The sequence below is a fragment of the Adiantum capillus-veneris genome, chromosome 16 (genome assembly GCF_014529385.1).
Source record: "Adiantum capillus-veneris isolate H3 chromosome 16, ASM1452938v2, whole genome shotgun sequence".
Classification (NCBI taxonomy): Eukaryota; Viridiplantae; Streptophyta; class Polypodiopsida; order Polypodiales; family Pteridaceae; genus Adiantum; species Adiantum capillus-veneris.
The window spans coordinates 88595879-88665880 of NC_140946.1; the positions used below are offsets into that span (position 1 = coordinate 88595879).

Sequence of the window (70002 nt, forward strand, 5' to 3'; positions counted from 1 at the left end):
TGTTCAACACACACACACCTCAATACCCATAGTTCCATAGACAGAGACACAGACACAGCCTCTCTCTCTCTCTCTCTCTCTCTCTCTCTCTCTCTCTCTCTCTCTCTCTCTCTCTCTCTCTCTCTCTCTCTCTCTTTGCATTTGTCTATTGGACTAAAGGCGCGCGAAGAAGGAAAAGTGTCTGTTGCAACTCTCTCCGCGCGCCGTTAGTATTGTTATTGCTCTCTCAGTTGTACTTAAGGCGCGCGGAGAGGTTTGCAAAAGGCACTTTTCCTTCCTCGTGCGCCTTTAGTCAAATAGAAAAATACAAAGAGAGAGAGAGAGAGAGAGAGAGAGAGAGAGAGAGAGAGAGGCTGTGTGCATTTTTTAGTGTTCTTTGGAGAGAGAGAGAGAGAGAGAGAGAGAGAGAGAGAGAGAGAGAGAGGCTGTGTGTATTTTTTAGTGTTCTTTGGAGAGAGATAGAGAGAGAGAGAGACTAGGTGTGTTTCTGTTTGTGCTTTGGTGAGAGACAGATATATATATATTTATTTATTTATTTATTTATTTATTTATTTATTTATTTATTTATTTATTTATTTATTTATTTATATTTATATCTATCAGGAGAGAGAGAGAGAGAGATCATGATGGTTTGGTTTTGGCAGAGTTGTCATGTTTCCTCATGGTTTTGACTTGTTATGTTTCTTGATGAATAGGATTAAGGTCCAGTAGGCAGAAGAGGCTGAAACCAGATCCAGAGCTTGTGCCAGGATTTCAACCCTTGCAGGCTCAGTTGCTTAATGTATCTGCCAAAAGAACTGTTGACTTTTGTCAGGACATATCTGAGGAAAAGTCGATTGGTGAAGATCAATCAGAGAGGTCACCAGGGCAAGAGGATCCCTCACCCTACAAGGGTGTGGTGCCCTGTAAAGTACTTCTGAAGAAAAATACAAGAAAGAGAAATATAGACTTCTCAGATGATGCAGATGTGCTAGAAAGTACTAAATGTAAAGAAAAAGAGGATGTGTCTTCTTTGGAAGACCCAGCTGCAACTGATGAGAGGCTGTTTGATTTTGCAGCATCTTGTGGTGCTGGGGACAAGTATGATCTAGTTCATTCTATGTTTAATCCAAAGTTTGACATTGAAGACCTGTTAGCTCAGCACAGTAATTCTTGCAGTCCTACAGAGATAAGTTTGAAGTGATGGTGCAGGTAGGAAGGGTTGTTCTGCCTACTATGACTCTTGTGCATTTAAATGACTGTGGTGGAAAGGGACAGGGAGTGAAGAAGTATAGGGAATTACCACCCTCTTGCCGACATTCAGCCTGCCCTTTGCACCAAAAAGAATGCAAACTCATTCAGGAAGCCTTTGGCTTTATGATTTACCTCAACAGCCTGTTTGGATTCCTCATGTAGAATCCTGATGAGGTGTTAGAGGAGCAGGATGCAGCACCAGATGAGGAATGCGAGGAGACAACTCATATGCAAGAAGTCGAGGAGGTTGAAAACACAGTCGACCTTGAGGTTGAGGCAATTGAAGTACAAAGAAGTAAGATGCTCTCTGTGAAAACCACAGAAATCAAACTTCCATTGGATGTCAGTAACTTCACTGAGAAGCATGCTCAGATGATGTTGCCTGCTGTGCCTGACTTCAGGATTGGAGACAGGACCTATATCTTCTTACATGATGTGCAAAGTGTGTTTTATTTAAGGGAGGATTTCTCCCTAGCTATTATTTCCAGAGTCCAAGAGGAGAGGAGTGGATTTGTTTCAGAGGATAGTAGTGATGATGAGGCAATGGAAACATCCAGCAATCCAATGGAATGCCTTCGAAGATGCTTTGAGAAAGCTGAAAAATACAAGGAGACACTACCTGATGAAGCCACCTTCCAAGCAATAAGACAAAGCCTAAGACCATCGAAAAGTAACAAAGAAGTGGAGGATTGGTTTAATCATTCAGGTCAGGGGTCAACTACATCTGTAGACCTGTGGCAAGAAAACCTCTTTCTGCAGGATGAGAGCTTCATGGTAACTCTCTCTCTCTCTCTCTCTCTCTCTCTCTCTCTCTCTCTCTCTCTCTCTCTCTCTCTCTCTCTCTCTCTCTCTCTCTCTGTTTGTGTCATTTCTGACATTGTATGTGCAGTCTTGGATTGCTGACAAGGATGACTTCCTTCGGCGCCGGACAAGAGAGTATCGAGGAAGGGATGCGGCCCTAGCACAGTACCTTTCAAAGCTTTGCGAGTCGCCGATAGTAGTTTTTCACAATTCCATGTCACAAGAGGGTTCAATAGCAACTTACACATTCAAGACACTATCATGCTTCTTGGGTGGACCGGTGTTGCCCAAAAGTGCAGATAAAGTCATTCTTGTGGACAAAGTGTTTGCTAGAGATTGTTTTGGTTACTGCCCAGGCTATACAGGTGGTCGGGCAGCGTATTACTACACCTACACAGCAATGGCACTAGCTCTTGGTAGACAAAACCCAGATGAACTTTTAGAGTATGGCAAACATCTCATGATTCGTTACAAGGGTGACATGCCAAAAAACAAAATTGAACCTGCAAAATCTTGATACACTTCAAGTACCAATTGTATAAGATCATGTATTACATAAATTTTGTACAATGTCATCCACTCAGAGTATCTTTCTCCACTTGTGATTCACATACACCATTGTCTCTCTCCACCTTCGTTGACTTTCACGAGCTCCGGAGTTGTTGTATGCCATTGATCTTTTAGCTTTTTGTTGTTGTAAATGTCTGATGGCTTGTGCTGTTGCTGAATTTGCCAAGACTTCTTTTGCCTGCATTCGATGAATGATTCTACGATAGAACCATTCAAATAGTTCTCTCAAACTGTTAGCCTTGATTCGAGAGCCACCATGTCGTGTGTGCCTGAAATAAGCATTTCTCGCCATGTAATGAGACTTTTCCATCCCTTGGGTATTCCATATTGCCGGGTTCCCATACTTCTGTATAAAATATGGAAAATGATTGAAGATGATGTGCTGGATATGAAAACAGATTAGTTAGAATGTTTTACAGTCACATATTTGCACATAAGAGAGAAAGAATACATTATAATACCATGTAGTGAGTAATCTGGGTGTCTGTCCATGCTGTCTTGAATGATTTTTTCAGAAGGTTGAGATTTTCCTTGAACTTGTTCATATCACCTTGTGAACAGTCATCTTTGTCGCACATCAAAAATAGGATGTCTATTGATCGCCAAACCTCAGCCTTCGCGTTACGAGTAGTTGGTTCGTGGTCTTTGACTGCAATATGTAGCTTTTTCCAACTCTGATACTCTACCTTGCTAACATAAGATGTGTTATATATTTTTCCATGTTTTGTTAGCTTTGGATCTCTTGTACCTTGGGGCTTAGATAAAAACCTCCGTGCCTTCACCCCACCGATGGATGGTTTGCATGGGACATCCTTCTCAGCAGTTGATCTCTTTTCATCCCGCTGGATTTTCACATTGCCACCATGAAGCCCCATATCCGGCAGTACCATTTCTAAGCACTGCAGGGCTACTTGTCGTTCTGCGGAGTTCTTAATCTTCCAAGCAAACCCGATGTATAAGTAGACCAATTTCTCCACAATTCTACAAAGGGCATGCATTGTACAAATGTGGACATTCACAAGTGGTATTTTCAAAACTGGTCGAAAAGCAGGATCCTCAATGTGACGTGTTGGAGCTTTTCTCCACCACTTTGGGTCCATGACCTTTGCAGGCTCCATGCAGAACAAACACGGTGACTTTGCCATTGCACCCATTCCACAATTATACATGCACTTTAATGTTTTAAGGTCACCTGCAAGATGCCACTGAACTTGAAAGTCTCCCCTTCCATCTAGACGTAGTACCTCTCCCTGGTTAGTCTGTCTATCAATCAGCTCCGGAATATTAGTTCGATGGAACACCCAATATAGAATCTCATGATCTTCTTTCTTTACCTGCAACACAAAATAAATGAGACTTAAGTAGATCTGAACATTTGAGCTTACTTGAGAATATCGCTTACCTCAAACGCACCAAGCCACCATATGTTAGATTCTGATTGAACACTAAAATATAAAGGATCATCACTGGGACACTTTGAGAGGGCTCTATTCATTAAAGTAATAGTAACACGCTCTAGCTTTTTCTCTTTAACAAGCTCACACTCATCCAGTTTTAACACAAAATGTAATAGTCCACGTGACTCTTCAAATGTGATGTTGTAAAACTCCACCATTCTCTTCTGTAGTATCCGCAGGTCCATAAAAATATTGTTGAACTCATCATATGCCATGTTCGCTCCATGGCCACTGTAAGTTGCTTTAATATGAAAGGGCTGTCCAAGATAGTCTCCCTGTGCCTCGTTAAGCTGAAGCCTCTCTTTCCAAACACTTGAGGCTGATGGTAGAAGTTTGGATTTTATACCCTTCCTAACAAAGATGGATGAGACAGACTTTTGGATAGCCGAATATCCTCTTTTTCTTACACCAAGTGAATCAAGTGTGCCTTGTATCTCTTTTGCAGGCACTGAGTTCTCTGAAATAAAGCGGTCCACTACATTTCTTTGTAGAACCTTAAACTTCTTGTCATGTACTATATCTGCTGCCAGGCTTCTACTTATAAGTGGCTTCAATCTCTTTCCTATATTGGCTTTGGGGTCAATGTTTTCCTTGTCAGGATAGATTGAATCTCTACATGAAGACAATGCATAAGTAAATAACAGAAAATTTGCTTCACTAACACTATTTAGGCACATGAAAACAATGCATAACAAGAAAAAACAAAGAGATTACTTAACTAAGACAATGTAGCCAACCAAGAAGCATCACCTTAATGCTCGGATTCTTTTCTTGAGACCTCCTGATGCAACCTGCAATGTTTCAAGATTGCGCAATTTCTTCTTTCGGATACGACCACCCAAGATGGTGTCCTTCATTTGACAACTTCGCACCTTTCCTTTCAGTTCTTGTACCTCTGTTTTATGTTGCAAAATGGTAACCTGATCTGTAGAATGTAAATGTGAAAGGCGAACAATCTCACATTGTTGAGCTTGGAGAATGCTCTTGTAAGTTTCAGCTTCTCTTGTAAGTGATTTACAATAACCCAGAAGGCCGTTTTCTCCATCACCAGCAAAGGTCAATAAGCTTGTAGGATTGACAAACGGTGGAGACGCATTAGTTATTGGATTCTTAGGGTAGAGAGAGCCTCTCGTCCAGATATCTATGTGTTTAGCTCCTTGAGCTCTGAGCGTGTCTATGGAGGTGGGAGGTATATGTGTGTTTGTTTTACTGCGCTTAATCAATGGTTGGTACTCATTGTCCAAATCAATGTGAAGGTGATATTTGGCTCGTTTCTGGGTAACATTTGTGCCATTTGAGGAGTGCGCCATTAGCCAAATGTGCAGGTTTAATGGAAAGTGAATAGCGGCTGCGGATTCGTCCCTCCATGTTAGCCTCATTCCCTCCGTATTGACGTTGTTCATTCAATGCAACTGAAAAGAGGATTATCCCTCAATCACTACGAACGAATGTTCAGAGGAGTAAGGAATCTACTTAAAGTACACTTTTTGAAGTTTTACTATGAAAGACCCAGCTCTTTTATTTGCCATTTTTTCTAGAGAGAGAGTGCAAAAAATACATTTTCTTAGAAGGCCCTCCAAATGACCTCCAAAATTTCCTAATGTGGAGATCCCATCTTCCCCACGTCAAGGGACTCAAGGCCAAAAGGTGCCGTTAAACATTGCCAAATTGATGGATTTCATGTCTTCAGAAGTTAGAACCACCATCATGTCCAAACTATATAAAGACCCCGAGCTAGTCTTAGCCCTTCGAGCCTTCCTCAATGGAGAACTGAAGTTTGGGCTACCACAATTTGCACAGATGGATGGAGCTGGGGAGATGCCAATAGAGGAGGAACACTTAGATCCACAACCCAACCTAGATGAGAACCTTGTTATAGAAATACCTGTTAACAAGTTGGGACAATACTTTGAGGGTGATGAATCCAATGCGACCATACCAATCACTACTAAGGGATTAACTGTGAAGGGAATCCTTGATGGTGGCGCTGGGGTTAGCATTGTGACTAAAAATTGCTGGGAAACTATGGGAAGACCTCACCTTGCGACCACAACCATAGTAGTGAAGATGGCCAATGGGTCTATTGTAAAACCTATTGGGATGCTAGAAGATCTCAAGATCAAGGTCTTTGGACATAAAATAAGGATTACCTTTATTGTTATGGATTTCTCCAAACACATTATGGCATCGGAGATGATCTTAGGACGTCCTTTCATGAGGGAAGCAAAAATGGTGCATGATTGGTTTAAAAACTATGTCTACTTGCAGTTCCAAGATTCTGTCATTCGAGTGGATCTTGTGATGGGTCAAGCACATCCTCTAGGAAACAAGTTTATAATTGATCATAGATCTGACACCACAGTTCACTCGGCCCCATTGCAGTATTGTTACACGTGTAAAGCGGACACTGATGTTGGGGAAGATTCTCCTTATATGGATGTACTACCTGGGATGACTGAGTCGGACAATGTGGATTGGGTCCACCTAGCAACAACCATAGACACTTGGGGAAATAGGGGGACGACCTGGGTAACACCTGAGGGGGATGAAATACCACCACTTGTACCCTTAAACATGCTAGAAGCAATGCATATAGCTTCTGATGATCTACAAGATGAAAGTTTGACTAGCATTGAAACCAGTGGCGCCTCACAAGACTATAGCCCACACGATTTGGGGTCAGAATCATCAATTGAAATTGACTCTGAGGACGAAGAATCTAAGTTAAATCTTAGTGCAAATATGGGGACAAACCATTCAGGGCCCAGTGGTAACCTAGATAATAATCTATCCAAGGGAGCAGAAGACACAAGTAGTGTTTCATCTAGTGAGTCTTCACTAGAAATCAATCGTAATCGAGAATTAAACAAGAAGAGTAAGAGATATAAGAGGCAACGATATCGAGCAAATATGCGTGCTAGAATAAATGAAAAGAAATCTACCGCAGAATGGCTTAATTATATAGGGGCATGTGATGCTCATCGAAAGTTGGTAGATAACTGGGGTGAATACCTTCAAAGCGTTATGTGGTGTAATCCACAACCCATTGACATCGCACAACTAGAGACTACAAAGAAGCCAAAGTTGAGCCGTACCGTAAGGAGACGACAAAATCGAGAGTTAGCTCAACAACAAAAGGAATCAGAAGTTAAATCACAATCCACAGAACAACAGGACCCCACAGACTTACACCCTGCACCTGAACATTTCAAATCCTATACCACAGAGGAACGTAAGGTTGTGTATACAAAGGCTCAAAGAAAACCTATCGATGGGAGCAATGGAGTCTATGATGGTCCAACGATAGTTAAGGAAATAGAGTTAGCAGACCCAGGAGAAGAGTCTAAACCTGTTTTCATTGCCCAAGATCTGACCGAGACTGAGGAGTGTGTACTTAAAGAACTTCTCAAGGAATTCAGGGATATATTTGCCTGGACTTATCATGATATGAAAGGTGTTCCACCTTTCGTGGTGCAGCACACAATCCCCATGAATAGCATGGCTAAACCAGTTCAACAACGACCCTACCCAATGAATCCTAAATATGCAAAGATCGTTCAAGAAGAGATTAAAAAGCTTGTGGAATGCGGATTCATATACCCTATTGAGCACTCAGAATGGGTGTCTCCAATAGTGATTGTGCCAAAGAAGAATGGGAAACTCAGAGTGTGCGTGGATCTCAAGAAGGTCAATGCCGCCACTAGGAGGTACCATTACCCCTTGCCATATTCAGAACACGTGCTTGAAAGAGTTGCAGGTAAGGAAGCTTATAGCTTTTTAGATGGGTACTCTGGCTACAATCAAATCACAATTGCGTTGGAGGACCAAGATAAAACAACCTTTATAACCGAATTTGGAGTGTTCGCATTTCGTGTTATGGCTTTTGGTTTAACCAATGCCCCTGCTACCTTTCAAAGATTAATAAACACTGCTTTTAAAAAATACTTGAGGGAGTTTTGTGAAGCTTTCTTAGATGACCTTTGTGTTTATTCCTCTTGGAAAGAACATCTATCATGCTTACGAAAAGTGTTTGAGAAGTGTAGATTGTATCGCATCTCCTTAAACCCTTTCAAATGCCAATTTTGGGTTAAACGTGGAGTCATTTTAGGGCATATAGTGTCCAAAAATGGGATTTCCACAGATGAGAGCAAAATTAAAGCCATTGCTGAATTGCCACCACCTACAAATTATAAAGGAGTTCAAAGGTTCATGGGCCATGTTGGTTATTACCGAAGGTTTATTTTAAACTTTGCCGAGATAGCTCGTCCTTTGTACAAGCTTCTTATTAAGTTCCAATGGACTACGGAGTGTGACCATGCTTATGAGTCATTGAAAAAGACCTTGACTAGCGCTCCTATTCTACGAGTGCCCGATTGGAATGTAATTTTTCATGTGCATATTGATGCATTGAACTTTGCTATTGGGTGTGTTCTAGCTCAACCAGGAGAACATAAACTGGACTACCCCATTAGCTTTGCAAGTCGTCAGTTGAATGATGCCGAAAGAAACTACACCACTACAGAGCGAGAAGGTTTAGGTATGATATATGCAGTGAAGAAATTTCGCTACTACCTTCTGGCCAACAAGTTTGTGTTCTATGTTGATCATCAAGCCTTGTTGTATCTAGTAAATAAACCTTGTTCCACGAGAAGAATTACACGATGGTTGTTAATTCTCCTTGAGTTTGATTTTACCATTGTGGTGAGACCTGGTAAAAGACATGTCATGGCTCATCATTTGTCTCGCATACCCAATGGTGAAGCCCCTACTAGAGTCAATGATGAATTGCCTGATACTTCTCTATTCCTAGTTGAAACCATACCTGAATGGAGTGAGAAGATTGTGAACTTTCTAGTTAATGGTTTTCCACCCAAAGAGCTTCGTAAATACATAGCTCGAAAACTGTTAAAAGAATGTGAACCTTACTCTCTCATTGCGGGAACTCTCTACAGGCTAGGGAAGGATGATATTCTTAGACATTGGGCCCGTGAGGATGAGTATTTATACATACTGCAAGAAGCCCACATGGGTATAGTCGGAGGACATTTCTCAAAGGGAACTAACAGCTAGAAAGGTATTGCAATCAGGCTATTGGTGGCCAACCTTATTTAAGGATGCATCACTTTTTTCAAAAGGATGTGATGAATGCCAATGTTACAAGATCACACAACAAAAGGATAGGATGCCCTTACATCCTGTTAAAGTGACTCAACCATTTGAAAAATGGGGTTTGGACTTTGTAGGCCCAATTAGTTCAGTAGCTCGTAGCACACAATCTCGATATATTATCGTTGCCACTGACTATGTAACAAAGTGGGCAGAAGCCAGGGCCACACGAAAGGCTGATGCGAGGTCAACTGCCAAGTTTCTCTTTGAGAACATTATTACAAGATTTGGTTGTCCCTTTGAGATTGTGAGTGACAATGGTACTCATTTTATAAATGGAGTAATCAAAGAACTCACTACTAACTTCATGATAGCTCACCATAAGTCCACACCTTATTATCCACAAGCAAATGGCCAAGCTGAGAGCACCAATAAGACCTTAATTTCTATCTTAACCAAAACGGTGGAAGCTCATCGCACAGATTGGGATTTAAAGCTTACATCAGCTCTATGGGCTTATCGTACTGTGTATAAAGTTGCCATTAATTGCACACCATTCAAGATGGTGTATGGCCAAGAAGCGGTTATGCCATGGGAGTTTGTCGTTCCTAGTCTTCGAGTAGCTTCTCAAGAAGGTTGGGGTGGTAACCCCTTAGTTGAGCGATTATATATCCTTGAAAGGTTAGATGAAGAGAGGCAATTAGCTGTGCAAAATGCACTTGTGGAGAAAGATAGGAGGAAGAAATGGTTTGACCGTCATCTAAAGAACAAAGATATCAATGTTGGTGATAAAATCCTTATGTATGGAGTGCGTAACGAAAAGAAAAAGTTGAAATATGCGGGAAAAGGACCATATAGAGTATGTGAGATCACCCCACAAGGAACCATTCGTGTGGAGACTCTTGATGGAGTTGAAACCATTGGATTCCTCAATGGGAGAAAATTTAAAAGATAATATGATCCTTTAAGCCAAGAGGAGTTGCATGCCATCCATACAAAAAAGGCAGCCAAGGCACAAATAGAATTGAAGAAGATACAAGCTCAAGCTAAGGCTAAGGAGCGACAACAACGTATAAGACGAAAATGAGAGGCTAACCTTGGAGTCATACATGCATTCTACGTTGAAATCGACGAGGATTGGTTGGACTCTGACACACCTCTACGATACCCTATTGACTTAAATAGCACCTATGGAAAAGTGCTATATAACGCCTTATTGGATACGGGTGCTAAATATAATCTGCTATCATATGGGGTGTGATGTCAGTTAGGGAAGCCACCTCTATCTGAGAGTATTATCCAAGTCAAGGGTGTCAACAAGAAAAAAACTACGGTTTTTGGAATCTGGCGCACTTCTGTCAGTTATGACAATTGGGTTGTAGCTCAAGACTTTTTGGTCATGCCTACTGGAACTATGGAGGGTAATATAAACCTAGGACGCATGTGGATGATAGCCACCAAATGCACTATTGATTGGGGGACAGGGGGTGTCACAACACAAAAACCAACTCTTAGCCCTGCCACGCAAGCCATAGTCCCTGAGATATTTCCTCTTAAGGAAATAAAACCCAAAACATTGCATGTCCAAGAGGTTGAACCATATGTCCCCATAGCCCAACTCTCTAGAGCTTCAACTGATGTAGTTGAAAGAAAGCTTGAGACACACAAGAACCATCCTAATATAACAAAGAAAACATACAAGTGGGTCCCTAAAGCTTCTTTAGTAACCATGGCTAATGCTAAAAACCGAAAGCCTCGAAAGGAACGTCCCACCCACTCCAAGAAATGTAAAAAAACATTGCGTTGGATTCCTAAACGACTATTGGAAGCCCAAGGATACTATGAAGGAAATGATCAAATCTGGGTGCCCAAACGTAAATTGTACTCTTACCTGTTACCTGGCCCATGTAAACCCAATCCTGTGGCTCCAAAACAAATTGAAAATCATGGAAAGGAAAAAATCACGGAATGCGACACACCTGCTCCAGAGCTAGTTTGGGTACCAAAGAAAGAACGATTTGTTCCACCTAGCTCAGGAACAAGGAAAGCAAATGAAGCTTCTTGCTCTTCATGTAGTTCCTATACGGAAATAGAAGCTTCGACACAACCTCCACCTACCATTGTACATATCCATACAAGCAAGAAAGAGTTTGCACCTCCCGTTGTAGGTTCACCACCTACAACAATGTTGCAAATAAAATCATGGGAGAGTACCTTACCACCCTTGCAACTAGATAAAACACATAGGGCGATCGAAAACTATTGGTTAAAGCCTTCACCCATAACAACTTGGAACAATTGGTTTCAAAAGGTGACGACATCATTCCAAAAGGTATGATCTACCCAAGGAAGGGGGGAGTGTTTGCTGACATCCGTCATTCACTTGCTTCCCTCTCAACCTTCCTCCCTGACTTCTCAATCTCCAATCCTAGGGAATGTATATATAAAGCCTTATACTAGCAAACAAACAAAAAAAAGATTTTTTTTTTAAAAGTAAAAGAGCAAGAGCGTCTAGCAACGAGAGAGCACCCCTATCAGATCCTACACATAAGTCTAAATTCACCATGTCACATCAAGCAACACACAAAAACAACTCATGTTTTAAAGACCTAACCAAATCTATCTGTATTCTCAGAGATGGCTAGTTCACCAGAGGCATGCGCTTCTATTTTTTATGAAAGGTATCCTTTTTCTTTTTCTCAAGTGTTTAACATCTGCTACCCTGTACTTTCTTGCGAATGGGATTTGGTAGAGAGACTTGCGCGTGAGCGAAATTTTGAGGAGTTACAATGGCTGATACGTCATTAGCTTGTTATTGTGAAAAATTGCCTACGTTTAGCACCTTGGCTAAGTGGGGCATGCACTTCCTGATGTATCCAAGCTATGTGACTCACTATTGCATGGCAAAAACATCTACAAAGTGTTCAAAATGGCTTGGAATGCCCCAAGTTGGCTGCCACAAGGGCGCGCATTTGGGGCTTCCAGAGGCCTATGGATGGACATAATGCGTGCCCTTGTGGCAGCCTCTCCTAGTGCTTTGCTGACACTCTCCAATGGCTTCCAGACAATTTTGACAAGCAATAAGTATGTTTTGTTTGCTTCGATCAATGCTTCAATTAGCATAGATGCTACTGGAATTCATCCCCCCTTAGTCCATGTCAGTCCTAAACTCCAGAAAGGGCTTAGATATTGCCACAAAGTTTACTCTTGTGGTTTGTTAATACAACTTTAGGTATCTGGGGCAAGATGGGCGTAAGGTTACCTGGGTATCCATGTCTTCCTTTTTTGCAGCTGGGTATTATTGTCTTCTCACTCTGTTTTGTAACTGGATATGCTCCTATTCTCCAAGAAGGGTTTAGATATTGCCACAGTTTTGTGGTTTGTTAATACATCTTTAGGTATCTGGGGCAAGATGGGCTTAATGGATAACTAGTGATCCCTACCCAGTAGCGAATGTTTCTCCGGTGGCACATGCTTATTCTTTTGCACAAGATGAGTATCCACGCATCGCGAGGTTCTTGATTAACACGCTTGCGCAAGAGGATGATGAAGAAGAAATAATAGAAACCAAGGAAGACTATGGCCTCACGAAAAATGATTTCGTTTATCTAGATGATGAGGATAGAGGCCTAGCCTTAGGGTGGCCACCCGGTTTATATAATATCCTCTTTCCTTGATTCTAAAAGGGATGACATATAGGTAGGTTAGGGGTCTGGATTGTGTTTTGAATTTGTTTTCTAGGAGTTATAATTTTTTTCACACTGACATGCCTCCTAGAGGTATAGTGCTTGTTTTTTGGATGTGTTAGGTAGGACTTATATGGATCTCCATCCACATGGCTGAGGACATCTGCTTCGACGAAATGAGCAACTCCATACCTCCAGGTGTACTACTTTCCATGATTCATGTTGGTGGATATGTATAATTGCTAATAATGATTTTTCATGGTTTGTTTGAGTGCAATAGTTATGTTTGTTATCTGTCATTATAGATGTATAAATTTGTCTTTGCTTAAGTTGATGGAACTAGAGTTTAATCTTATGGATGGGCCTTGAGATTAGGAGACCGTGACTTTAGGTTAACTCATTTACTTGACCACTAGGCCTAGCTGATAAAATTATATGAGTATTTGAGACCTTAGGAATGTTTAAGGCATAGAGAAGCTTGCTCACTTAAACAACAAAAACACTAGTGAGAATACAAAGAAAATGAAAGCAAAAAACATAAGTGCCACAAACGAAAAATCTAATGCTGGAAGGGAAATCCTGGCTTGATTTGGTACTTCACTCACATGTATTGTCTATGGTACTAGAGCCCTAGAGGTTCCCAGTGTGGGCGCTTTTCTTTGAGAAGCAAAAAGCCCCGGACATACAAAATAAGCACACACGTCAAATGATTGTGAACCAAAGTAAAAAAGAGAAAAAGAAAAAAATGAATGACATTTAAAAGACTTCCATTGAGCTTACAGTTAACATTTCAAGCTTTTGTTTGCAGTTGTGAGAGCTAGTTGGCTAATCAAAGCTGAAAAGCATAATTAGGGAATCTTGCATTTAGATAATCTTCTTAGCTTAGCTAGTACTAGAGTAGTTATTTTAACCTTAGTCATAGCTAACTAATTGATAGACTCACCCATAATCCCAAAACTCTTGATTAATTAATTTACTCAAAGTGCGATTTATTTGTCCTTAATGGCAATCTAACATTTCATAAATCTTGCATTTACTCATTTCCACATGTACTTTACATTCCCCTCATGATTTATGGCCATATAATTCCGCTTGCTGAAACAGTGACTTTGCCTTGCAGATTCAAATCCAGATGCTCTACAACATGGACATAACAACCTTCAACTCAATAGCTTCCGAGGACGGAATCTACATCAGGAATGGGAGCATGTTAACCCTCATGGCTCACGGACACCCTATTACCTACGATGGACGTTGTAACCTACGGCGGACATTGTATTATTTATTTGGTAAAGTCAGGTACAGGGCTTGTCGGTCCAATAGGAAAAGGGTAAGAGTGATCGCCGATGAGAGGCGCACTCTAACTGGAACATTCAAGGGATTAATTGGCTAAGCATGGGCGCCCAAGTGTGAATGGGGCGAGCTCATATAAAAGTCAACTAAACCTAAAATTCACTCATTCTCTCATTTGTGCAATAGAAGAGTGCTCTTGCTCCATCTCCATCTCCATCTTCTTCTTCTTCACCTCCTTGTGTGTGTGTGTGTGTGTGTGTGTGTGTGTGTGTGTGTGTGTGTGTGTGTGAGAGAGAGAGAGAGAGAGAGAGTGCGATCGAGCATTGCGACGACGGCACGACGACGGCGAAGCGGTTGAGCGTGGCGAAGCGGCGGCTCCTTCTTCTTCGCGGCGAGGAATCCTCCACGAAGCAAGCGTAGAGCGGTGAGTGACACACCATCGCCTTCTTTGAGCTTACTAGTTTAGGCTTGTTGTGTGATTGGAGCCATTTGTGGCTCGCACACGGTGTATCGGCAAGTTCCTTGCATTGACACGTGCGACATACACGCACATATCTCAATGATGGTGTCAAAGGTTGCGTCCCTAGAGGTTCGTATGGAAATTCCCTCACATAATTCTTGTTATAAAATCACTCATTCATGTCATGGTTGGTCCATTTTTTCTCAATTGCACACCACTTCAAAATTCATTTCACATTAACTGATGTTGGTCTAGGCTAAGTGTTACACCATGGAGTGGGATGATCCGTCCACACGTGTCACATCTCCTCATTGGTTGTTGTTGTACATTTGGGTTCAGACTATTGCCTTGGTTCATCCTCTTGGTTACTTCGTTGAACAATTGACCAAGGGTTGGCATGGTTGGATTTTGAACACTTTGCTTCATCATGGGTTGTTTGCATCTTCTGTCAACTCTCTGTAGGCCTTACCATTGTCAACTAGATATAAAGCTTCTCTAGTGACTTGCTCAAACGTTGTGCATGCTTTCAAGTGCAGGTCCTTAAGAGTCTCATTCCTCAAGCACTCTATAAAAAGAACTGATATCCTCTCATCTTGCGGTAACTCTTTGATTTTCTAGAATGCAAAATTTTAGTTTCAGTGCATTGAAAAGATTTGTGTTAGTGTCATAAGCCCTTTTAGCTCTGGTTCAACTTTAAAATTCATTAGTTTAGCTTAGAAACTCCTTGTTTGATACTTTGGAAAGTCGATTTTCGCTCTTGGAGATGACTTCCCGTGATGATTTCGCTTGAGCTTGATCACATAAGCTTGTAGATGTTGTGGGGCACCTTTCCATGCCGTCGGTGTAGCTATGGGCCTTACGGATGTCCTTTATGGCGATTTGTCACTCTGAGAGTGTCTTTTAGTTGGGTGATGGTATGGCAATGAATTTTCTTGATGTTAGACCACATGCCTCGTATTTCAAATGTATGTCGATGCTGCTCATGAAGTTTGGTGGCAAACAGACGCTCTGTCTAGCCGTGAGAGCCAAATGACGCTTTGAGTGTCCGAAGCCAAGATCAACGTTTTGATCCACTTTTGGTAGATTGCTTATGGAGGAGGTTGCATGGGCTTATAGACAACCTCGAGGGGCACCTACCCCAACTTAAGAATTTGAGATGTCCTCATCTCAACCGAAGACATAAATCATTTACATAGAAAATTTATGGCTCTTAGTAGCATTTTTCAGTGGGTTCATCTTTCTATACAACTAGTTGATTCTTAATTTCTTTATTTCCAATAACTTTCTTTATCTTTCCTCAATAATACCATTTATTTTGAGATCTCACAATTCCTTACTTTAGCATTACTAACTACTTGCTGCTTTCATCTAGATTGGGTTGTGGACCCAAGAATTCCTTCTCAATTGGAATTTTGTTGGGCATATCCATCTGCACAAATCATGGTAACCCGACTTTCAGTTCTCTATTGAGAAATTCCCAAAGAGCTATGAATAGCTCAAGATCTTTATACAATTTAGACATGATAGTGGTTCTGAATTTAGGAGCCATGAAATCCATTTATTTGGCAATGTTCAATGGCACTTTTTGGGCTTCGGTTCCTTGACATAGAGAAGATGGAATCTTCATTTCTACAATAGGATCAAGCAATCCCTCACTGAACATTCTTTCAAATAAGGAAGGAGTATGTCCACTTTTTGATAACTTAAACTCACTTTCTTCCCAAATGATACTAGGTATGGCTAGCGGGTTATGGTCTTTGTAAGGTTGAGTTTGCCTAGGTTCTGGCTCTAGCTCCCTTTGGATCTCCTCTACCAAAATCCTTAAGTGCTTGACTCACTTAATCTCCTCTACAAGGTTTGAGTGAGTCCTAATCTTCTTCATGGTTTCCTTGGGTTTTGGCCCTTGTGGTTTCTCTTGGAGGTTCTTGTTGGGTTTGGTTAGCCTTGAAGACACCCATTGAATCATTTGTGGCATGGAAGTGGTTTCCTTATGTCATCCCCTAATGGTGTCCTTGCTTGACTTCCTCTCACGTTGATCCCCATTGGATTTTCCCTCATGGTGGCCGTCTTAGTTTCCAAGGTCTCAATTGAATTTGAATCATCTTCGGGGTTGTTCATATACACGGGGCCATCAATGATCCCTATGTTAGTCTTTGAACTAGGGTTTGAATTTGTAGCTTTTAGCAATCTCTTCCTTCGTGTTTTCTTCTTCTTTGCTTGGGTGATTGATGCAGCATCTCTCTCTCTTCGAGGATATAATTTTGATTTTGAAGCATCAACCATGTGAGTACATTTACTAGTACAACAAGTGTAGTTTGTGGTGTCCCATTGGTAATCTCAATCAAGTTCAAGGGTGTGATCTTTGGTGTGTTTGGATTATTGGGACATTGGGAAATCAAATGATTTATGCCACAATGATTACACATAAGTATTGGCATTGTAGATGTGCCCCCTTGAGTTATTTGCATTGGTGTAGCATTCCTTAGCATTCTAACAGGACACTTGGCTACACGATATGGTCCACCACATTCGTATCATTGAAGAGGTGGTCTCTTTGCATTGATGTTGATGTTTTGGCCTCTTGTTGCAAGAGCAGCCGCTTGATATACAAGCTTAATTTGTCCCCAGTGGTCCTCTATGGAGTCTTGAGAACACTCCTCAAGCATATCAAGTCCATAGGTAATACTAGAGTCCATGTCATCCTCACAGTCCAAATAAGCACTATATGGATCACAACCTACTTGGTTTATAGAAGCGACTCTCGAATGTGGAAGTTGCGATCCTAGCACTAGAGATGGTAATGGTGTGGACTTGATAACATTTTGGGCTCTAGGGACTATGTGCTATGATGGTTGCTCAACAGATGGGACATGCATTAATGCAAGACCTCGAGGTGATCTGTCAGGCTAAAGGTGGTCTATTTGCCATCATGCATTTAAGCACTAAGAAATTTTAACTTGATAACAATACCTACCACATATATTGTAATTCCTATTAAACTTTACTCTAAAGATAGGGCAATCATTGATGCCATTATGACTATACCTACCACATAAATTGTAATTCCTATTAAACTTTACTCTAAAGGTAGAGCATTCATCGGTGCTATGTGGACCCAAGCAGACTAAGCACCATTGTTGCTCCCTTCTTGGATTCATATGATTGTCTTGTGAAGCACAATTATCTCTAAGGCTTTCTTGAATAGCCTTGGGGAGATCTGCCAAAGTCATCTCACATATATTTTGCTCTTTCATGACAGGCTTTATTGTCATTGGATCTTGCTCATATGCTTGTAAGCTAGCAGACTTCGATTCAGAAGACACACTTTCTTCTACAATCATTAAATTGTCTTCTAGTTGGATTGCAGGGGCAATGACTACTTCCCAATTAGTGATACCTCTAATGACTAGGCTATTGTAGATATCGTCATGTCACAACCCTCTAATGAATCTATCAAGCATCTGGTTATTGTTGAAATGTTCATTTGTAGTACAATAAGAATTTAGATTCTTTGAATGACTAATAAAATTTCTCATTGACTCCGCTTCCTCCCATTTGGCTTTTTGGAGCTGAGATGCTACTCCCCAAAGCACACCCTCTCGTATGTACTCTTTCAAGAACACTCTCCTAAGAGTAGGGTAATGCATGTGCTCTTCAACCCTTAAGGTCCTATACCAATCTCCAGCCTTCCCGCTCAGGGTCAAGTTTAAAGCTTTACACTTATGTAGCTCATTGTGATCTTTTAGGGAATCACATATGTATTCAAATACCTCAATAATGTCTCCATAACCATTGAATTCATGTGTGAGATTGTCCGCTTGTATTACCTTGTGTCTAGGCTCTCTCTCAAGTATGCTACACATATTCTCCGCAATAGATCAATCGATAGTTTGAGAAAATGCTACTAAATCACCTAAACGAGCAGGTATATGCACTCCTAGAACTACATGTGGAACGGGGGTTGGCATTGGACTTGGCATATGTACGGTTCTCGGATCCCATGCTTGGTATGGTGTTGTGCCATGCAGTGGTCCAAAGTTCACATGTGTGGTCATAGGCATAACAGATGCAGAATATGATATGTTAATGCTGATTGGCATGGCTTCACTTAATAAGAGTTCGAATAATGAGATCGTGGAGCATAAGCCATTGAAATAATTGGGGGTGTAGGAGCTACACGAGCATGAGTGGCAGCATGTACATATGATTGATGCACACTTGCTGGTACTACTATATACATTATGAGACTACGTAGCACTTCAAACTAACCACCGAGGTCAAAGGTGCACTTTCCATCATGCTCATTACCGGAGTAGGTTGGTCTCCAAGAAAAGTTGAGCTAAGTCTGGGAAACAAAAGGTATCGCTCATGGGCTCAAACTGTATCGGGACTTGAGGTGAAAGAACATAGGAAGCATCCATGGAACTCATTGAAGGAGTCTCCATTTGTGATAGGGTTGGTTTTTTGGTCTTGCCCGTATCCAAGAATCTCATAAGCCCCATTGAAGGTATGTTAATCCCTCTGTTTTGCATCTGCAATTGGAAAATCCTACGGATGACATCACAAAGCATCCGCTGCTACTATTATAGACTGGTGGCACTAGATGTGGATTGTACAACATCAAACCAATCCACATGGTATGTGTAGCACGTTTATAGGTTGGTGAAAGTTTCAACTTGTAAATCATGCTAACAATTTTCATTGAGAAATACCCCATCTTGGTGTGCTGGAGGTTTCCCTTGAAGTGGATGCATTATGGCTCCCTTTGGCTTGACTCTTAGTGAATGCTAATTTGGAGAACTTGATTGCTTGATTGGTACGAATGTTGTCATAAAGGCATTTTCCTTCATTGCTTGGCATTGTTCTACCATTTGAAAACTTTTGATTTCCTTCTCTCTAGCCACCTGGATATAACGTCTGACTTCTTGCACTTCTGCAAGACTCCTACCATCATGTAATAGAACTTCACATGGTGAAAGCTTTGTAGGGCCTTTAGTGAATGCAGTGGATGTCCACATGGACACTCTTAGGGAGCGCGAGGTCTACATGAGATATGAAAGGTGAATCTACCTCCCTGCCCCCTTTGTTTACTTCACTAGCTGCAAGTTCAAAGCAAGTAGCTCTACTAAAGGTTTCTATTAAGTGACTGAACATGCTAGATCCAAGATGTGGGATCCCAGTGGGACCAAGACATGCTTGTTTTGACTTGAACTCTCAGTGTTTTGTGTAGGAAACTCCTCCCTCCATGATATCGTAGTCGGAGGAAGAGTAACTAACCACGATGTGTGGGTCTTGGGTCGCACTACCTTGGGTCCCAACCGAAGGTCCATAACCTAATGTGGGTGGATAGTGGGTACATACATAAAATGAAGCACTCTCTAGCTAATCAGACTCAAGGATTCAAACAATGAATAGATACACGTGACTCTCATACCCTAAAAGCATTGAGAAGTATCCTAGGAGGCCTCTCTATTTGTTATTTTGGTTGTTTTCACTTGATTTTTTCTTGTTTTTCCATCTTTTTTTGATGCACGAGATGTGGAAAAGGACGTGCGATAGCTCCAAACCAGCATATCATTTAGAGGAATGTAGCATGCTTTATAGCACAAGGTTAGGCTCCCCAAAGTTCCCCTAATCCCACAACAATCAATCTCTACTTAGGCGTATGGATACAAAGTGAAAGTCTAAGGGAGGCTTGTGGAGAGAGAGGTGGAGCCTTCATCTCACATGCCTCATTTACCCCTTGTAAGAGTAAGATTTATATATAGTTTTGGGCTCACTATTACCCTCAACCAAGAGGAGTCTATGGAGAATGCCTCTCCCTATATCTATTATATATATAAAAAGATTGAGACCGGGGACGTTGGGGCCTTTCTTTTTCCGCTCATGCAAGACTAGTTGGAGTTAAGTTGAGTTGACTTAAATGTGAGTTGAATAATTTTTCATAAAAAAATGTGTGAACTAAAATGAAATTTTTGAATTGGTGTTGAACTGAAAACTGAGAAGTGAATTGTATGGTAATCCCAAAACTGCACTAGACTAAAGACATTAAACTGAACCAAAATGCACAGTACACAGTAAGCTGAATAGTGAACAGATCTAAACAACAGATCTGAGCTAAGCTATGCAAAAAAAGCACCTCAAACCAATAGTACAAGTCACCATTAGAACTTGGCACAAGCACACAATCGTAGTGGAGACAAGCTCAACATGTGTGGACGGTGTGTCACCAAAGGAGAGCAAGAGCACTCTGCATTAATACATTTGAGAATGCTAAAAAAACTAGGTTACAATGGCTTTTGTGTAGGTCATTTCGTTCTTCACATACGGATGCCCATACTCGATCGGTCAAAACACTAAAACCTTATCTGCTAAAGTTTGTGGTGTGCCTCTCATCAACGATCACCCAATTAATGATCATGCACATATGGTGCTAACAAGCCCGGCCCATGACTAAAAATATAAAAAATAATAAGAATGACGTCATGGGTTAACATTTATAGTTCCTAAACACCTTACCCTTGATTGTTTGGCACGTGCATATACAAAAAAATGATTTTTTAACCATGTTGAGTTCCAACTTTGACAAAAAAGCTTGAATGATAATGCATACCTATGCACCTCCATTGATATAAGCCTCTCTAATGCACTTCTTCTTTGTTTTGTAGCAAAACCCACATTCCCATGAGCGGTGATACAATGAGCGCCAACTGGCTTTCATAGGGTTGCTTGGCCGCACGGAACCCATCTCCCAGGTGACAGAGGACGAGGACTCTAATGCACTTCTATTAATTCCATGCCTCAACGGTAGGGCAAATATCACTAAGTGGTAGTGGAAAACTTCTTTACACACATCTAGGGAAAGCATTTATATCCTCGACATTGGGAGCGGGAGCTCTTGTAAGTTGTTTGAAGAAAGTGTGACATGTAACGATAAAGCTCAAAATGCCCCGCCCCATAGTGACTTTTAGTTACACATGTTTGCAGGAAGTGGAGACAGGATTGACCTATGTAGTATGGATTGCCATAACCACCTTGATTTTCTGTCTTCAACAGGGGGCCATTGTCTTGTCTATGCCAGCCAAGTTGTAACCCGATTGCAAATTGCTGAATAGTTTCAGATATTTTAAAAGGAAGGGAACGCTTTTCGGGGGGCGAGATGACAAATGGCTCCACATATACCAAGGGAGTCTCTCAGGTAGTCTGTCTCTCTCTCTCCCTCTCTCTCTCTCTCACACACACACACACACACACACACACACACACACTCACTCTGAGCGCGTGTTACGCACGGTTTGAAGTTTCTGCTGTCTGATTAGGCGCGTGACAGGTATGCTTCTTTCTGCGTTCTAAGGATGTCCAGTCCTCAGTTAGGTCCACATTTTCCGTGCTCAGGGTTGTGTGTGTGTGTGTGTGTGTGTGTGAGAGAGAGAGAGAGAGAGAGAGAGAGAGAGAGAGAGAGAGAGAGAGAGAGAGAGAGAGAAAACAGGTTCTTGCTTGGTTTAATGGAACTATTCAAGTCGCGTCATGCCTGCTTGTTCAGGGATGTAATGCAGTCAATTTGGTTCTTAAAAGAGAGAGGTTGTGTTTTTGCACGTTTGGTTCTCCTGTTGTTTATTAGCTATTTTACATCATCTTATTCTGACACGATTGTACTTGTGCACTCTCACAGATCATTTGCCACCTCTCTGTTTGCTTATCAGTTTCAACTCTCCTCGAGAGCACACGAAGGCCTCATAATTGCTTGGTGTGGGTATAGCTTTGGGGAAGTAGAAACTATAGTCAGTAACTTCATGTGCATCAGGGACATCAAGGATGCCAGCCGGTACCGGAGTAACTCAATCTGCTGTGAATGTTTTCGAAGGAGCAATCGCGCCACAAAGCTCTGTGGGAGATGATAGCACCAAGGGCTTATCATCGTCTTCATCAGATACATCCTATTCATCATTGTCAACATCATCACTGTCATTGTCATCGTCATCATCTTCATCAACAACAATATCATTAGGAAGAGATAGTGTGATGGACACGGGAAAAATCACGTACTTGCCCACGATTCTTGAGGTGTCAGTTAACGGGACCCTTACAAATCATGATAAGGTCCTGATCAAATGTAGCCTGTTATACAAGAATAGCTAACTTTTTTTGGCATTGTGATTGGCGGTGAATATGATTTGATTTAGCTTTTGAAGAAAGTTAGTGGGATGCATTTCAAAGGCCATGTATGTGATTTTTATGCCTTAATTTCAGGTGGAAGGTTGGTCACTTAATGTTGTTGCTGCAGCAGGACGAACGAGATAAAGATGGAGTCATGAAAGAGGATTCTATGGTGCTTGAGTTTAAGCCTGCCATTCGCTCAGGGGTATGGAATGACATAGGATTGCGGCAGGTGATGGAGGATGAACATGTTCTTATTGATGACCTGGTGGAGCACTTGGGCTCCATGTTTGAAGGGCAAGCCTCAGGATCATATTACGGAGTGAGTACCTTTGCTTCTTCTTGGTCACTTCATTGTCTATCATGATTCACAATGTCATCATTCCAGTTGATTGATATGCTGTTTATGAAGGAATGCTGAGAAGATTGGCCTAGGCATCAATTTTGTTCGCGTCTCATGGCATCACTCTTGTTCTTGTTACTCCTTGATAGGGTGTTATGTACTACTTAGAATGTAGGCGCTGCCAACTCATATCAGTCAGAGACTAGTATAGATGGTCTTCTTGAGGTCTTCAATCACCAGACCACATTATCATTGACTCTGAATCCTGGAAATTGCTATAAAAGCATGGTAAGATGCCCTCAAATGGATTGTGGGAAATATGGTGTGTATGCTGTATACAGATATTAACAACATAATTGGTCATTAATGTCAAATAGTGTTTTGTTTCACGTTCCGGTAGTAAGTGAAATGCTTGTGTGAAACACACCATTGGAGCGTGACATGTTTTGGGATTGCTTGCATTGGACAAATCTTATTGAAAGCCCCAAATATATAGATGTAGAGGCAAGGTCAAGAACGATAGGGGAAATGATATTGAACCATTCATTGGGGAAGGAACTTGAAAGCTTCTTGGCATTAAACATCATCGTTGAGCAGATGGGCCTCTCATAGACAGGCTTGGGAGAGGAGAGAAAATGACACCATTGATGACAGTGGTTGCAACTAAGTACAGGTGACTTAGGGGGATTCATGGGTTGCAAGTAGGATTGTGTAGGACAGTAGCGGATAGCGAGGAGTATTCCTAATATTAGGTTCATGTCAAACCTGTTTTTGAACTATAGCACATGGGCTATTGCATACATAGAGTGACATTGTGTAGGGGATAACCACGAGCTTTTATAAAATTAGGTTGATACTGAAAAGAGTCCTGTACTCTAGCACATGGGCTATTGCATACATAATGTAATGAGATGGGACAATATAAGATAATGTGTTCCCAATGTACAAGCTTCCTTCGGATACTTAGCGGGAAGGGGCAATCTGCTCCTTTGCTGGCTGACTTGGCAACCCAAATGTGGCACTATTTCCCAAGGGGAATCCATTTGAAGTCCTCATTAGGGAACCAATCAGGGTTGGGTGTTTGATCAATTCAGAATGCAATTGTCTTACGCCATCTGAAGCCCTCATCACAAGGGGATCAATTAGAGTAGGGTGTCTAACCAATCCAAAATGCAGTTGTTTTGCGTCATCTGCCACCTTCACCGTAGGACAAAGGGTGGATGTCTGACCAATCCAAAATGCAATTGTATTGCACCAATTGTTCAGTGCACGTGAAGTGGTACAAAATCTTTCAAGAGCGAGCTGGGGCCTCTTAAGTCTTCTTTGACTGGCTTCTTTGCCTTCCAATTATAATGCAATGTCATTGGCAAACTCAGCATCCAGCAACCTTTCTTGAAGAGGCATTTGTAACCCCCTAAGAGTCTCAAAAGTGTGCTGGCGACTTGAGTCTCTGTAGATTGGCCGCCTCGTCGCCATTCAAATACAATGCATTGTCATTGGCAAACTCCGCATCTAGCAACTACTCTTCAAAGAGGCATTTGTAACCTCTTGAGCCCAATAATTTCAGCCGTGAATTAATATCTCAAAGCATTTGCAAAGAAGTAAAACAAGGAGGGTGCAATCGGGTAACCCTGCTTGATAGGTCTGGTAGATACAAATGTGTAACAAACTTGGACACTCCAAGTCAAGAATCAACCGCGACAGCACCAAATAACCACTTCAAAACAATTCACAGATCACAATAGATTTGCACTGGCCCGGCGGAGTTCCGTGCCTAGAGATATTGGCCCCAAAGACTGGCGCCCCTTTCGGTATTTCTTTTTGTATTAATCAATCATCAAAGTACAAGAGAGCGGTTAGGGTTTCACTCTCAGACTCTGCGTCCAGATGCTCTGAGAAGTGAGGCCCTCACCACTAATTTAAAGGTTACAAGGGATGCCCAAAAGCAGAGCCCCAAAAGCTTTTAAAATCAAAAGCATCAGTTCTCTCTCTCTCTTAGAGACTCTTTTCTTTAAAAAAAAAAAAAAAAAAAAAAGCAAAAGCAAAATTCGCCTCGCTCATCATTTTCCAAATTAAAAAAAAATAAAATAAAATAAAAAATCCGCCTCTGCGATTTCCGGAATTTAGGGTTTTTGGCAAAAATTAGGGTTTGCAGGAATTTTAGGGTTTCTGGCAGAAATTAGGGTTTCTGCTGTCCGCCACGTCATCACTTTGTGACATACCCCCCTCTTGAAAGCATTGTAATCGACCGCGATTACGCCTGCAAAACCGACAAAAGCCATAAACCGTCTTAGCAGACACTGACTGTTAGTACCTACGTACTAGGAACGCACATCTAGCACATGTACAAAATCGATAGTCACATCACACGACATCACAGGACATCACCAGACATCACAGGACATCACATGACATTCAACATTCATTCGGATCTTAGACCATGATTTATCGGCAATGTAGCTAGCAATCACATCTAGGTCCAATCGGGACCTCATCGATGTCCGATTGACTAACCCCTATTGCAACCATGTCTATTCGAGATCAATCAGACCAAAATGCTGCAGTCATTTCGTCTATCAGTTCCTGCACTCACAAGAAGTCAAGAACAAATCAGTATCATAATCAGGAATTCCATTTCATAAAGTCATCTAGCAGAATACTGTCAGCTCTCAGTATCCCTGAAGCTCAAAGAGACATCAGTGACTTTAGTATCAAAATCGAGGCATCTGTTGACAAAGGAGTGGAGTGACTCCCCTCTTGTGCATCCCACTGCACCAGATCTCCGGCCAAGCTGAATTCTGGGTTCCGTTTGGAGTAGACTATGCTAAACCAAAACATCGAGGTAAAGTTTCACAATCCGAGGAGTATCTGCTAGGTCCTCCTCCTCCATCCACTTCGCATCAAATGCAGGAAAGTTCTTGAACTTAACCAAGAACCGCCTTCGGACTTTACCTTTCTTCGTATCATTATGTGCCAAAATCTGTTCAGGAACAAGGATCTCCTCGTTTTCTTCCACTTTGGGTTGCTCATCAGGCTCCCCATCATCAGGCACATCACCCTTAATAGGGTTCAAGAGACTCACATGCAATGCATTGTGAATCCTCCAAGTATCTGGCAGTTTCAATCGGAAGGAGACATCATTTATCTTGTCAGTAATCTGGAAAGGTCCGTAGTATCACATACTAAGCTTTGGAAAAAGCCTCTCCTTTCCCTTCTTCTTTCTTAGGCGTGCCTTCTCAAAAGTAAGAGCACCCAATCATCCTCCTTCAGTTTCAAGTCGCGACGATGGCGATCCGCTGCCTTTTTCTGTCGTTCTTGAGACTTCTGTAAAGTCTCGCGAACCTTGGCAAAAGTCGTATCCAAATCTCGCGAATATTCATCCGCTTCAAATTTCTAATCTTTCGTGCTCAGGAAGGATGGAACCTTCGTAGCAGTTTCAACAATCTCTCATGGCGTCTTCCCCGTCGAAGAGTGTATCGTGTTATTGTAGGCAAATTCCACCAAAGGTAAGTTCTTTTCCCATTGAGTCTTCTGATGCGAGATACAAGACTTCAATAAATCTAAAATCACTGAATTGGCAATCTCAGATTGCCCGTCAGTCTGCAAGTGGAACGATGACGAGAACTGCAACCGCGTGCCAATGTTCTCCCAAATTGCCTTCCAAAACAAACTCATAAATCTAGGGTCTCTGTCGGAGACAATCGTCTCAGGCGTGCCATGTAATCGGAAAATCATCGTGATCATTCTGTATTCTCGGGAGATAAAAAAAAAATGAAATCCATTTTAATACTTTCCCAGGGGCGGGTGGGTATGGGTAAAGGCTGTAACAATCCCTATGCTTTATGCCTGTCAAACTTGACCTTCTGGCATACCAAGCAACTGCGCACAAACTCTTCCACATCCTTCTTCAGTCTCCACCAAAAGAAATCTCTCTACCCCTTTCATGGTGGTAGCAATGCCGCGGTGACCCGTAAAAGGTGGACAGTGGCAATCAGTCATAACCTTTTCCCTCAACGGTTGTGTAACGCACAACATAGTCTTTTTCATCAAGTAGCCTTCCCGAAGGGTGTATCCAGCTACTGTCTCCCCATCCCGTATCCGTGTGAAAATATCTGCAAAACCTGTATCTATGGCATACTGATCGACCATATCCTCGAAGCTCCTATGATGTATCGCGGAAATAGCCAGAACCAACGGTTTCCGAGACAAAGCATCTGCCACCACATTCTTCTGTCCCTGCACATGGACAATCTGGAAGTGGAACTGTGACAAGATGTTCACCCACCGCATCTGCTTTTCCGAAAGCTGCTTCTGTGACAAGAAGTAGCGCAAACTCTGATGGTTTGTAAAGACAGTAAAATCCGCTCCGAGTAGGTAATGCCGCCACTGAGTAAGAGCATGGATAACCGCCAAAAGCTCTTTCCCATAGATCTGTGTTGTCATCTCCGGCCTAGAGAACAAACGGCTCTCGTAAGCTATGACATGGCCTTCTTGCATCAAGACCGCACCCAGACTACGACCACAAGCATCACAAAATACTTCAAATGACTTCTGCAAGTCCGACAAAGTCAAATCTGGTCCTGTAGTCAATTTCTCTTTCAATGTCCGAAAGGCAGTCACCTCTGTGGGTCCCCACGAAAAAGGTACTCCTTTCTGTGTCAAGGTATGCAAAGGGGAAGCAACCTCTGCAAACTTTCGTATGAACCGCCTGTAGTACGAACACAGTCCCAAGAAGCTTCTAACTTCATGGACATTCCTCAAATCGGGCCAATCACGGATAGTCTCTATCTTGGCCGGGTTCATTTGCACTCCTGCTGTTGACACAATGTGTCCCAAAAAATGTATCTCTGGTAGGAAAAATTCACTTTTCTTAGCATTAATCACTAATGTGTGATCTCGTAATGCCTGATAGACTTGAAGCAGATGATCTCTGTGTTCTGCCTCATTCTTGGAGAAAACAATGATGTCGTCAAAGAAAGTGCCAACAAATAGCCTGTACTCTCGAAAAATCCTATCCATCATCCGGTTAAATGTCGCAGGAGCATTGGTTAAGCCAAAAGGCATCACCAAAAACTCAAATAACCCAAAAGTCGTCCGAAAAGCTGTCTTGTAGACATCTCCTGGCGCTATCCTGATCTGATGATATCCACTCTTCAAGTCAATCCTCCTAAAGCACGAGGATCCCTGTAACCTGTCGAGTATATCATCGATCCTAGGAATCGGAAATCTGTTCTTGATGGTGATTTCGTTGAGAGTGCTATAATCGATGCACATTCTCCAAGATCCGTCTTTCTTCAAAACCAACAACACTGGAGAGCAATACGGTGAAGTACTAGGCTGGACAAGACTCTTTTCCAAGAGGTCTTTCACTGAGTTCATAATCTTTTCATTCTGTACTCGGCTCACACGATAAGGTGGCCGATTCGGTGGCGTGCTTCCAGATATCAGATCAATGGTATGATCTTCAGGCCCTCTCAAAAGCAATCGGCATGAGCGTGGAGAAAAAAAAATATTGGCGTTCTTTTCTTCAGGTCAAAACATATTCAATCTTTATCCATTGTTCAGTTCTCCCAAAAGAATGAGTAAGAAAACTGAAGTTCATCAAGTACAATCTCTAAGCCCTTCATTTATCAAAGTCGCTTTCTCGGCCCGGTAGTCAACCACGGCGTAGTTCTTGTGGTACCAAGGGTTCCCGAGTAGAACGTCACTCGCGTGCCCTGAACACCCCTGTCATTGCAAACAAAGTTTGCCAATGCTCGGTGTAATGGCAACATCCCATCCGGGTGCCAGTCGAACTACCTCCGCCTGTGGCGTCAGTCTGTCGGGCGTAGTTCCAAATCGAGCCGCCAATTCCAAGTGAAAAGAAGTTGGCCTTGGCTCCTTCAAAAGAGCTTCCTGATCCTTCACTTTGCCCCAAAAAAAAACGGCAAAGTTTGTACTTTCATTCATTTGATTCGGTGCAAGTCCCACGCCATGTGGTACCAGTTCTGCTTTTCTATCTGCCTTTTCTGCCACATTCCTCAGCTGCTCTCGAACTCTCAGACCTGTCGTCGTCTTTATCATTCTGTTCTTTCTGTGCCTTATCAGGGCACTATGCGGAAATATGTCCATGTTTCCCGCATCCAAAGCACTTCCCCTCTCTGATGAAGCGAGCTGTCTCCTCAGGAGTAAGCTTGGGTCGTGCATCCTTTTTTTTTTCTCTGGGTTGCTCTTTTTCATTCTACTTTCATTCCCAGAAGTCTGTTCGGCTCGTTGTGTCATGGCCTCATCTGTGGGGTAGGTCAGACTGCCAGAGTGAATGGCAAAGCCCCGCTTCGCATGACTCATCAACTCCTGAATAGAAGCTGACTTCTGTACCAAGCAGTGATCTCGGATCTCTGTAGGTAGACCCAAGGTAAACCGCTCAATCTGTTCTCTGAACGAGATCTTCTTGAATGAAGAGGCGGGTAGAAAAGAGCTCCAGAATCTTTCACAATAAGAATTCACTGTATCGCTCTTGGTCATCCGGAGATGGTTCCAAGCAGCTCGTATATCTCGCTCAAACTCTTGAGTCAACCAAGAAGAAATAAAAAGCCTCTTGAATTTCAGCCATGTAACTGGCACAGTCTTGCTTAATAGAAGCGTGGACCACCAAGTACGAGCATTCCCCTCAGAGTAAGAGGCAGCTCTCTGAATCTTGGAGTGCTCTGAATAGCGTCCTCCCGCGAAAGCGATGTCAAACTGTTGTATAAAAGACAAAGCCTTCAAAGCATCTGAGTATCCTGAAAAGTATCAAACTTGATCGAGTGGCCACCTTCCTTAAACTCTCGGACTTTCTTGCTTTTATCTTCGAGAAAGTCATACTGGTTGGCTTTGTAAAAAAAAAATTCTTCTTGTTCGCATAAAACTTTCCGTCATCGGAGTCTGAGCTGTAAGTAGACGAGTCCTCAGTAGAACTGTCAATCTCTGGGCGAGATGTAGCCTTCTTTGCCTTTTTCTTGCCCTTTCCGAAGCTTTGTGTCTTGCTTCACTTTTTGCTTTTTTTCTGTCTTCTTCGCTCTAATCCGAGGAGCTAGAAGAACTGTTAGAAGAAGAAGAAGAAGAACTGGGTACTCCTTCAAATCGAACACGCTTCTTCCGTTTCTTTGCTTTGTCGAATGTCGACTGACGACCCAAATATTCCGGGAAGTCAGTACCTTTGTTCTGCTTTTTACCGTGCTTTTTGCCTTTCTTTTGCACGTCGAAAAGCTGAGCAATCCGTGCATCAACCACGTTCTCCAGTTCCTGCTCCGTATATTTTCTTGGAGGCAGAAGGTTTCTTGAGAGCGGGTTTCGGGAGTGGTGTTGTGGTTCTCTGCCACTTCATCTGTACCTCTTCCAAAGAGGTCTGGTTCATATATTTTGCCATCTTCGGGTCCTTGGCAAAATTGAGCATCATCTTTGTTGCATCGCCGATCAACTGGCGACGCTCTATCTCTCGCCGCTCCGCCTAAGTAGGCCAAGGCGGGCCATACTCTTTGTCTGAATCTTCGTTGTGATCCCAGCCCGCATCTCCAGATGCAGAGGGAGTCGACTGATCATTGCCTGAAGCCATAGGTGCCGCGGAAAAAAATTCGGGGATCGGATTTCCCGTAGAAGAGAAATCGGCCGTGCTCTGATACCATTGTAACAAACTTGGACACTCCAAGTCAAGAATCAACCGCGACAGCACCAAATAACCACTTCAAAACAATTCACAGATCACAATAGATTTGCACTGGCCCGGCGGAGTTCCGTGCCTAGAGATATTGGCCCCAAAGACTGGCGCCCCTTTCGGTATTTCTTTTTGTATTAATCAATCATCAAAGTACAAGAGAGCGGTTAGGGTTTCACTCTCAGACTCTGCGTCCAGATGCTCTGAGAAGTGAGGCCCTCACCACTAATTTAAAGGTTACAAGGGATGCCCAAAAGCAGAGCCCCAAAAGCTTTTAAAATCAAAAGCATCAGTTCTCTCTCTCTCTTAGAGACTCTTTTCTTTAAAAAAAAAAAAAAAAAAAAAAAGCAAAAGCAAAATTCGCCTCGCTCATCATTTTCCAAATTAAAAAAAAATAAAATAAAATAAAAAATCCGCCTCTGCGATTTCCGGAATTTAGGGTTTTTGGCAAAAATTAGGGTTTGCAGGAATTTTAGGGTTTCTGGCAGAAATTAGGGTTTCTGCTGTCCGCCACAAATGTCAGTTCTCCCCTCAACAATCAACACCTGATTATGAGCAGTATAGTGCTGCAACGCCTTTGATGCAAGCCTCAAAGAAACGAATCCTCAACATGGTACCCTCAAGAAAGCTCCAATTGTCACAAATTGCTGACGCGGCAAGTCATTGAAGAACAGAGCCAACCTTCAGATCACGGCTGAAGGGCCTAAACCCTAAGAAGAACAAGCAACAAAAGAAGAAGTCCTACCAACTTATGGGACCCCGTCTGATGGGGCCCAAGTGACATAAAGGATTAAAATAAAGCAGGACCGACACACACATTGAAAGACTTGTGTAGCAGTTGATGACGTGCAGCTGTACGGAAAACCACGGAAATTGCATTGACATGATGACGTGGCAGACTACGGATTTCCGTGTTTTGCGCTGACTGCCGACATGGCAGTTGTACAGAATTCTGTGATTTACGCTGGCAGCTTTTTGGCACTGCTTTTGGACCAGAAGCTTTTGAGTTTGAAGGCTTTTCATGTAAACTGCTTTTGGGGCCTAGGGCCTTTATATATGAGGCCATGGGCTCATTCTCGAGCATGCTTCCTAAAGAAGGTGCAGAGTTTGGAGTACCGGCTTGTACTGAGTTGATGCTGTTAAAGTTTAGGCATCTCAAGTGAACTGCCCAATGTGATCCCATTATTTAGTTTGGCTTTTAGGTATTTATTGTACTTATTTGTCAAAGTCTTGGGTAGGACAATTTACTGAGGGTGCTATATAAGCAACCCCTTGCCTCCATTGTATACACATTCAATTATTCATTGCCAAGGTTGATTGGTTCAGGAGACTCTCTCTCTCTCTCTCTCTCTCTCTCTCTCTCTCTCTCTCTCTCTCTCTCTCTCTCGTGCTCACTCCCCTTGGTCTCTACGCTTCCGCATCGTCGACTTTGACACGGTATCAGAGCATATGGCTTGAAGCCCTTGGTGGAGGAGCCGATACCGTAAAGCAGAGGAAAAGAAGAAGAAAATATCCTGCAACGTTTTAGAGCTTTATTGACAGCGTTTTAGAACGCTCTCGGAAAGGGCATTTTCTACTTACGTTTTGTTAGCATCGGGAGTTGCGCGTGAAAGCATCTTAAAACGCAAGGCAAAAAGGTAGGCGGACAATCTCTATCGCAACATTCTTAAACGCTAAAGCCAAAAGAGGTGATAGTAGTCTAGCCGTCAGCGTTTTAAAACGCTGACAGAGCAAGGCGCGAATTTCTCACCTAGGGTCTGCAACATTCTAAGACGCGCCTTGTTAGCCAATGGTGTCCAACAACAGCGTTCTAGAACGCTTCAGATTTTGCGGCAGTTTTGAGAGGCAGCTTTTGCGGTGGACCTATTGTTGTGTGCATCTTGAAATGCTACATGGATATGGCCTTGCTCTACGGCGTTTTGAAATGCCATGGTCGAGGCCTTCTTTGGTGAGCGCTTTGGAGCAAGCATTCGATAGCGTTTTGAAGCACGTGGCATGGACAAGTCCCAAAGGTGAAGGGAAGGACAAAGCCAATAGATGTTCCCACGAAGCCACGACATCAATGAAGATGAGCCAAAACCAACAAGTGGCTATGGATAACGGATCATCAACCATCCATTTAGCGGCCGGCAATTTGTTTGGCTCGAGTTTATGAAGTCAAAAGCAAATGGAGAAGTTCGCTAGAGGACAACGACAAAGGTCAGTTGGACAAGGATGGAAATACCAATACTCAGCTAGCTGCCTCGGTACTTTGGAAGTACGACCACAATTATTATTATTGTGATTTGGCAGTTTGTTTGGCCCAAGAGTTTGAAGCCAAAGGCAAAAACCGGAACTCACAGATACACAAGGATAGAGGCAAGTTGGACAGAGATTACAGTAATAAAGATTTGGCAGAGGAGATCGACATGGCACTCGTGGCGGTGGCCACAGTGGTCCCAGTCACATGAAAATCGGTGTCACCACTAGTTTGAGCCAGAGAGAGGCTTGTGAGTGGCAGAGAGGGGCAACCACATGCTCCCTATAATTAATTTGGACCCTTGTGTTGGAGTTCAAGTTATTGGTGTTTGGACCTGTAGGTCGGAGTTCAATGCACATGCATCTGGCAGGGAACCAATCAGACATCTAAAACACTATGGATGGGCTAGCCAATTCATTGTTGTTGGTCAGATTATGGACAGGATGTGTTGCAACAGTTCATTATCTTGGAGTTTTATATTTTGGACATGATGTGTTTACAGTTCACGAATGGGGATTATTGGACATAGTATGGTCTACAGTTCAAAGTTTCTACAAAGGCAACCGATGCTCAAGATGGCATTACTTTCAGGTACACAGTTCACAATAGATTTGCACTGGCCCGGCGGAGTTTTGTTCCTAGAGATATTGGCCCCAAAGACTGGCGCCCATTTCGGTATTTCTTTATGTATTAATCAGTGTTCAAAGTACAAGAGTGGATCAGGTCTCACTCTCAGACTCTGCGGCCAGATGCTCTGTAGAGTGTGAGCCTAAACCACATATTTAAATTACAAGGGATGCCAAAAGCAGAGCCCCAAAAGCTTCAAGTCAAAAGCCTAAAAATAAAGCTAGGTTTCTTTCTCTCACAAGAGAGCTTATCCAATTCAAAAATAAAGCAAAGGAGTTCTCTCCCTCTCTCTCTCTCTCTCTCTCTCAATTTGCGTAGAAAGAAAGCAACTCTGCCGCAAAAGCAATCTCATGCCCAAGCGCAACATGCGCCGCAATTTACGGGATTCTACCACGTCATCAGGCTTGCGCTTTTGCTGGGATTCCAATTCTGCTGCCCTAGGGTTAGGGTTAGGGGTTTCTGGTAGATTTTAGAATTTACAGGTTTTAGGGTTAGGTTTTCCAGCAGCAGTAGGGTTCTGGGCAGCCACGTCATCACTTTGTGACACCCCTAATCGGGAGATCTAGGCCTCGCAAGCCAAGCTGTTGAGAGGCCAAAAATCTGCTCATCGCCTCCGCATAGAAGAGAAAGAGGAAGGGGGACTAGAGGGAAACCTTGTCTAACCTATCGTGTGAACATGAGCATGAAGTGCTCCCCTCGTCCTCCTGCCAAGAGCACCCGACTGTGTGGATGCCTGTATAGAGTTGACACACCTCTGATCCAAGCATCTGAGAAACCATCTTGCGTAGGGTGTCCTCGAAGAAGTCCCAGTTAACTCTTTTGTGAGCCTTCTCAAAGTCGAGAAGGAGTATCACCAGATCCTCACCATGGAGACGCGCGAGGGCAGACGCCTCCCAAAAAGTGAAGATGTTGTCAAGGATACTATGCTCCTTGACAAAACCTGTCTGGGTCCCATGTGTAGTGCTCTCTAGTAGTGGCTGAATCCTCAAACTCAGAGCCTTCGCTAGAATTTTGTAGGTTGAGTTGAGGATGGTGATAGGCCGCCACTGCCGAATCTCATCCAAGGAGCCTCCCTCCTCGGGAATAAGGTAAATCAAGCCCTCACTCATGTTATCAGGCATCTCTCTAGTGTGCAGGATGTACTGAAAAGCAGTGCAAAGATCTCAACCAAGCAAGTCTTAGTACTCCAAGAAGAAACTGGGAGTCAAACCATCCTCCCGTGGACAGCTACCACGAGGGAGTACTCGAGGGCCTCTATGGAGCTCCTCTAGCTGGAATCCTTTGCTACAGAGGCTACATTTCAGTTTTGGGTGTGGCTGCAGTGTACAAAGGGGGTCAGATGACCTAGAAAGATACAATGGCAGCATCTCCTAAAATTTAGGGAACTGCTATTTTGGGACCTGAAAATGTGTTCTCGTCATTACCTCCGGAATGACAAGGGGAATATTTTATTACTCTATAGTGAAGTCAACCGGGCGACCGGTCGGGAGATTTTTAGGCGGCAACCCCGAAATGGGAAATGACTTGTAAATGTGCCAAGTGGCACATTTCTGTGCACTTTCCTCATGCAAGAGAAGGTGGCGCTGAATTTAGAGGGAAGAGGCTCATTTTCAAGCTTCGTGTCACAAGTTAAGAGCTATGGAGTGCTTCCTTTCCCTCCTATGTACAGTGCGGTGCCAGGAGTGATGCCCTGCACGCTACGCACTGCCCTCTCTCTCCTCTATGGCAGTATGTTATGCCCCTCTAGTGGGCTTTTCAGTTGACCGATGTACAGTTATGTGGGTTCATGCGCGATTGCCGAGGCAAGAGCCTCTTGCACAGGTACTGGATTAGCTAGTGGCTAATCCTCCGCAGGTACAGGTGAATTCGGAGAGGTTTCACGCCAGAAATCTCGTTCGATTCAAAGGGCAAGTAGCCCTACAGGTGCGGGAGCTTGAGGACTTGCTACGGATGCGACCGGCACGCGAAACGGAGCTAGAAACAGTAAATTACAGCCTGCTGTGTATTTTTGCAGGTTTAGGGTTTTGGCCCTAAACGGACCCTAATATCCCCAGGAGGTTTGGGGACGCAAGGGGACCGCTGTACAGGTGATCTGGCGCATTTTCGGGGCTGAAAACAGAGAATTCAGCGTGCTGCAGATTTTCGCCAGGTTTTGCAAAGTGCCCGTATGCGTCGGGAAAGTCATTCGATGCGTGGGAATACTGACTGTGAAGGGTCCCAGTAAAGTTATGTTGCCGAAATCGGGCCAGAACAGTTGAAATTCAGCCAAGCTTGTGCGGGGCAGCTTGTAGGGAACCACAGCGTTTATTCCCTCTTTTAAACAATAAAGAAATACCGAAAGGGGCGCCTAAGTTAGGGGCCAATCTGGTGTCGGTCTACTCATATAGGTGCAATCTAGCAGCCTGTATCCCTCTCCCCTTTGTTGTGTCTTGAAAGTATAGGTAAAGTGGGCGACAAATTAAATGGGTGAAAGCAAATAAGGTTTAAGTCTAAAGTCTACCGTCCTTTTTGGAAGTTAACAGGCTGGTTTCAGGCCACTTTACCAGCAGGGGTGTCCTGCGTGTCCAAGCCCTCTGTCCAAAGCGCCACCACACGTTCTCTAAGCTTTGAGTCCAACAAGATCCTCTCACGGATACTCAACATCGTGCTCCCCCTCCTCTGTGTGTCTGTCACAGTGAGGATCACTGGTGCATGGTCGGAGAAAGAAGTCCCTGCGAGAACACAAACAGATCAACCCATGTCACAGAAGTGATCGCTGGATGGGGGCCTCACAAAGCCTGAATGCTGCCAAACATCAAAGATCCTCTAAGGCATACATAAACGCTCCCAAGCTGCAACTCAGCCCTGTGAACAGTAGCATGGCTACCTCCAATCTTGTCAGAGGGGTCCTCTAGCATGTTGAAGTCTTCCTCAACACACCACTGCTCTGCATGCGACAGAGACTCTACAATATGAGACCAAAACTCTGCTTGTGCACTTGTCACATTGTGCGCATAGATGTTCAAGAAGCCCATGAGGCATCCCTAAACCTGCATAGTAATTCACTAAGCCCTGATTGGCACAATAATACCTCTGTCCACAATGGCCTACTTCCATGAGTCCGCAATAGTCATACATACCCCTCCTTGGATACCACCAGGTCCAAATGCAGCTGACCAAAATGTCTCATTGCGACCACGCAAGATCTGACCACATCGTCTGATGTGCCTCTCATAAATATGATTTTTCTGAAGCATAAGAATATCGATCGCACCGCCAGGCATCGCTGAAGCTCTTGGCGCAACCGACCCCGTTGACGCTGAAACTGGGGTCCTCCTAATCCCTGCACGTTCCATGAGACAATCCTCATGGAGTCAGTGAGAGAGAAGAGATGCTGCAGCAGGAGCCAATCTCGCTATCTTGGAGGCCGGATTGGATGGGGAGTAATCCGCATCCAAGCGACCCCAAGATAGGTGTGACTGTAAATACTGTCCAACCTAGGCCCAAGAAGAGAGTGCCGTCTGTCGGGCTACCTCCTCTGTCTAGGAGTCCTCATGTATATATACGTAGCACGATGGGCTCTATGTGTTAGCAAAGAAGTGTACCACAATGTGTCTACATCCTGCTGTGTCCGGGGGTGTCGCCGAGAACTTGGCCAACGGCCACAAGGTCTGTACCAAATCTGTAACACCAAGTCTCCCATGTGGTGAGAGAACTCAAGAGCCTGAGCCAAAAGCCAGTCCAACACAAAGTCCAAAGTCCACTCAAATTGGTCCCTGCCACACAGAGGAAAAGAGAAGCCAACCGCTGTGTCTAAGGCCTCTATCCCTCTAGTTGCAAGGAACAGAACATGGACTCTGAAGCAAGCCGCCTCAAAGTCTGGTGAAGAGTCACCGAGGAAGCGTGTGAAGTCGTAGGCGAAGAAGTCCCATCGGCGACAAATGTCGAAACTCCTCAACCCTCGAGGGACAGCGGCAAAGGGAGACATCTGCACCAGAAGGGGGTCCGTAAGAAAGTATGCTCGTGTCACACTAGACGGCTTGTGGCAAAATCGTTGCGAAGAGACCTCCTAGCAGACGATGAAGGTCCTACCCCTTGAGCCGGCTGTGGGGCATGAGTAGGAGAAGGTGAGGGTGCAGGGGGGGCTAATGGGTGGAATGGGAGGGCATGGAGCAACAACAGGGGGAGGCGAGGGGGGGCAAGGCAGTGGGTGGCTCAGGAAGAGGAGGGGTTGTAGGTGGTGAAGTTGAGGTGGAGGGAGGAACAGTGGTCTCGTCCTGCTGTAAGGGGTCAAAATGGTTCCCTGTGGAAACCAACTACTGCTAGCCTGGTGTAGGGCGACCACCAGGGGGGCAGGATTGACGTGGTGGTCCCTGGCGGCGACGGCCACGGACCTGTTGCCATCCCTCCTCTGCCTGGGCACCAAGTGCAGAGGAGGGGTCTGTCTGAGCTCCTTGTGTCTCTGCCTACTGTGTCTGGCCAGCCCTAGGAGGCTGGGTCTTGAGTCTGTGTCAAAGGTTTGGGCCGCCTTCGTGGACACGCCTTTGCTAGATGGCCCATGTGTCGACAAATAAAGCACTTGTACGGGAGGCCCGAATACTCCACAGTATGGCGGAGCCAACCACCCATAGTAGCTATGGTACAGATGAGACGTTTAATACGCAGTGTACAATACGCGTACTAGACGTATTTTTGAGAATAAAAAATAAAATACGTCAACATTTTTAGATATGATACTTTAATAAGAACAAATGAAGCGGTTCATGGACCTCCTCAATGACTCTTCAATATTTAACCATAGCATACATAAACAAGCACCATGAAGCTCTAAAACGCAATTGATCAACTAGAAAAAGACATACGTTTTGAGCAAAAAAACGTTAGAATAGAAAACGTTATGAGACGTATTGTACGTTTCAATACGGGACGTCGTGTATTCTAAATAAAATACGTGTATTTTAGCTGCCCGAGGGAGGAGGACAACATTCGGGAGTATTTTAGTTGACTCATCCGAATACTCCGAATACTCTTGATATTTGGGAGTATTTTAGTTGACTCACCCTAGGGAGAAGGATGACATTCGGGAGGGCGTGGGTGTCATGAACCAGAATGCGTACTGAAGGAATGCCAGCTGCCGTGCTAGGTGTCTCTAGGACAGTCCCAATCTCTGAGCCAATCCTGGAAAGGAGTGGAAGGTACTCTCTCCTCAAACATGGGAAGTAGACTGAGATTGGGAGGTCTGGCTCCTCAACAAGAACATCGATAGCCAGATTGAATCCATGGCACCACTGGCGAAAGTGAGCTCTAGCTGCTCGAATGGCCAGGGGGCTCATCGCAATGACCTTGGATGCCATCTTTGAAGACTCCGTCTGATAGTAGCCGCGCCCGAGAAGCTATATGTCGATGATCTTGCCCACCTCGGCTAAAAGGTGGGCCTAGAGGAGATCTCGCACCTCCCCTCTGCTAGGTCTAGTGCCGATAATCTTGCAGATAACAGAGGTGGCGTGGAGGTGCGCCACCTCTTCCTCTAAGCTCGCTTGCTTGGTCGGAGAGAGAGCAAGTCAAATGGTCGACTCCGCGATGTCGGCGAGGGGGCTTCCGTTGAGTCCCTTTGAGGAGGAGGAGGAGCTGCCATTTTGTGTTTGTTGCTAAAAGGCGGACCATGAGAGAGAGAGAGAGAGAGAGAGAGAGAGAGAGAGAGAGAGAGAGAGAGAGAGAGAGAGAGCGAATGAAATGTTATATTAAACGTCTTCAAAAGGCCAAAATGACCTATGAGACCAAACTGATACAATCCTTGTGGATCTAATCCAATGTCTGGCTACAAACATAAAATTGTCATGTGCAACATGCCACAGTCTAGCATTTGTGAGCCTCTAGCAGGACGTGCATATCTAGGCGAGTGATAGTTGCATACCCTCTCTTGCACGAGAAGAGTCATTTCATCATGCAAGCATTTTACCGCGTGAACCACCTGTAACCGGCCTGTTCAATCCAAAAAGGGCGGTAATCTTTACTTCAAACCTTGATTTAGCTTTCACCCATTATTAGTCGTCTATTTTACCTGTACTTTCAAGACACAACAAAGGGGAGAGGGATACAGGCTGCTAGATTGCACCTGTATGAGTAGACGGACACCAGATTGGCCCCTAACTTAGGTGCCCCTTTCGGTATTTCTTTATTGTTCAAAAGAGGGAATAAACGCTGTGGTTCCCTACAAGCTGCCCCGCACAAACTCGGCTGAATTTCCACTGTTCCAGCCCGATTTCGGCAGCATAACTATACTAGAACCCTTCACAGTCAGTATTCCCACGCATTGACCGACTTCCCGACGCATACGGGCACTTTGCAAAACCTGGCGAGAATCTGCAGCACGCTGAATTCTCTGTTTTCAGCCCTGAAAATGCGCCAGATCACCTGTACAGCGGTCCCCTTGCGTCCCCGAACCTCCTGGGGGTATTAGGGTCTGTTTAGGGCCAAAACCCTAAACCTGCAAAAATACACAGCAGGCTGTAATTCACTGTTTCGGGCTCCGTTTCGAGTGCCGGTCGCATCCGTAGCAAGTCCTCGAGCTCCCGCACCTGTAGGGCTACTTGCCCTTTGAATCGGACGAGATTTCTGGCGTGAAACCTCTCCGAATTCACCTGTACCTGCGGGGGGATTAGCCGCTAGCTAATCCAGTACCTGTGCAAGAGGCTCTTGCCTCGGCAATCGCGCATGAACCCACACAACTGTACATTGGTCAAATGAAGAGCCCACTAGAGGGGCATAACATATTGCCAAAAGAGAGAGAGAGGGCAGTGCGTAGCGTGCAGGGCATCACTCCTGGCACCGCACTGTGCATAAGAGGGAAAGCAAGCACTCCATAGCTCTTAACCTGTGACAAATCTGAAAATGAGGCTCTCCCCCTCCTAAATTCAGCGCCACTTCTTGTTGCATGAGGCAAGTGCACCAGAAGGTGCCACTTGGCACATTTACAAGCATTTTCCCGTTTCGGGGTTGCCGTCTAAAAATATCCCAACCGGTTGCCCAGTTGACTTCACGGCAGAGTAAGAAAATGTTCCCCTTGTCATTCCGGAGGTAATGACGTCAACACATTTTCAGGTCCCAAAATAGCAGTTCCCTAAATTTTAGGAGATGCTGCCATTGTATCTTTCTAGGTCATCCGACCCTCTTTGTACACTACGGCCACATCCAGAACTGAAATGTAGCCTCTGTAGCAAAGGATTCCACTTTGGCTAGTCAATGACCCCACTTGGCTAACCATAGTCCTTGTCCAACCTTAGTGCTCTCTTGTCCTCAGGCCTGAACTCCCTCTGGACAGTTCCACACTAGCTATGCAATGCAGGGCAGTTAGATTTCCCGAGGGGTGTTTCCAAAAAGTGAAAGTAAATTGATAATAAGAAAGAAATCAACAAAAAGGATAGATAGTAGTCACATGCTGGTGACATACCCCCCTCTTGAAATCTCAAACGTTCTCGTTTGCATCTATGTCGTACATGCTTACTGTCAACACTGATGTATTCAACACCTGTCGACACATATACGACACATACATGCTCATTGTCAACCCTGGTGTATTCAACACCTCGTCGACTCATGTATTGCTTGCGTGTGAACCCTGTCCCAATGACATAGTGGTAGCTGCGCACTCTGCCATTGCTTTGAGTCACTAACTTTCCAATGACAAAATGGTAGCTGCACATTTTGCCACTGTCTTATAGTACACGTTGGATCCCGTAACACTTTCGAGCATACCCAAACTGACAGTTTAAGAATGCAGTTACACATGTACTCTTGAATAGAAGCAATCACTGTATCCTTGACAAACTGACAAGAAATACTCACTTCTATAGCACTAACCAAACTTTTGGACATTCCATAAGAGCAATTGCCAAACTGACAATCTGTACAGCTCTAACATTCATGTAACAGGTATTTGATTTGAGCTCACTTTAAATACCATGTACATCATTTGTTTCAGAAGCCATTGTCACACTGACAATCCATGTAGCTTTGAAACTCAAGGGGTCAAGGTAGGTTGCAAATCGAAGGCTTCCAAGTAAAGTGATAACACAGTTGGTGACTCTGCAAGTTCACCTTCTTCCATCCACTTAGCATCCATTGGTGGATAGTTTCTGAACTTTACCAAGTAACGCCTAGCAACCTTGCCTTTCACTTTCCTTTCTTTGTGTGCCAAAATCTGTTCAGGGACCAAGATCTCGTCAAGTTCCTCGACTTCCGGCTGATCTTCAGCTGGCATATCTTCTGGCACATCACCCACATAGGGTCTGAGAAGACTGACATGAAACGCATTGTGAATCTTCCAACTGTCAGGCAATTTCAGCCTATATGCAACATCACTGATTATGTCACATACTTGAAAAGGCCCATAGTAACGCATGCTGAGCTTTGGAAACAGTCTTTCCTTGCCCTTCATCTTCTTTAACCTTGCCTTTTCAAAGCGTAAAAGCACCTAATCACCAAGTGAATATATCACTTCACGACGGTGACGATCAGCTGCTTTCTTTTGCTTTGCCTGAGTCCTTTCTAAGGCCACTTTGACCTTCTTGTACATTTCATCCATGTCCTGAACATACTTATCTGCTTCAAATATCTTGTCCTTTGTATGCAGTATGGGAGGAACTTTCTTGCCACCTTCAACTATCTCAAAGGGTGCCTTGCCAGTTGATGAATGCACTGTATTATTGTATGCATACTCCACCAATGGCACATACTGCTCCCACTTTCCTTTATGCTCTGACACATAACACTTCAGCAGATCTAGGATAGTAGAATTTGCCTCTTCTGACTGCCCATCTGTTTGAGGATGAAATGACGAAGAGAATTTGAGCGTGGTGCCCATATTCTCAAACAAGCCTCTCCAAAACAAACTTGTCATGCGTGGATCACGGTCGCTAACAATCGACTGTGGCATGCCATGATACTTGAAAATATTGCTCATAAACAAGTGTGCCATCTGATTGTGGGGGAGCAGGAGAGAGAGCCCACTTGCTATCCTATGCAATGAGAGTGAAGGAGAAGAGGAGGGTGGCGCAGAAGAAGCTCACGCAGAGAGAAACGTGAGAGAGAGAGAGAATGCTCGTAAAAAATCTGGGAGAAGTCACGATAGTCCCAATTTGGGCTTGACCTTTGAGTATATGAGTAAGTGACTAGGGGGCCATTCTCACTTGGGCCCCCTCACTTATAAGTCATTTAACTTATAAGTTAATTAGTACAAGGCACTTAGGCCTTTATTCCCTAACAACCTCCCACCTAAAGGCAATGTACCTTGGGAGATCAAAGAATCAGCTAACTATGATACATCAGCTGATCATGCACTTACTCATCCAACACCCATCATCTGACGGCAATATGCAAACCGCTCTGCTGGAAGACTCTTGGTCAAAAGATCTGCAGGATTGTCATCTGTGTGCACCTTGACAAGTGTAATGCTCTTGTCATCAAGCACACTCCTGATAAAATGATACTTCACCTCTATGTGCTTTGTCTTGGCATGAAAAACAGGATTCCTTGCAAGCATAATAGCACTCTGACTATCACAGTGTAGCACAGGAACCGATGACTTAATGCCAAGCTCTTCTACCAAACGCATGAGCCACAAAGCTTCTTTGCATGCCTCAGTGGCAGCCACATACTCAGCCTCAGTGGTAGACAAAGCAACACATTTTTGCAGTCTAGAAATCCAAGAAACTGCACCTCCTGTGAATGTAAACACATATCCAGAGGTAGACTTCCTGCAATCTGGATGTCCAGCAAAATCTGCATCTGTAAAGCCATGCACAGATGTCTCACTCTTCCCAAAACAAATGCACAAGTCTTTAGTGCCTTTCAAGTATCTCAAGATACACTTCACTGCTTCCCAATGCTTTTTGCCAGGATTGCTCATGTACCTGCTTACCACTCCCACCGCAAATGCAATGTCCGGACGTGTAGCAACCATAGCATACAGCAAACTGCCAACGGCTGATGCATAAGGAATCTTGGCCATTTCAGCCCGCATATCATCTGTGTTTGGGCAGTTATGTGCAGTCAGTTTTACATATGGAGGCAGCGGAGTACCAAGTGCCTTTCCCCCATCCATATGAAAACGATGTAGCACCTTATTAACATAATCTCGTTGAGATAGATACAGACGCCTGTTGGGTCTATCTCGAGAGATACGCATGCCCAAAATATGATTAGCATCACCAAGATCCTTCATGTCAAAGCGATTCTTTAAGCTTTGCTGTAATGCATCCAACTCCGTGACATTGTTACCCGCAATAAGCATGTCATCAACATACAAAATCAGCAATAGAAGAGATCCATCACTTGCCGTTTTGATATACAAACAGTGATCAGAATTACTTCTTTTGTATTCTTGAGACCTCATGAATGTATCAAACTTGTGATACCATGCACGGGGAGACTGTTTCAAACCATACAAGCTCTTCAAGAGTCTACATACTTTCTTCTCTTGCCCCTTTGACACAAAACCTTCTGGCTGCATCATATAGATCATCTCAAGCAAATCGCCATGCAAAAACGCTGTTTTGACATCCATTTGCTTTAACTCCATATCTTCAGAAGCAACCAGGCCTAAAACAAGACGTAATGTGGCAAGCTTTACAACAGGAGAAAAAATCTCATCAAAATCCACACCATGCTTTTGCTTGTACCCTTTAGCAACCAAACGTGCCTTGTACTTAGAAGAAGCATCAGATGTGACCTTGGTCTTGTAAACCCATTTACATGGCAGAGCCTTATGCCCTTTAGGCAAATCAACCAAGTCCCATGTATGGTTTTTCTCCAAAGACTGCATTTCCGAAACCATTGCTTTGAACCATTTCTTACTGTCTTCCCGTTGCATAGCCTCTTTATAGCAAGACGGCTCACCACAATCAGTAAGCATGACATAGTCCAAAGACGGTTCATATCTATCGGGGGGCCTTGTCACCCGAGTAGACCTACGCACCCAATGATCCATAACAGGTGGATTTTCAGCTTGTAAACCATCAAAAACAGCAGGCTGTTCAGCCGGTTGCATCGCAACAACGGGCGGTCTAGGAGCATCAACCTGTTCCCCTACCTATGGTGCATCAATGGCAACTTGTTGGGGCTGATTTTCAGCAGCTAATGGCTGATTTTCAGCACCATTTTCAGCATGTAAAGGCTGCTGAACATTGGGCCTTCTTGGCTGTCCATATGTAACATCTTCACGAAAAACAACCCGGCGCACTTCCTCGACCTTTGTGGGCTGTTTGTGCATGCAATTCTCATTGAAGATGACATCATTGTTGTGTATGATTTTCCGTAATGCGGGATCCCATAATCTATACCCCATTTCACCATCCTCACATATCCTAGGAAAATGCATTTATGAGACTTTGGTTCTAGCTTGGTGCGCAGTTCACTCCGGATGTGAACATAGGCCTCACAACCAAACACTCTTAAATGTGCATATGAGGGTGGCTTGCCAGACCACACCTCCTCAGGCACCTTTCCACCCAAAGCCTTGCTAGGTGAGCGATTAATCAAGTGAATAGCTGTTTGCACAGCTTCTGTCCAAAAACCATGAGGTAATGCAGCATGTGACAGCATATTCCGAACTTTCTCTTGGATAGTCCGGTTCAACCTCTCTGCAACTCCATTCTGAGAGGGATTAAAAGGAGCCGTGAGCTCTCTTTTAATACCTTTAGTAGCACAAAAGTCAATAAATGCTTTTGATACATACTCCCCCCCATTGTCTAAGCGCAAAGACCTAAGCTTCTTGTCAGTTTGATTCTCAACAAACGCAAGAAACTTCTTGAAAGTATCCAAAACATCGCTTTTAGCACGTATTGGATACACCCACACCTTACGTGTAGCGTCATCGATAAACGAGACAAAATATTTCTTTCCCCCTAAGGACAACTGTGGCATTTCACATACATCGGAATGCACTAAGTCTAACCTGTCAGACTTCAAGGAAGAGACCTTTTGTGCGGTGTTTGACTGTGCTTACCATAAATACAGTGCTCACAATGAGAAAAATCAGCATACCTCAAACACGGCAAATAACCACAACTAGACAGAGTTTCCATTCCTCTTTTACTCATGTGTCCCAACCGGCCATGCCACAAAGAAACACTTGGCTGCTCGGTTACGGCGACAACATGGTCACGCACACTAGATACATGCAAAGGATACAAAGTGTCCGATTTACAACCCTTGGCTACAATCCGGGCCCCTTTACAAATTTTCCACTTGCTATCACCAAAAGTGGTGTGATAGCCTGCATCATCTAGTTGCCCTGTACTAATCAAACTCTTCTTGAGTTGTGGCACATGGCGCACTTTGTGCAAAACAAAAGTCATACCATCAGCAAAGGAAAACTGGACACTGCCAATACTTGCAATGTCACATGCATAGTTATCTCCCAAATAAACAGTGCCCTGCACCTCACCTGAGTACTGTGTAAACCAATCCCTATGAGGTGTTACATGAAAGGAGGCACCTGAATCAAGAATCCAAGTATGCATGTCCACATCAGAACCCATAGCAAGGGTATGTGCATCCACAGAAGAGGCATTGAGTACATCAGTGCTGCTGTCACTGTCACAACTTCTAGCAACATTGATTTCCTCAATCAACACAGTGCTCTTCTTGGCATTTCCCTTGTCCTTTGCATCAGTTTCAGCACCCTTGTTCTTCTCTTTCTTCCACTCATAGCATTCCCGTTTATAATGCCCTTTCTTTCCACAATGATGACACACAACATCTTTCCTACGAGATTTGCTGCGTGCCCTGTCCTTTCTGTCAGATTTCTCCCTCTGTTGAGACCTGCCTCTCAAGTGCAAAGCATTAGAAGACCCACCTGTGGTGTTCTTCCTGTTCATCTCTTCCATCAAGAGAGAACTCTCTACATCTGCATACTTAAGTGACGCACTTGAGTTACTAAGAGCTGTCCGGAATACATCCCAACTCTCGGGCAATGTGCATAGCAGAAAAGTAGTCTTGAACTCCTCATCAATCGTGAATTTCAGCTCTGTCAGTTGGCTGAAAATAGAATTGAATTCATTGAGGTGCACTGACATGTGCGTGCCCTCCTTCATGCGGAGATCCATAAGCTTCTTAAGCCAATACACTTTACTGGCAGCACTCTGCTGTGCATACAACTCGTCTAAACGCTTCCACATGCCCCATGCTGTCTGCTCATTCTCTACATTGAAGAGTAAATTGTCAGACACCGAAAGCGTGATCGTGGAGCGAGCCAACTCGTCCACTTCTTCTCATTCTTCAACCTCCATATCAACCGGTTTCACACCCTGTAACTTAATAGGTTTTGCCTGTTTCTTCTGCAACATCACATTATAACATTGCTTCTTCCATATAGCAAAGTTATGGGCACCTTCAAGCTTGCGAATGTGCAACAAATTGCCACTTTCACTGCTAGAAGCCATTCTGAGTGATTGCAAACACTGAAACCCTGTTTTGCCGACCTAAACACGCCCAAATGTGCGCAATCGGGCAAAAAACAGCTTGCTGTTATAGAAAAACAGCGAGCAAATTTCACGCGAAATCACCCCAAAACGGCGTACATTCACTGCCAAACCCTTACCAAAGGTTTCCACAAGGTGTATACATCATTTGCTTGCTGAAATTCCCTGTTTTGGGGCAAAAATCGGACCTGTAAATACCTGTTTTGCTGAATTTTCAGAACCTCGTTGGTGGAAACACTTGTAAGATTGACCTGTGAGACCTGCCCTAATGAAATTGCATCAAATTGACCCCGAAATTGGTCAATTTCAGCAGAAATAGACTGCTGTTCGCCAGTTTTTGAAACCCTAATTTTGGGGAAACTGTCATCGGAGGTCGATTCTACACGGTGAGAGGATCCCTTCGCGACCGAGTTGATCGAAAACGGTTGAATATCCTTCCCGCAGCGAGCAAGAACAGAATTCTGATCTGTGTTGCGAAAAAGGTTCTCTTGGAAACCCTAAAGCTCTGATACCATGTGTGGGGGAGCAGGAGAGAGAGCCCACTTGCTATCCTATGCAATGAGAGTGAAGGAGAAGAGGAGGGTGGCGCAGAAGAAGCTCACGCAGAGAGAAACGTGAGAGAGAGAGAGAACGCTCGTAAAAAATCTGGGAGAAGTCACAATAGTCCCAATTTGGGCTTGACCTTTGAGTATATGAGTAAGTGACTAGGGGGCCATTCACACTTGGGCCCCCTTACTTATAAGTCATTTAACTTATAAGTTAATTAGTACAAGGCACTTAGGCCTTTATTCCCTAACACTGATCTGGTTTTATCTTCTTCCTGACAGGAATAAAATGAGCCCGTTTGCTGAATCTGCAAATAATGGTCCAAATACCATCGTTTCCTGTCTGTGTTCTCGGAAGATCAAAGATAAAATCCATAGCAATACTTTCCCATGGTTTATCTGGAATAGGTAGTGGTTGCAATAACCCTGGTGCCTTTTGCCTGTCAAACTTGACCTTTTGGCATATTAGGCATTCTCGCACAAAGGCATCCACATCCCTTCTCAATGTAGGCCAATAGAAGAATGTCTCAACCGCTTTAACTGTAGCATCGATACCACGATGCCCTGCATACGGTGGGACATGACTCTCTTCCATAACTTTGCGTCGCAATGGCTTTGTGACACACAATCTGCCATGCATCATCATGAACCCGTCTTTAAGAAGATAGTGTTCATGACGTTGTCCATCCATTAGCTGCTTTAAGACCCTTGCAAAATCTTCATCATTTGCATATTGTTCTCTCATATCATCAAGTTCATGATGATAAGGAATCGACACAGCTGAAATTTGTGGCTTCCTTGACAAGGCATCAGCCACAACGTTCTTCTTGCCTTCCACATGCACAATCTGAAAATGAAACATGGACAAGATATTTGCCCATCGCATATGCTTCTCAGATAACTTTGTCTGTGTCAAGAAGTACCGCAAGGTCTGATGGTCCGTTTGGACAACAAAGTCTGCACCTAGCAAGTAGTGTTTCCAACTTAAGAGCGCATGAATCACAGCCAGTAACTCTTTCTCATAGACCTGCATGGTCATCTCTGGCCCTTGCAAAATTCTGCTCTCATAGGCTACTATCCTGCCATCTTGCATTAGCACTGCACCAATGCTACTACCGCAGGCATCACACTGGACCACAAATGACTTCCTAAGATCTGGCAACACAATGACTGGATCTGAAGTCATCTTTTCCTTTAAGAGATTAAAAGCTGAAATCTCTTTTTGTGTCCATCTAAAGGTGACTGCCTTCTTTTGAAGAGCATGTAAAGGTGAAGCAATCTCAACGAAATTTCGGATAAACCTTCTGTAATAGGAGCATAGTCCCAAAAAGCTTCGGACATCATGCACCGTCTTCAAATTTGGCCATGACTTGATCGCTTCAACTTTCGCAGGATCCATTCTGACACCATCCTTTGAGACAATGTGTCCCAGAAAGTGAATCTCTTCCAGAAAAAACTCACTTTTCTTTGCATTGATGAGCAACCTATGACTGCGTAGCTCTTTGAACACAATGGCCAAGTGATGCCTATGCTCCTCTTCATTCTTTGAGTAGACTATCATGTCATCAAAGAATGTACCAACAAACTGCTGGTGTGGATAGAAAATTCTGTCCATCATCCTATTGAACGTAGCAGGAGCATTTGTGAGACCAAAGGGCATCACTAAAAATTCGTAAAGGCCAAACGTTGTTCTAAAAGCAGTCTTGTGCACATCCTCTGATCTAATGCGGATCTGATGGTACCCACTCTTTAGATCTATCCTGCTAAACATAGCTGCTGCTCCTAATTTGTCCATAATATCATCAATTCTAGGTATAGGGAACCTATTCTTGATGGTATTCTTGTTCAGTGCATGGTAGTCGATGCACATACGCCATGAGCCATCCTTTTTCTGCACCAACAACACTGGAGAACAGAATGGAGATGAACTGGGCTGAATCAGCCCCTTTTCTAACAGCTCCTGTACTTGGCCCATTATCTCTTTCTGTTGAGCCGCACTAACCCTGTACGGAGGCTTATTTGGTGGGCTACTGCCTGGCACCAAATCTATCGCATGGTCCTCGGGTCTCTCTGGCGGTAATTGAGACGGTAATGAATCGGAAAAACAGTCACTGTACTGTTGTAAAAACATTGACCTTTCTTTATCTAGCACAGATAAATTTGATTCATCACAATCTGACACTTCACGTGCAAAAACCAAGTACGCAGAAAGATGCTTTTTCATTACAGAAGTAATAGCAGAAGCTGATACAGTAGGAATAGACTCCCCTTTAAGCTTTACATCCAGAATGTGAGTCTTTCCCCTGCTCTGTACAGTGATCTTTTTGTTGTAGGCATCCATGATTCCTTGTACACGAAACAACCAAGGAATACCTAACAACACATCACATCCGTCCAGTGGCATGATGTAAAATTCTTCAGCATCTACATAGGACTGGATATGTAGACGCAACTTTCCAATGATGGGTGTCACAGCCTCTGTATGGCCAGGACATGCCAAACCTGCCTCTGCTGTATACCCCATCTCTTCAGGTCTGATTCCCAACTTTGAAGCCAATTCTGGGGAAATGAAGTTGGCTTTGGCACCTGGATCAAAGAAGATAAGCACTGTTTGATCCCTAACCTTTCCCCATGCTCTGCAAAGCTCACTTGCATCTGAATTTGGCTTGTCGCCCACCATATCTGGCACTAGACCAGCCATGGGCTTCTTTCCTTTCTTGTCTTCCTTGTCATCAGAATCAGCTGGCCTTTTCTTTGTAGGACAATTGTAAGCAATGTGGCCAGGCTGCTCACATATAAAGCATTTGTTCTCTGTCCTCAGGACCTTCTTTTGCTCTTCTGACTTGCGAGGAAAACGTCTTTTCCATTTCTTTGCTGGTCCTTTTTCTGATTCAGCCGTAGCTTTATCTGAAACCGGCCCGTAGGGCGGTAGGCGTTGGCTTTCACCCGAAATTCTTTACTTTATACACACACACAGAGCACTTTGCAAAGAGAACCTGTAATGGGAATTAACACTTAATCGCACACACGGCTCGGAAGCTAGAATGCTCCGAGCAGACGCCGACAACCTGTAGGCCCCAAAATTGGCGCCCCTTTCGGTATTTCTTTATTCTTTAGGAGGGTAAATTACAAGGTAAGGTCCTGGGAATCCTTCACGTGTATCCACCTAGATACCATTTGATTTGGCCAAATTTCGGCAGCATAACAGCCCCAAAACTTGCGCGAAACCAATTCCCCTGCTGGAACTCGCTTGCACTGTCGTATACCCTCTGATTCCTGTCCAAAAACAGTAAATTCAGCACGCTGTATTTACTGGTTTTTGCCCTGTTTTCAGCCCCAAACAGTCCCCTAACTGTCCTTTGCCAGTGGGGCACGATTCCCAATGATCCTGGCGTCCGTATGGCTGAAAAACAGTGAATTTACAGTGCATACACAGCGCTGATTTTGCACCTGTACGGTGAGGTTATGACCCTCACCAGTGCCTGCTTTGGAGCAGCAGTTAGCTACCCCTGTTCCTGCTCAAGGAGGCTCTTGCCTCAACACAAAAGCATGAACCCACACAACTGTACATCAGTCAAATGAGTAGCCCTCTTGTGGGGCATCACATAACTGCACGTAGGGGAGAAAGAGAGCAGTATGTAGCGTGCGGGGCATCACTCCCGTCACCATACTGTACATAGAGGGTAAGGTAAGCATTCCATAGCTTCTGTACCTGTTGCAATCCGCCTGTGGCTGAAAATGGCGCCCCCTTTGTTGATATGCAGCTCGTTTTTGCCTCCCAGAGTGGCAGAATCGCTCACAAGCTGACACGTCGCCCAGTTTCCGAGTTTGGGCTTTCCTTGCTAAAAATATCTCAACTGGTGCGTCAGTTGACTTCGTGGCAGAGTTGTAAAGTGTTCCCCTAGTCATACCAAAGGTAATGACGCGAACACATTTCGTGGCCCAAAATAGCAGTTCCCTAAATTTTAGGAGATGCTTCCGTTGGGCTCCCACTGGTCTTCTGACCATCTATCCTCATTGGGACCGCATCCAAAAATGCAATGTGGCCCAACTGTCGGATACTTTTTGTTGGTAGTCCCACCTTGACTTTACGCCTTAATTGAGTTCACTTCCTAGTATCCACCAACTTGCTAAGTGCGACGGGGGGACCTATATGATCTTGCTCTGAGCCTAGACATCCTCTTACCATACGAATTCCAGTGCCGACCACTTCCCGTCTGCGGGTGAATCTACCGTTCACATTGGCCATACAATGTCCGACCGTTTGCTACTTCAAAAAGAGGGTCTCAAAACAAATAAAATAAACCCCATTGGAAAGAAACCAACAACCAAGGTTAGCAGTTGCCACATCTCTGTGACATGGTTAATAACTGCCACGTCCTCGTGACATTATCTTTCCTGCGTTGGCTGACTCCTGAGTCCCTTTAGGAGTCTCATTGGGAACGTGCTTCTTGGCTGAATTTTTCTTGCCTGATCCTGCCTTGACGCCAGTGTTAAATTCACAATCTTCTCCCTTGAGCAAACCATTGCTAGTGTTTGCTACCTCGATGAGCTGCGTCAAAGTAGTGACTTTTGTCTTCGTGCAGTATTTTCTCAATCCTTTGGGTAGGCCACAACAGTATTTTTCAATCTGTTCTGTCAATGGCACAAACCTATAGGAAGTTACTGGAAGTAGAGCTTTCCAAAACTTCCGATTGTAATCATCCAGATTTCTGCAAGTGGCAGCATTTAGCTAGTGCCATTCTGTCATGACATCTGCTTCAAAGTCATTAGATAACCATGCTGCTGCAAAAATCTGCTTGAAGTAAATCCATGTGGACGGAGCTTGCCCTTGAAGCAATAAAGTTGTCCACCATTGTCCCGCATTCCCTGTCAAGAAAGTGGTTGCCTTGCGGACCTTTGAAGCCTCTGTAAAGTTTCCCCCTGCATAGGCCTTGTCAAACTGCTGGAGGAATGAGAGAGCCTTCTTCTTGTCATCAAACCCTGTAAAGGTTGTGAATGTCACACCTTTGCCACCTTCTTTGTACGGAGTTGGCCTCTCCAGCGGTGTTAAATTGTCATATGGAAGTGACTGAAACATGGGAACACTATTAGGGTTCATCTGTGTTCCTTGGCCGCTATTAACTTGACTTGGAAATGCCATATTTGGCTGCTGATTTGTAATTCCAGCCATACCAAAATTTGCCTGTGGCATCCCAAATTGGCCCTGAGTGCTCTGAAACCGTGGTTGCATACCCATGACACTGTACATGGGGTTAGGCATCATCGTTTGAGCACCCTCAAACACTGTTCCTGGCGTGTAAAACTGATTTCCAGGTGCATGACCAGCCATGCTCTGGAATACGGATCCACCTCCAAAATAGCCAGGGTGTACTGAAGGTGGTGCGAAGACTTGTTGCGTAGCCTGTAGGTTGCTTCCCTGCCCATTAGAACCAGCTATAGGCTACTGAAAGGTGGCGGGCTGAATTGGTACAGCTTGAAAAACTAGCATCTCAGCCACCTGTTCTTGCACCTTAGGCATAGGTTGTGGAGACTGCATGTTCTCCGTCAAGTGTACAGGTGTTTCCATTGACTGTGCGGTATGAATCACCTGTGCTCGAGCCTTAACAGGCTTTTGAATATGATCCAGTGACCCAACTTGCTGAGATGGAACAGGAGGTTGCAGAAAGGCTAAAAACCTTGGGTTATGCATTACTTGTGTAAACATAGCCACAGCAGTAGCCAACTGGGTCCTGAATATATCGTCATCTGTCTGTGGTGGTCTTGAGGACTCACCCACTTCATGTGTCTGTTGACCCTGTGAAGAGGAAACCTCTTCAGTCACATCATATGGTCTGTCAGCCATAATTGCAATTCCCTGTGTCTGGTCTATGATCCCCTGTGTCTTCAAGCCCAAACCTGACCAAGGCTCACTTCTATGGGAAAAAGTGATTTTATCCCATCGATGGAACCATGTAACCGGCCTGTTCAATCCAAAAAGGGCGGTAATCTTTACTTCAAACCTTGATTTAGCTTTCACCCATTATTAGTCGTCTATTTTACCTGTACTTTCAAGACACAACAAAGGGGAGAGGGATACAGGCTGCTAGATTGCACCTGTATGAGTAGACGGACACCAGATTGGCCCCTAACTTAGGTGCCCCTTTCGGTATTTCTTTATTGTTCAAAAGAGGGAATAAACGCTGTGGTTCCCTACAAGCTGCCCCGCACAAACTCGGCTGAATTTCCACTGTTCCAGCCCGATTTCGGCAGCATAACTATACTAGAACCCTTCACAGTCAGTATTCCCACGCATTGACCGACTTCCCGACGCATACGGGCACTTTGCAAAACCTGGCGAGAATCTGCAGCACGCTGAATTCTCTGTTTTCAGCCCTGAAAATGCGCCAGATCACCTGTACAGCGGTCCCCTTGCGTCCCCGAACCTCCTGGGGGTATTAGGGTCTGTTTAGGGCCAAAACCCTAAACCTGCAAAAATACACAGCAGGCTGTAATTCACTGTTTCGGGCTCCGTTTCGAGTGCCGGTCGCATCCGTAGCAAGTCCTCGAGCTCCCGCACCTGTAGGGCTACTTGCCCTTTGAATCGGACGAGATTTCTGGCGTGAAACCTCTCCGAATTCACCTGTACCTGCGGGGGGATTAGCCGCTAGCTAATCCAGTACCTGTGCAAGAGGCTCTTGCCTCGGCAATCGCGCATGAACCCACACAACTGTACATTGGTCAAATGAAGAGCCCACTAGAGGGGCATAACATATTGCCAAAGGGGAGAGAGAGGGCAGTGCGTAGCGTGCAGGGCATCACTCCTGGCACCGCACTGTGCATAAGAGGGAAAGCAAGCACTCCATAGCTCTTAACCTGTGACAAATCTGAAAATGAGGCTCTCCCCCTCCTAAATTCAGCGCCACTTCTTGTTGCATGAGGGAAGTGCACCAGAAGGTGCCACTTGTCACATTTACAAGCATTTTCCCGTTTCGGGGTTGCCGTCTAAAAATATCCCAACCGGTTGCCCAGTTGACTTCACGGCAGAGTAAGAAAATGTTCCCCTTGTCATTCCGGAGGTAATGACGTCAACACATTTTCAGGTCCCAAAATAGCAGTTCCCTAAATTTTAGGAGATGCTGCCATTGTATCTTTCTAGGTCATCCGACCCTCTTTGTACACTACGGCCACATCCAGAACTGAAATGTAGCCTCTGTAGCAAAGGATTCCACTTTGGCTAGTCAATGACCCCACTTGGCTAACCATAGTCCTTGTCCAACCTTAGTGCTCTCTTGCCCTCAAGCCTGGACTCCCTCTGGACAGTTCCACACTAGCTATGCAATGCAGGGCAGTTAGATTTCCCGAGGGGTGTTTCCAAAAAGTGAAAGTAAATAGATAATAAGAAAGAAATCAACAAAAAGGATAGATAGTAGTCACATGCTGGTGACACCACCTCTTATAGGTCATTTATTAATAAGTGACTTTTCATTTACCCTTGTTGGAATGTAGGTAGGGCAAATGGCTAAAGGAACTATAAAAAACCCAAGGCGCTCAGTAGAGAGCAGATGAATGCAGAGACACAAGGAGGCAGGCACCCGATCGGCAACACCTCAGGCTTCTCTAGCTCTTTCAAGATCAGCTCAACGTTTTTAGCATCACAAAACCAGCGTTTTCAGCCCATAAAACCAGCGTTTTCAGATCAGCCTGGAACCTCGCCGTACCGCACCCTTGTCAGTTGCAGAACCTCGCCGCATCGACCATCAGCACCCAGATCAGCTTAACGTTTTTGGTTTCAGCCCAAAGCAGCCAGCGCTTTGCAGATTCAGCCCAGATCAGCTAGCGTTTTTGCATCCTAGCTTCGCATGCATTGGCGGTTGCAGATCCTCCCCGGAGATTGCAGATCCACAGCAGAAGTACCTAGCGTTTTCAGATTTCAGCCTTGACATTGTCGTCGTCGACACTATCGTCGTCGTCGACATCATCGTCATCAAGTACCACAACATCAGTACCCATTAGCATCAGCATCTCAACATCCAGTCATTGTATGAGCATTTGTGCAAGAATAAAGAAAGTACTTTGCTTTGGCAACAGAGCGAGGGGGCCCTTGAGAGTTGGGACCCGACATCCATGTGTCTTCTCTTTTCTCTCTCTTTCTTTCAGTTCCTTCAAGTGAAGTAAAGTGTCCCTTGTGTTTGTGCGGAGTACTAGATCCGAGCTAAATCCATAAACACTTCCGTTGCACCTGACAAAAATGAAGTAAGTGAAAGACTAAAGACTAAAATTATCATCAGACTAAAATCATCATCATCATCGTCAATGCCCCAGGATGCTTAGCATTGGGCGTTGTCCGAGAAAGTATTGCATCGGTTGGTGAAGAGCTTCGTCAATGTCCGCCTCTGTAAATAGTCGTACTGGGCGTCTCCCATATCGTGCTAGAATAGTCCTGATCCTCTGGTAAAGCCTCCATCGATGTCGTGGTCGCCCTCATAGACGTGGGCATCTAGCTCTCCCGAGCTCCGTGGCTTTGTCCACTAATATACCTTTGGTATAAGTGGACTTTGAAGTCTGTTATGAGGCATGCTCATCTGGCTGGTGAGTCCCTGCTCTAGAGAGAGAAAGAAGAAGAAGAAGAAGAAGAAGAAGAGAATTTTAACGTCGTAGGATACGAGAGAGAGAGAGAGAGAGAGAGAGAGAGAGAGAGAGAGAGAGAGAGAGAGAGAGAGAGAGAGAGATTTTTAACGTCTATGTGAGGCTGAAGTTGGCCTATGAGACAAATCAGATAAACATGTATGTCCTCGATCTATTGGAAAAGACAAAACAATCCAAACTGGTACAGAATAAGGATAAGGATAAAAAGCTTGGTTTGTGATGGGATCTATGTGGGGGGGTGTGGGGCGGAGATGGGGCTCTAGTACTAGGGGTATGTGCATGTCTATATGCTCAGGTAGTACAACCATGCAAATGCATCAAGCTAGCTAGCTCCATCGTGTGTCAATAGGAGGGTGTAGAATGTGGTACATGGGAGGATTGTGAGCAAGAGCTGCTCGGATGAACGCAACTGGGTGAGCCATCATCTGGGTTCGTCTCTCCTCAATAGCTCGACGCGCTCGGGTCTGGATCTCCTCAATCTGTCTGCAGTGGGGTTGTGGGGCCGAGCATCCAGTAACACGTGGGCGTCGTCTGGCCTGGCTTGTCTCAGCCTGTTGGAGAGTCACTTCCCTCGATGGATTTGGGAGTGGTGGGGGTGTGGTCCTCTGGAAAAAATCTGTAAGTTGTGATTGTCTCTGCCCCCCCCCCCCCCCCCCCCCCCTCTGTGTCAGTGTAGGTGGCTGTAGAAGTGCGTATGTGTGCCTCTGTATCTCCAACAGGTAGCACCCCAAGTGTCTCTGATCTCGAGAGTGCATGATCTCGCGGAGGGTAGGCTGCCCTCTGAAAAGTGACTGTATCTGCCTCTAATATCATCGTAAGCTTTGCATATGCAAACAAAGTGCTCCTCACTCTCCACCTCTTCTCTGCATACTCGGCATACTCGGGGGGGGGGGGGGAGTATATGCATTGAAGCATACAAGCACAATGTACACATGGAGACTATGCTGGCAGCCATGCAATGATATGTGACTATAATGGAGCACATATACAGACAAATTAATGTGTCTGCACGAATGTATAATATACATGTGCGTGGAGGAATAAAATGTTAAGACATGTATGGCATATGTGTTCCCAAACGCACTTTCTGATTGTCTTTAACGTATACTATGCATATTGTAAAAGATACGAAAGCTCGTATTAATATCTCTCTTTAGGCTAAATTTGTACTTGATTGTTTCTTCGTGTTTGTGTTGTCTGGCAATTGTTCATGGTTGGCAATCTACATGGTGCTGCTCATATTGACTTAATTCTAAAGGCTTGCATAAGTATAGCTCTTTATCCTAAATTGCTTCTGTGAAATCTAGATAATCTACTGGTGTACTGTGCATATTGTGTAGGATTCAAGAGCTTGCAGAAATGTATCTCTTTATAATTTTACTTGTGTGTTTCTTCATGTACTTGTGTTTGTAGAAAACACAACTTTTCCTCCTTTTCATCCAATTTTGGTTACTCACTACAGGATCGTTTTTAATCTCTAATATAAGCTTTTGTTAAGGTATTTGATGGGCATGGTGGGAGAGATGCTGCTCAATTCGTCAAAGAAAAGCTGCTTAATTTTATAGTAAAAGATGTGGCATTTCCTACTGCTGTTGAGGAGGCTGTGCATCATGCATTTTTGCATGCAGACAGGGCCTTTGCGGAAGCTTGCTCTTTGGGCCAGGGCCTTTTTTCTGGTACAACGGCACTCACTGTTCTTGTTCTCGGAAGGTATATGCCGCTCAACAATCTTTCTGCTTGAGGTATTATTTCAAGGTTATTGCATTCTGTTTTAGTGTCTCTAGAAGCTTATGAGCACATCCAATCTGTTTAGAAGGTTGTGCCACAAATGAATGTGGGGGGGCTTTAACAGGCATCTCTGTTTTCAAGTGCTGTCATTTTCTAATAAGGTCTCCATTGCTTTTTGGAATAGGAAAATTGTGGTTGCAAATGCTGGAGATTGTAGAGCCGTGCTTTGTAGAAAAGGCAGGGCAATAGAGCTATCTCGTGATCACAAACCGTCTTGCGTTGTCGAAAGAAGCCGCATTGAGGCTCTTGGAGGGTACGTTGATGACGGTTACTTGAATGGGCAGCTTGGTGTTGCTAGGGCTATTGGCAACTGGCACATTAAAGGTCTCAAGGGCACAAACTGTCCTTTAAGTGCTGAACCAGAAGTTAAACAAGCTCTTTTGACAGAGGAAGACGAGTTTATGATTATTGGCTGTGATGGCTTGTGGGATGTATTTACAAGTCAAAATGCAGTTGATTTCGCTCGCAGGAGGCTGCAGCAGCACAATGACCCAAACGTTTGTTCACGAGAACTTGTGGATGAGGCCTTGCGTAGAGAAGCAGGTGACAATTTGACGGTAGTAACAGTATGCTTCCAGAGGAACCCTCCGCCCAATCTGCTGACTAAATTTATTGTTCGGAGAAGCATTTCTGCTGAAGGACTTCGTAATCTCCAAGAGGTCCTGGACAGCGCTGTATAAAAGGCAGACTTCATTTACACTAGGCTTCGGCGATGTGCCCTAGTTAATTTAGGGCTATTATTTTTGAGGTACATTTATGAGTGGAAATAAGGTTATCTGTACTTTTCTCATTACGATGGTCTAAAATAATCAGCACGGTAAGATTAGCATGAATTCTTCCAATTTTCTAGTTAGTTTTACTATGCTGGAGATATCAATGTGCTTGCAGGTTTTACATATTTCGAGCTGAGTCGCCGAGACTTTTACATCAGGTAAACAGAAGGGTTTTTCAACTCAAATTGAAGACAAAAGCCCCTCATTTGTTCTACTCTGTCTTCTAATCCCCAATGGAGCAGGAAGGTTGTAAAATCCCTGCCTGAATTTGTCATTATCAGAGAACTTAGATACGTGAACAAATAATTCAAAGAGGGTGATCCCTCTGGTTTATCTTGCACTAGGTTTATATCCTAGGTGTATTTTTTCATTTATTTTCACACAGCAAAATAATCCCCATTGTAAAATAGGGCAATGCCACATTTATTTGTGCGCTAGATGGTCCACCATTTGCTGTGCTTTTGACACTAGGTGGTGGACAGCCAACTGACAATCGGCCAGGGCATGGACGTTCCCTTCACCGCTCGCCACTTAGAACTTAACTGCATTACCTTGCCTCTCGTGAACGCAGACGTCGCACATGTGCTCCACCCTTGTATGACATGAGCACCTCGTTTAGCCCTTTGCTGTAGCGGCTAGCCTTCTCCTAGTGTGAGTTTCCTACGGCTTTAAAATTCTCTTCTTCTCTCTCTCTCCCCCCGTTGGCTAGGTCTCTTGGGATAGTTTCCTACGGCGTTGAAACTCTCTTCTTCTCGGCGGGTGTGTGTGCGCGCTTATAAAAAGAGGAAAATGGTATAACCTTTTTATCACCAAGTGTGGTAGATTGGTTATGCCATTTCCCTCTTGAATAACAAGTCTTGAGCTCAACTCTCCTTGTCGGCTAGATCTATAAGGTCTCTTGGGATGGTTTCGTACGACGTTAAAACTCTTCTTCCAATCTCTCTCTCTCTCTCTCTCTCTCTCTCTCTCTCACACACACACACACACACACACACACACACACACACACACAAAATCAATTTCCTGTATTTTCATTCCTATATTGTATATTGTATGTCTTGTGCTTGAAGCATGCTATGAGGTCCTTCAAATTGCAAAGATCTTGTGTGTGCATTCTTCCTTACTTTCTATTAGTGGTGATGGCAACTCTTAGTAGGGTTCTTCCAGCAAACAAAAACCCGAGCAAATATCTCTGCTGCAAGATATTTGGAAAGTGGCACAAGAACACACAATTTTGTTTCAAGGCATGAACATTCTTGACAAGTTGAATACTACAAAATCTAAAAACTCTCAAGTGTGGTCACAATGGGTGCCAATAACGAAACATTTGTGTAGTGCTTGAAGTGATTTTTGGTGGCTAGGTAGACATTGTATCAGTTTCGGGAAAAATTGTATTGCCCAAAGACATTCTTCCCTCAAAAGGACAGCTCAAGCAAGGATTTCAACGTGTAAAGAATGCTAAATGATATGTTTTCTACTATGTTTCACATAATACTTGCAACACAATGTACATTCATGCTGCAACACACTTGCATCATAAACTAATACAAAAACATATAAAAATTTGTGTGCCAAGGTGCGAATTTTCATTGTAGATTTCAAAGCTACAAAATCCAAGGGCTCTATAAAGAGTTAACATACATCATTGTGCCTACGAGGTGGAACGTGCACAACATGCGAAGGGTATCTGTTGCCATACTAGACCCATACCCTTCGCATAAACCAGTAGTGAGCTTTTATAAAACAGATAAATGATGGCATTATCTAAGCAGGTGAAGGCGTACTCTGTGCTCTAGTGAATGTGTGATCACTTAATGAGTCCTCCATAGCCATCCAAGTCCATTGCCTAGCTTGAAAAGGAAGGGTTGGTGAGATATTCTTGAAGACTAAGAAAGAAACCTAAAATGAATGGCGACATGCCACAAACATTCAACCACACATGCAAGGAAACATGGAATTAAATTTAACACAATTTCTCTACTTGTAGACAAAACGCTATACGGTCATCCCCTAGTAGTTCATATCCTTCTTGCTTTTGCACATACTTTGTCTTAGCTTGTAGGTTACATTGCAACAATGCTCAAAAAACAAGTAGGTGTAGTGTAATTGTAATGGAAATTGCCTATGAACTTTGAGAATAGCGGAACTAGGAGAATTAAAGAGAGCATTTTTGTGAGGCTACTTTGAGAACATAGAGGGTGAACTTAATTGATGGTAGCAACATAATAATAGTACTTAATTTAACTTGGAATGAACAATACTTTTGTAAGAGAGAGAGTTTAGAGAACTTGAAAATTGAGGACTGGATTTATGTGGTGCCGGTCCCCCCTCCAATAGGCTTTTGTATTATAAAGTCTCCCATCCAGAGAGACTTGGTACAATACATTCTTTGTGTTCCTTGTAACCTAGGTGATGCAATGAAGATGGAAAACTTCATGCATCACGAGCATAACATAGACTTTGTAAAAAGAATTAACTATCCCCAGCCTCAGTCCCAAATACCTTCAAAGGTGGAGAGAGCTAGCGGGGAATGAGGGTAGGAAAGAGGAAGAAGAAACATTCATAGGAGAAAGAAATAGTTCCTCACTTATCATCATTCTTCTTGCTAGTATACATAATAACATAATAATGAAGATGGAAAGCTTAAGCATTGAACCATGGCTCTTGGTTGGATTTGCATTCCATAGCCAAGAGTGTTGGTGTAGGCTCTCAACTTCTCTACTAGCTTGGAGAAGAAGATGGAGCTCTTGCACTTTGCACCACACAATGAGTGTGTGTGTGTGTGTGTGTGTGTGTGGGGGCGGAGGGGGGGGGGGAGTATACCCCCCAAGCTAGCCCCCTTCTTGCTTTGATCGACTCTCTCTTCTGGCAGTCTTTGGCATTTGATTGGACCTCCTCAAGCTTGGCCAATCACATGCCTAGTGCATATTAAGCAACAAGGGTAGCCTTGGGACAAGTGTCCCCCTTTCCCCTTTGAGAGAGAGGACTTGATAAATGCAAAAACAATTAATTAAATCAACTAAATTATCATTGGACCCCTTGGGAGGCTAACCAATAGGCTTTAGGCACATTATGAAGGCACATTATGAGGGAAACATGAAGAGGAGGTTGACAAGTGTCCCTGCTGCTTTCTTTGTACCAAGGATGCCTTGTGTGAGGTGTATGTGTTCTCTCTCTAGCCCCTATAAAGAGGGCTTGTCCCCTCATGAGTAGGGATCATGCATTGACTTTTTGAACCATTACCCCTTCAAGAACCTTAGTCATGGAGCACCTTAGCACCTTAGTCATTCAACTCCTAAAGCACCTTAGTCAGCTAGTTGGGGGGGCGGGGGGGGGGAGAGAGAGAGAGAGAGAGAGAGAGAGAGAGAGAGAGAGAGAGAGAGAGAGAGAGAGAGATTTTGGGAAGGCGGGGGGGGGGGGGGGGGGGGGGGGGAGGGAGAGTGTGCAAGCAAGATATAGACGACAGTGTGCAACGCACGTAAGTTGGTCAATTTTTCATATTGAACTTCTCTAAAGTCACATGGCTCTTGTAACCCCATTTCAAACCGGTGTCCTTCACTAGCTAGCCTAGAATCAAATTGAGATCCACAATGTTTAGAGGCTAAAAAAACAAACATTCGTATTACTCAAGTATTCAAAGCCTAGCAAGTTGATACCTTCCCAATTTTGATTGACTATTCCTGAGTAAGATCATGCTGAATTTTGTGGGCCTCTTTTGTTAAATCCTCCTCCAACAAGCCATGCAAAGGGAATTTGGAGAAAATATGGGTACACTTTGACCATGGATAGCGTGTCCAAGGGTGACCAGTCTTGTCAGCCCATATGTATGGCCCTTTTGTGTGTGAACAAGTGACACTTGCAACATGCAAGTTTGCTATGGAGAAAATATATGTTTAGATAGAGTTTTGGAAAATGCTAAACAAGTTCGTGCAAGAGTAGGGTTTGACAAGCTTTGCTGATGAAGCAAATGCAAGCTAGATTCATGTGTGGATAGTGTACTTTGGAGGAGCAAAAAGACGTGTCCCAAGAAATGAACTTGTGGTTAAATTCAGTAGGAGCAATTCATGATCCAACACACGGTGCAATAAATTTGACCATCTTTCCATGAAGAGTCAAAGGTAGTGTGGCTCAACACCATTTGAAAATCAAGCAGACATTTACAAGGAAGACTTGTAGTGATTTTAGAAGGCAAGAACTGTAATTGAAGGAGAGATGGCTTCCTTGGAGACATGGGTGGCTTGGTGGTATGTTAGAGAATTGTGTTGGGAGGAAGGTTTGTGACACAAGCTAGGCCATTTTTTTGTGCCTAGCACCAATTTTCTGAAATGAAACATCTCAACTGGCATGACAGTTGGGGTTGACATGACACTGGCATTGCTACAAAGAGCAAAGTATGATAGTTATCTAATTAGGTGTTCCATAAGCCCAACCATTCATGACCTTGATAAGAGATTCTTGAATCCATTGTCCACTCCATTTGTTGCAAAGAAGTTATTTGATTTGTCCCACTCCTTGATATTTGGGTTGGGTATAAGCACTCTATAAATGAATACAAACCTCTTAAGAGAAAAGATATTCAAAAGAAGAGACCAATATTTATTGACAAAGATTAATTTCTCAAGGAAGATAGCCACATGCATGAACATGTTATTGTCAATGAACCAATGGGTGCACCTAGAATGTAGAATATTGACGTGTTTTCTACGAGTGAGTACTAGCCTACGAGGCTTCTTTGATTTCTCCATCTCTACTAGAAGCATAACTGTTTGTAAAAATTCTTCATTCTTCTCCAAAGCTTCCATGAACTCAAATGAAGAGAAAGAAAGAATGAGGAGAAGCACATAGAAACATACACAAGAGAGGAAGAGAAAAAAGAAAGAATCACCTAAGAGAAATAAATTATATAATAAAATGAGTTGCTTATAGAACTGGATGAGTGAAAATGAGCGGCTATGGGCACATGGTAATGAACATCAATGTGTTTAGTTTGCCCAGGAACAACAATATAGTGATAAGAGATGAAGGTGCAATGACACGATAATCCACAAATTAGGGGGTTTGTCCTCATGAAGATCCTCTGCCAAACGTCTAAGTGGTAAATTCTCCAAATTATGATTGTCTTCAACAGAAAACATCTCAACTATCATAGCCTTTCCCTCCAATGAGGAAGAGACATAGCCTCCTCTACGAGTTTTGGTTCATCCACTTATGAGATCAATTCATAATTCGTCTCTTGAACAATCATTCATTGAGTAGAAACCTGCTCATTGATAGAGTCCTAGAGACCAGAGTCTTGAAGTAGAGTGTGAACCTATATGGGAGGATCTTAGGAATTCACATGTGTAGTAGAAGATATGGAAGTAGAAGTAGCACCAATATCAACTTGCACATAGGGTGTCAATGGAGGGAGAGGGGATAGAGGGGAAGAGGATTTCGTGTTTAAGACCAAATCTAGTCTCATTAAATTGAGCATCAAGGGAGAGAACCACATCCTCCAAAGAAGAATCCCAAAACAAAATCCCTTCAAGCAAGAGTCATAACCATGAAAGCTCATCTCTTTGGATTTAGCATCCAAATCCCTCCTTCCTTTATGGAACATAGACATGTACAACATAGACACTAGGTTTATGACCTATAAATACCTCCTCTAGTGATGCCGTGCATTGCTTTTGTGAGACAATGGTTAAGAAAATATGTGGATGTAGCCATAACTTCATCATAAAATGAAAGAGGGAGAGAGGCATGATGCAAGAGAGTGCATGCCATGATTCTCCTTTATTGTCATGTTCTTCCTCTTCACAATAACATTCTCTTGGGGGGTGTAAGGAAGAGAGGTTTGCCTTTAAATGCTCTTAGAAGAGAGAAAATAATCAAATGGCATAAATTCACCTGCATTGTGAGTTTGCAAGATGGAGAGTAAATTTGTTTTCAACTTGAATTATTCAACTTTGAAAGTTATAAAGAGCATCAAACTTCTTAGCAAGAGAATATTGTTAGAATCAGGTTGGATAGACTAGTGTGCCATGCATGGCATGGTCATACTTAGTGTAGAGTTAATCTAGAGAATCAACAAACAAAGATAAGGATATAATTAAGGCTCGGTTAATATGCATAACGGTGTATATGTGCCTCTATATAGGCATAGAAATAGAGACATCATATACACATAGGCTCACAACAAGGCATACATATGCCTTCTCATGCACTTTTCACAGGATAAGCTTTACACATGTCTTGTCTACATGTAAGATGAAGTTCACACACAAAGGCTATGTCCACATAAGCTTCCACATAGGTAAAGGGTGTTTACACACACATTAAGTGCAACAAAGCTCTCACCCAACAATCCTCCCTTTATGGAATTTGTTGCACTCACACAATCCTTACCTCAAAACTCACAAGGATGAGGTGCACGAGACACAATCCTCCCCTTAAATAAATACAAGTGAGTGGAGGGAATCACAATCTCCCTTACCATACAAAGAGAGTTGGAACACAAAGTTATTTGATATTTTATAATATATCATCATTGTTGTAAACCAAGCCTACGTGGTTGTCTTCATCTTCATAATTCTCAGCAACAAGGTTGAGTTTTTATTTGCCTTTATCTTTGAGATGCTATTTGTGATTTATCACCTATTGATGTTTATCTTTAAGTCTACATTACTTTGTAGCGTCGGTGTTGTTTACACAAATGTGATATGGATTCAATTCATAGCAATCCTTTGATAGCTGATTTTTTCTTCCACAATCTGTGCACTTTAGATTTCTTTTGGTGCTTCTGTTGTAGTGCTTGTTGTTGACAATTAGAGCTGTTCCAATATCTTTGGTGTTGCATGTAAGCTTTTTTCATGCTCCTAAAGAGAGTTGATAATGTCTTCAATTTTAGACACAAGGTCTTTTTCTTGGAGCATTGTCACAATTTTCTTAAAGTTTGCATCATGTACTACCTTTTGTAACACAACAACTTGGTGTTCATTCTCTACAGGACTCTTGATATAAGTTAGCTGCATGGAAATTATTTTGAGTTTATTGACAAGAGAAGACACGTGGAATGCTTGGAAATAGCTCCAAAATGCATCTCTAAGGTGATTGATGCTTTGTGTACAATTGTGCAATCATTAAGGTAGTAAAAAATTTTGTCATCTAGTGACATGAGTAGGATGTTTATACCTTGCTAATCTTTGGCTACAAATTATGCTTGGCTTTGCCTAGTCTCCACTGAGATTAATTAGCATGAAAAATAGCAATTCCAATGGCTAAGAGAAGATGCCAATCCAATCTAGCATGGAGAGAGATGCTTATAATATCCACGTGGTGAGAGTTAGGGTGGATAGATTAGAGTGTCATTCATGGCATATTCATAGTTAAGATGGAGTTGAACTAGATATCAACTAAGATCTTGATACACAAAGATATGGACTAAAAATATGGCTTGATTAATATGCATAATGGTGTACAATGTGTCTCTATATAAGCATAGAGATAGAGATAGGTTCTTGACACATGGGCTAACATGAGTTCATGCATGTGGCTTCTCATGCATTCTTTAAAGGCTATGCTTTACACATGTCTTGTATACATGTAAAACAAAAGCTCACACAATGGCTATTCCCACATAAGCTTCTATAAAGGTAGAGAGTGTTCTCTCTCTCTCTCACACACACACAAAGGTGCAACAAATCTCACACCCAACAAATATATCCAAATATCTTTCAAGAAGTCATCCACAAGTAGCAAGTGATACATTGATCCACTAAGTGAATCAACCTCCATAGGACATGCAAGATCACCATGAACGAACTCCAAAATATGAGAGACATGAAAGGTGGAATCCTCCAGAAATGAATCCCTATGTTGGTTGCCTTTTGCACATGAAGAGCAAACATGATGAGGTTGCAAAGCTTGAGGAAGCTAACCATATCCCTAGAAATAAAATGCTACAAAGAAGCAATGGGACCATCATTAGGAAATATGTCGACCTTCCATGAGCCTTGTAAGGTTTTGAAATTAGAGGTTAAATGGTAGTCATTAAGGGGGACAAAGAGAACGAGTATCTATAATTTCCATTAATCATCGACAAATTTTCAAAAGTATCGAATTAGAATTTTTCCCAAAAAAGATATTCCCAAATACTAATGTGCTTAGGATTTCTCCCCCAAACGTATACCCACCATAATCCACCTAATAAACATCAATGCCTAAGCTTAGCGACATCACTAACCGCATTCTGTCGCCTCTCCAATCCTCATCCAAATGGTGTTATTTTCCGTTTGTTGTCGGAGTTTGTTCTAGCTAAGAGAAATTCCAATCACACAATCGCTTCATCAAGAGAACATCAAGATGCAGGGCAAACCAATGTAGATCTTTGGACCATGGGCTCTTTGTACTTTGTCAATCCAATGGTCCTAATGTTGCCTCCTTTTGCTAATCTTTTCACATTTTTACAATACGTGGGGAGGGGTGAGCAAGAACTCTTGGGTTATTGCAAGTATTTTTCTCACAACTCTTGCACCTAAAGGGAGTTCTTGCAAACGGAGAGTTATGAAAACAAAGTTTTATTTTGTGATTCAAGTGGTTTGTCTCACGTATTTTTTTTAGTGTTGATTAGCTTCTTTAGTTCTTGAGAAATTTATCCAAGAGGCTTGTGGTATTGAAAGTACTGGGAACCAAATGAATTTATTATGTAGTTGCTTGAAAAAGGAGGACATCTTGTCTATTCTTAATGCACTAGATGTCAATGCCGATACATCAAAAGGTATTGCAAAAGTTTTCCAATTTGATAACTTTGAGTGATGCTCAAAATGCTTGTGAAGAAGTTGGCATAAACACTAAATGCTACCAAAGGATACATTCATTGTTAAAGGATGTCTTGCAATGTGAGGGTATCATGGAGAATTTATTTCTAGTCTCGTGTAAGTTGCGCTCATGAGAAAGGTCTCCAATGAAGATGTTATGTCGCATATTGGTGGGTATTTACACATTGAAGATTCAATGCAAATGTCATCCACCTAAAAGAACTCCATAGCTAAGAGATCACCATGTCATCAAAGAGGAGGGGTTAATCCCATTATTGATGACCCCATGTTTTCATACACATAATTTAATCATCAGGAGAAATTTGGACTCACTTTTAGGCCTTTTAGTTCTAGACAGAGAGAGAGAGTGGCGCTTGAACAATGAAGAGGAGGCTTATGTTACGTAGAAAATCGAAATTTTAGAGTCAAACTCATTGAGAAAAAGTAGAAAAAATGATAATTTGGTTCCTTAAATTATACAATGTCATACTTCCAAAGCATAAATGTCATAAGTCATACTAACTTTGTATTAACAAATTTCAGAACTTTCATTAAAGACTCCAATATCTATGTTCCCGCCCAAATCTTGCTTTGAGTAACTCTACTTCCCTCTCAAAACTTTGTCTTCCCCTTTTTATATTTGTGCTAACTCTACTGTGTGTTCTAGTGCACACCATGACTACCTCTCAAAGGCCTCGCACTACCATTGACTCTGTTAGCATTTTTAATAGTTATACTATAAATGATCAAGCATGGATACCATTTAGAATAACTATCAAAATCGGGTATCCTTGTAGGCGAGGAGGAGGAAGACGAGGCAGCCCAATGATTTCATGGAGGCTTTTAAGGGACAAGTTAAAGAGTTTAAAGTGTATGCACAAAGCAAGCGGGTGAAAAAGATCATGATACAACATGTAGACTTAAGGTTGCAAACATCTCCTCCTAGTTTTCCACGACATCGACTCAACTGTGAGTTATTTTGAGCATATATTCATTTAGTGCATGGTTATTTTGGTAGGTTTATACATGATATCATGTTTGGTATGTTGTAGATATTTATCCATCTAATAGAATAGACTGGCAACCTGTTGAGAGCATAGTTGGGATTTTTGATGCTTTACATGCATTTATCAGTGAGAAAATGTACCAAGGAAGATCGCACAAGGATATTGCAAATAATGGAATATTATTTTATGATATTTTATATTTGAAACCCAAAATGTTTTCTGGCTAGGGTCGTGTAATGCCTTTACCATTTCCATCCTTTGACAGCAAGGATTGGTCTTTGCTAGTGGCCCAAACTAGTGAAAGCTTTAGGAACAGGCTGTTTCAAGATATACAGAAGTCCCTTAAGTATTCTATTGCTACAAAAATTGTTAGGCTCACTCTATTTATGCCTATTGAAGTGTCTATATATTTTTTCTTCGATGAGAAAATAAGAACTACCACAACAATGTTAATTTGAAAACTTGAGAGCTATTTGGACTTTTTAGATGATAATTGGGATAAGAAAGAATCATAGGGACAATCTATCTTTTGCAAAAGAAGTCCATAATTTGCGAGTACATTATAAGGTCTCAGAAATTCATAGTGTCATTTTACTATTTTAAATATCATCTTCTTAGTGGCCAACTTATCCCACTTGACCAAGGTATAGAGTCTAACTCTGAGAACAAACCTTTAGCAATGAAGATCTACTTTCAAGAGAGCCTGATGCCAAGTACATCTCTTGCGTAGCTCATGGTATTTTTGATATATGAAGACCTTTCACTTCTGCTATAAGTGTATGCATTTAGTCTCAACAACAAAAAGGTACTTACTAAATGGAGGAATTTCATTTGCCTATAATGGATTAACATATAGATACTAACCTCTTTTTTTTTTCATATTCCAAGATGCAAGGCGAAAACAACATTGTGAAAGGAGTCCCTCTCAAATACACTTCATTTGACTACTTCTTCTGGAAGCTAGATCACATAAATTATGCAAAAAAACCAAATGTATACACGGAATGAGCTGTAATGCCATGTCATCCAATATGTACACTCCAAAATGACGAATACAAAGACATTTTGTGCCGCTTAAAAATATCATTGTTTGAAAAATGTACACTTTGTATTGTTTCAAAAATTTACACTTTGTATTGTTGCTTTCGAAATGTTTACAAAAGTAGGGATGCTTACTGCTCCCTTCCCCTGTTGTTGTCCCCCCTATTGATGCTATTACTCCCATGTTCCCTCCCCTAATTGCTGCCATTGCTCCCCTGCCCGCTCCCCCGGTTGCTGCCCCTTCTCTTGTGGGGGACCCTAGTCTCAAGTGCCCTTTGGTATTGTTTGAATGCATGGGCCTCCTCCATGGCTTCCCCT

The 70002-nt window shown here is 43.3% G+C and overlaps 1 protein-coding gene across 5 annotated transcripts; it reads left to right on the forward strand.

Moving 5' to 3' along the window:
* Window positions 1–21658: 21658 nt before the first annotated feature.
* Window positions 21659–58898, forward strand: LOC147439410 (putative protein phosphatase 2C 57). Of its 5 annotated transcripts, none has more exons than XM_086485266.1 (5): window positions 21659–21804; window positions 22279–22706; window positions 22891–23085; window positions 57776–57987; window positions 58190–58898. In XM_086485266.1, exons 2-5 carry the CDS (start codon window positions 22422–22424, stop codon window positions 58743–58745), a joined length of 1248 nt encoding a protein of 415 aa, XP_086341392.1. In that variant the 5' UTR covers window positions 21659–21804; window positions 22279–22421; the 3' UTR covers window positions 58746–58898. The 5 variants fall into 5 exon arrangements, with proteins under 5 accessions (XP_086341392.1, XP_086341389.1, XP_086341393.1 ...); XM_086485263.1 differs by lacking the exon at window positions 21659–21804 and adding an exon at window positions 21812–21936; XM_086485267.1 differs by lacking the exon at window positions 21659–21804 and adding an exon at window positions 21812–21936 and having other exon boundaries at window positions 22894–23085.
* Window positions 58899–70002: the final 11104 nt, after the last annotated feature.

Bases quoted from the DNA above. Each gene is read 5' to 3' on its own strand.
- LOC147439410 (XM_086485266.1), top strand. From the start codon at position 22,422: ATGCCAGCCGGTACCGGAGTAACTCAATCTGCTGTGAATGTTTTCGAA. The intron at 22,707-22,890 runs GTCCTGATCAAA...TTGTTGCTGCAG, and splicing joins CCCTTACAAATCATGATAAG to CAGGACGAACGAGATAAAGA. The intron at 57,988-58,189 runs GTATATGCCGCT...TTTTTGGAATAG, and splicing joins ACTGTTCTTGTTCTCGGAAG to GAAAATTGTGGTTGCAAATG.